Source organism: Lotus japonicus, chromosome 5 (genome assembly GCF_012489685.1).
Source record: "Lotus japonicus ecotype B-129 chromosome 5, LjGifu_v1.2".
Taxonomy (NCBI): Eukaryota; Viridiplantae; Streptophyta; class Magnoliopsida; order Fabales; family Fabaceae; genus Lotus; species Lotus japonicus.
The window spans coordinates 15,031,723-15,101,268 of NC_080045.1; the positions used below are offsets into that span (position 1 = coordinate 15,031,723).

The 69,546-nt window shown below is 38.2% G+C and overlaps 10 protein-coding genes across 12 annotated transcripts; 3 read left to right on the top strand and 7 right to left on the bottom strand.

The window, feature by feature from the left end:
* The first annotated feature begins 4,852 nt into the window (after nt 1-4,852).
* LOC130719146 (rust resistance kinase Lr10-like) lies at nt 4,853-5,300 on the top strand. Its single transcript, XM_057569785.1, has one exon. The coding sequence runs from the start codon at nt 4,878-4,880 to the stop codon at nt 5,298-5,300; it is 423 nt and encodes a 140-aa protein (XP_057425768.1). The 5' UTR covers nt 4,853-4,877.
* A 4,427-nt stretch (nt 5,301-9,727) lies between these two features.
* Nucleotides 9,728-10,174, bottom strand: LOC130719147 (uncharacterized). The gene has a single exon (XM_057569786.1). The coding sequence runs from the start codon at nt 10,172-10,174 to the stop codon at nt 9,728-9,730; it is 447 nt and encodes a 148-aa protein (XP_057425769.1).
* Nucleotides 10,175-12,849: 2,675 nt separating this feature from the next.
* On the top strand, nt 12,850-13,877 carry LOC130716718 (uncharacterized). Its single transcript, XM_057566730.1, has 2 exons — nt 12,850-13,423; nt 13,523-13,877. Exons 1-2 carry the CDS (start codon nt 12,977-12,979, stop codon nt 13,571-13,573), a joined length of 498 nt encoding a protein of 165 aa, XP_057422713.1. The 5' UTR covers nt 12,850-12,976; the 3' UTR covers nt 13,574-13,877.
* A 296-nt stretch (nt 13,878-14,173) lies between these two features.
* On the bottom strand, nt 14,174-17,774 carry LOC130719148 (uncharacterized). The gene is made up of 6 exons (XM_057569788.1): nt 17,744-17,774; nt 17,159-17,395; nt 15,725-17,074; nt 15,505-15,641; nt 15,328-15,403; nt 14,174-15,204 (listed from the first exon to the last, which is right to left on the bottom strand). The coding sequence occupies exons 1-6, from the start codon at nt 17,772-17,774 to the stop codon at nt 14,174-14,176; spliced, it is 2,862 nt and encodes a 953-aa protein (XP_057425771.1).
* A 6,027-nt stretch (nt 17,775-23,801) lies between these two features.
* LOC130720833 (purine-uracil permease NCS1-like) lies at nt 23,802-25,921 on the bottom strand. Its single transcript, XM_057571535.1, has one exon. It carries the CDS (start codon nt 25,863-25,865, stop codon nt 24,165-24,167), a length of 1,701 nt encoding a protein of 566 aa, XP_057427518.1. The 5' UTR covers nt 25,866-25,921; the 3' UTR covers nt 23,802-24,164.
* Nucleotides 25,922-31,262: 5,341 nt separating this feature from the next.
* On the bottom strand, nt 31,263-32,757 carry LOC130720968 (protein RGF1 INDUCIBLE TRANSCRIPTION FACTOR 1-like). The gene is made up of 3 exons (XM_057571683.1): nt 32,341-32,757; nt 32,031-32,246; nt 31,263-31,503 (listed from the first exon to the last, which is right to left on the bottom strand). The coding sequence occupies exons 1-3, from the start codon at nt 32,533-32,535 to the stop codon at nt 31,291-31,293; spliced, it is 624 nt and encodes a 207-aa protein (XP_057427666.1). The 5' UTR covers nt 32,536-32,757; the 3' UTR covers nt 31,263-31,290.
* A 5,952-nt stretch (nt 32,758-38,709) lies between these two features.
* On the bottom strand, nt 38,710-41,004 carry LOC130720915 (uncharacterized). Its single transcript, XM_057571624.1, has 3 exons — nt 40,697-41,004; nt 39,298-39,628; nt 38,710-39,174 (listed from the first exon to the last, which is right to left on the bottom strand). The coding sequence occupies exons 1-3, from the start codon at nt 40,948-40,950 to the stop codon at nt 39,085-39,087; spliced, it is 675 nt and encodes a 224-aa protein (XP_057427607.1). The 5' UTR covers nt 40,951-41,004; the 3' UTR covers nt 38,710-39,084.
* Nucleotides 41,005-42,957: 1,953 nt separating this feature from the next.
* Nucleotides 42,958-49,017, bottom strand: LOC130717908 (DEAD-box ATP-dependent RNA helicase 38). Its single transcript, XM_057568309.1, has 8 exons — nt 48,658-49,017; nt 48,276-48,569; nt 47,900-48,127; nt 47,591-47,656; nt 46,099-46,503; nt 45,874-45,997; nt 45,093-45,178; nt 42,958-43,569 (listed from the first exon to the last, which is right to left on the bottom strand). Exons 1-8 carry the CDS (start codon nt 48,907-48,909, stop codon nt 43,510-43,512), a joined length of 1,515 nt encoding a protein of 504 aa, XP_057424292.1. The 5' UTR covers nt 48,910-49,017; the 3' UTR covers nt 42,958-43,509.
* Nucleotides 49,018-53,888: 4,871 nt separating this feature from the next.
* On the bottom strand, nt 53,889-54,365 carry LOC130719149 (uncharacterized). The gene is made up of 2 exons (XM_057569789.1): nt 54,255-54,365; nt 53,889-54,173 (listed from the first exon to the last, which is right to left on the bottom strand). Exons 1-2 carry the CDS (start codon nt 54,363-54,365, stop codon nt 53,889-53,891), a joined length of 396 nt encoding a protein of 131 aa, XP_057425772.1.
* Nucleotides 54,366-55,213: 848 nt separating this feature from the next.
* On the top strand, nt 55,214-61,016 carry LOC130720594 (aspartic proteinase 36-like). 3 transcript variants are annotated; one of them, XM_057571251.1, is made up of 10 exons: nt 55,214-55,575; nt 56,912-57,041; nt 57,177-57,427; nt 57,841-58,068; nt 58,939-59,101; nt 59,602-59,675; nt 59,797-59,893; nt 59,997-60,060; nt 60,309-60,380; nt 60,463-61,016. In XM_057571251.1, exons 1-10 carry the CDS (start codon nt 55,403-55,405, stop codon nt 60,645-60,647), a joined length of 1,437 nt encoding a protein of 478 aa, XP_057427234.1. In that variant the 5' UTR covers nt 55,214-55,402; the 3' UTR covers nt 60,648-61,016. The 3 variants fall into 3 exon arrangements, with proteins under 3 accessions (XP_057427234.1, XP_057427232.1, XP_057427233.1); XM_057571249.1 differs by lacking the exon at nt 55,214-55,575 and adding an exon at nt 55,591-56,538; XM_057571250.1 differs by lacking the exon at nt 55,214-55,575 and adding an exon at nt 55,592-56,532.
* The last annotated feature ends 8,530 nt before the right edge of the window (nt 61,017-69,546 follow it).

A 69,546-nucleotide genomic window follows, 5' to 3' on the forward strand; every position in this document is an offset into this window, starting at 1 on the left:
TTGCTAATCGAAGACCTCGAGGTATAGTTACTATCCCTCGCTTCCGATCGTCATTTCCGTCAATTTTCTATAGACTTTTCTGAGCTCAAAGTTTTGAGGTTTTTGGAAAATTGTCCAAATAGCTTGATTTCTCTGTCTAAACATCTTCCCTACGTGCCCAAGAGCACTTCTGTCGGATTAGTTTTTCCGTAATGTCGCCGAAATTCCGCCGGAATCAATTTTTGCATCAAATACCCATTTTTAAGCAAAGTCGCAACCTTTAAGCTGAAAACTATCGACTTGGCTTAGTGCTAGTAGGATTAGTCGTCATAAACGTCGTTGTTGACGTCCCCATCCAATTTGTTTTTCAAAAATCCAGTTTTGAAATTCTGAGCTGAAAATAATGACCAAATTACCCCTATATCAGTTTTCGATCCGAAAATTTTTCCGAGCTTAGATTCGCCTTAGTTACGACTAATGATAACCTAGGAACCAAGTTTGATCGAAGAAAAATCGACCCTCCCAATTAAGGAAAGTGGCCGAGAGCTATACCAAGGGGGGGAGGAAATCCGACTTTTTCGAAAACTTGTCCTAACGCGTTAGATTGTTGTACCACGGAGTTCGTAGTGTTCCGTGTAACCCTAGGACTTATTGTTTGCTGAGTTTCTGACTCATTGTGTTGATTTCTGTGACTTTTGCTTAAGGTTCATTTGAGGAGTTTCCTGGAGATCAAGGAGAGGAGCGTGAAGGAACTTGTGAGGAGAAAGCTGGAAGAACTACAGGTGAGGGCTACTCTCTGAATTACTAGATAATGCTTTAGGTGTCGACGAATTCGACTTGATTTATGTGTTATGCACTTAATTGCTAAATGTCTGGAATGATTTCTGAGGCTTCGGCCGATCTTGTTGAGTACTTGATGCCATGATATTGAGTGCTAAATGATTCACATGTTATGTGCTAAATGGTTAATCTAGGATGTGTTGGAATATGCTGTTTATGTTTATAGATTGAGCTGATGTATTTATGTTATTCCACTTATATCTATGATTCTGAGGAGTGAGGATTACGGGCAAGTCATGCCGAATTTTTGTGAGATTTTTGAGAGAGTTTGAAAGGATGAACGGAGTTCGGACCTCGTTATGTTTTAATGGATCGAGACCTTCTCAGAAATTATTTGGGATTATGGGATCCCTGAAACTCATAGGAACGTTATAAGACTAAAAGAAACCTATTTTCTCAAGGAAAATTCATAAGACATTAATCAATCTCTAAAAACCCTTGAACAATGATAACAACCTTAGATAAGAGCTTAGAGCTTGTATATTAGTTTTGAAAATATGAGAAGTGTCGCCAAGTCCAAGCTTTGAGGAAACTTACAAGTTTCTGAGTATGCTGATACTCTTTCGCTCGATGAGCAGTTTATTGTTTGGCTATCTAAAGTTTAGCCGGAGACTATAAGTTTCCAAGTTCTTCGGTACCCTTTCGCTCGATGAGCAGTTTATTGTTTGGCTATCTAAAGTTTAGCCGGGAACTTTAATTTCCAAGTACTTTGGTACTCTTTGCTCGCTGGGCAGTTTTTGACCATCGGATGGAGATGAGTCGGATAACTCAAGAAGTTATCATGAATAAGTACATTCTTTCTTCTTTGATTAATTCATTTTGTCGCCGAATCGACATTTACCTTAGGGTATTCTTTTAGAGACATTAAGTTATTTAGAACACGTGGCGACGTGTCGAGTGAGGTCGGAGACGTTGTTTGGCTAATCACTTTGCATCCATGCACTCATTTTGAGGTTAATACACGACGTGATACCGGACCTCGGTGGATTCCAAAATGGTCATAAGACCCGGATTTCCATATTTAGAACACTACGGTGGTTCTTAGTAGCAGACGGAATGGCAGACCTACGGGTTCACTGCTGATCTGACTACTTTTGTGTGGTGTAAGAGACACGCGAGCAGGGAGGTACCCACCGTGGCTGGTGTTAGGGCCGTCTCGTTGATGTCCATCCTTCTTCCGGAATGCATCTTGTTAACCAGCATTGCATTGCATGCAACATACATTCTGACTTAGTTGCTGAGTGTGGTTGGTACTTGTTTATCCTATTTGAGGCATGCTAGTTGTTATTATGATCTTTTATATTCATTGTGATCCATGCAACCCTAGGATGTTATCCCTAAGCTTATAAGCCTAAGAGGCTAATAATTATTATCCTATATATCTGGTTTTATTAATTATATAATTCTTTGGAGTTGACCCTCGCGTCTTCTGTGTGTGTTTGGGCGGACTACGCCATTGTCAGATGAGTATGGCGGATTGGTTTACGATGGTCAGCCCTTCGGGGGGGACCAGAATCGAGATGCTTGACCAGGACGATCCAGGTGCATGGGTGGTCGACCCCGCAGGCCACCGTGCGACTTACTCAGGCCGGATCATGGAGGACCGTGTTGACCGATTCGGACGTTTGACGGAGGGGGTATTGAGGAGATATACAGTGAGCTTCAACTTGCCGCCCGGCGTGCATTGTGGACCCTGTTTGGGAGGACCACCACCACCACCATCATCTTCGGATGATGAGGACCCCTCTGAGGAGGTGCCAGTGGGTGGGACTTCGACGGAGTCCAGTTCGTTTACTGCTGCTGTCATCGAGGATCATGGTCCGGGCCCCGAGCCCGAGAGACCAGTGCAGGAGCGCGTCAGGGTAGAGAGAGAGGGCAGCATTGTGTATATCGACCTAGTCGTTCTGGATGCAGATTCGGACGACGACCGCGCTAGCATGTAGGACCGAGTGCTAGTGTGGGCTCCTCGAGTTGGGATTAGTGTAGGAGTAGTGTCGTAGCTCTGACCGTCATGCTTTCAGATTTGGGACAGGGTAGTTTCCTGCCGGTAGCTTTTTGTGTGGTTTTCTTATGGAGATCACAGAGAGCTGGTTGGATTTAGGAGGTCTTTTCTTAGGCCGCTGGGCCAACTTGTTCTCAGTTTTTGAGGTATAGTGTTGCGGACACAGGATTTTACCTTGGACTGTACATATTGCCTTCGGGCGTTACTTTCTTTCTGTCACCCGTCACTGGAGGTTACTCGTGACGTGGTTTGTATTAGCGGGGCATGTATATATAGTTGTATATTAGTTTCTTTTATCTTTTGTTGAGGAGTTTATTGTTTTCTGTCTTTAGTTATATTGTCGAAAAAAAATAATTCACGTTTTTCCGCTTAAGTATTTCTTTTGATTACTAAAGTGACGCCACCGAAATCGGGGTGTTACACAACTCGTTATCAAATTGCATTTAGAATAATCATGTATGTAAAGGAGAGTCTAAGCAGTCAATTTTATCTAGGTCCTTATCAGAAGCTGAATACCGAGCTTTAGCACAAGCCGCATGTGAAGCATGCACATTGACTTATTGACTTATCGATATGCTAAAAGATTTGACATCATTGATTCCACACATGTGAACTTCTATCGTGATAATCAATCTTCTCTCCATAATCCATATAGTTGCCAACATGTTTCTCATGAAATGACGAAACACATTGAAATCGACTGCCACTTGGTTCATAAGAATGTTTAAGATCGAAGGCACTATTTACTGCCTATTTGATTTTGTTCTTAAGTGGCAGATAACTTGACAAAACCCTTAGGTTTTGGACCTTCAAACCAAATTTATACAAGCTTGGAATGTTGGACATACACATTCTAACTTGTATAGGGAGAAGGAGTTACAACTATACCAGTGCAATTGCATCAGCTAGTTTCAACTAGCTAGTCTAGCTCTACCTTCATTGTTAGTTTCATTGTTGCTTTGAAGTAGTGAGATGTCCCATTAGCTTTCTATTATTAGCAACAAAAAAAAAATTACTAGCAAATATATATATATAGCAAATTAGTTAAGGTTTCTAAATTGGTTTCACAGTTAGATTTGAACAGTACAATTAATTCCGCTAATTATAACAATTAACTCTTCAATTCAAAAACAATTTCATTCTCTCATTTTCTCTCAGCTTTTACAGTTTTGACCTATTTTTGACACATGTGATATAAAACAAGATAAATTAAAAAGATATAATTAGCCAGTGTCCAAATGATATTTGTGCAAAATGGAATGTGCAATGAAAAAAAATATTACCTTGGCCAATCCCGTGTAAAAATTCTGCAAATAAAAACAATTTACATATTTAACGAATGGAAGTGATAGCATACAGAAGACTACAATATTTAACCAGAAAGAATAAGTAGTGTAATCATTACTTATGGTGATCACATGAAAATAAATTGATGCCTGTTTCTAAATTTAGATATTTAAGTACTTATAAGTTGTAATGAAGTACAGAAGGGAAGATTGATTAAGGTAGGAAAAATAGCTTGATGTCACGACTGCTTTATAGTTCTATAAAGATGAAATACTTCCCCAAATTAAGCATAATTCCTATAAGTCAATTGGTTTATATTTCCACTAATCTTGTGGACTACTACACGAGTTTGGTGAAAAGTGGATGAGTACTGTTATCATTCACTTGGTAATGCTTTAAAGCTTACTTATATATCTATATAGTGATATTTTTCAGATGAGTTCAAAACAAAATAATTGATTTGTATCATTTGATAAAGTATATAGACTTTAATCTAATCTAACAAGCAGAAGATGTGTGTTAATTAGTGCATGTTTGACATCTATTTTGGTGCTTCATTTAAAGTACGATTGACTTCTTTTTTCAAATGTGATTTTTGGGACATATAGGCCTGTTTGATTTCAGTTTTTGTTTTCAATTTTTAAAACAATTTTAAAAAATAATTTTTAAAAACAATTTTCAGAAAAAGAAAACAGTTTGAATGACATGTTTTCCAACATTTAAAAAACTGATATCTGAGTTGTGTTCCAAAAATCGAAGCACTGTGTCCATGACTGCTGCGAGGGGAACACTAGGCTACATGGCACCTGAAGTTTTTTCTAGAAACTTCGGCAATGTGTCTTACAAATCTGATATCTACAGCTATGGGATGTTGCTGTTAGAAATGGTTGGAGGAAGAAAGAATATTGTAAACAACACTGGTCAAGAAAATAATGATGTTCAAGTTCTGTATCCAGATTGGATTCACTGTTTGATAGAAGGAAGAGATATGCATGTTCCTGTTGATGATGATGAAGATGGAGATTTTGGAATTGCAAAGAAACTAGCCATCGTGGGACTTTGGTGCATCCAGTGGCATCCAATGCATCGTCCATCCATGAAGACTGTGTTGCAAATGCTCCAAGGAGAGGGAGACAAGTTGAAAGTTCCCACCAACCCTTTCCAGCCAAAAGCTTCAACTAGTGCGCTCTAGTACAATTGCTGCTGCAAAACGTCTGAATTTAGAGCTGGAAGTGATTCAAGAACAAGATTAGATTGAATATAGATTTTTGTTAATTTATTGTTCACTGGTGTGGACGGCTTATTACTTTTTTACAAATGTACGTTTTTTTTTCTAATAAAGGGGTTGTTTAGGTAGAGAATACATTTTATGTTTTTGTATTTTATTTTCATTTTGTGAAAAATAGAGTTCATTTTTAAATTTATAAATGTAGAAAATATATTTGTTTTGACTTTCTATTTTCATTTTCACCTTCGCTATTGTCATTGCCGCCACTACCATTTCCACTACCACCGATGTCGCTGCAACACAACCCCCTCCACCACCACCGTTATTGCGGCCCCACCACTATCGTTGTCACCACCACCACCACCTCTGTCACTCTTTCCAGCACCCCACCACCATTGCCGCCATTGTACTGTCGCCATCGTCACTGCCGCCACCAACCTTTGCCACTATTGCTATTCATCTCACTCCTTTCAACCGTTTTCATTTTCATAAAAATCGGCTCGAAACGGTTGGTTGAACCAGTTCGACCGAAAATCAATGATATAACTAGTCCTAGCAAGTGTTCAGATCAGAGGTACATTCAGCTCAATTAAAACCGGAGAACTCAATCGAATTTTTCAAAAATCAGCGACTAATTAAGCTGTGTTCGAACCGGTTTTGAACTAAAACAGACTCATCATTAAAGTCTATGATGAACATCAAAAGAAATGTATAAGGATGCAAGGGTTTTATGAATGAGGATTTAAGGAATCGTGCAAGCAATTTCTAAAGAAGGGTTTCGAGGATGGAAAGAACAATTTCGACACAGAAGGAGAAAAAAAGGGAAAGTAAAGGCCATCTGGTGCAGGGTGGGAATATTTTAGTGGCAATGTTGCTAATTGCGACAAACATGAAATCATTACTGTTCCGGTATGGAACTACCGACAGGGCTAATCAAACTAGAGAGCGAACAAGAAGTAAACAAGTGAGTAAAAAATGCGTGAAATGATAGGTCCTCCACCGCTTGGGCGGTGCCTGTTATTTATAGCTTGGGTTTTGGTTCGGTTGAACAATGGGTTACCCGGCCCATTTGGTACATAAGTTTAGTCAGCCCAATTATCAAATATATTGATCCGCCCATATCAGACCACAAGCCCTCAAGACACTAAGTCTTAGTATAAGGCGAATGTGTCTTTAATAAGCCCTCAACTACTAAATCACATACAATGACAACAATGGGCGTATAAATTCTAATACTTGTAAATTGTAACAAAATAGGTAATGATAATCATCTTTGTGTTGAATCAAACTTGTCAGATACTGTTAGCTGTCACTTCATATGCCATTTCCATGGCAGATTTCAAAGTCATTATTGCTTCACCTTTTCATCAGAATTGATCCGCCTTCATCATTATTCAAGCACATCGCTTTCTTATTTTACTGTATATAGTAAAATACTCTTGAGTGAATCTCAATTTTTTTGTAAAGTTTAAACTTAATCAACTACTTTGGAATCATAAGGCCTTCGTGTATATAACTTAGTCAAATTTTTCATTTTTTGACGTAGTTACTCATGGAAATCAAAGTCACGATATTTGATTTCATTAATATGCTCGCGTGGAGACTTGTGCTTAGTTTGGACAAGCTTAAATCCAATTTAAGGCTGTGCTTATGAATTCGTGGTCAAATGCTCTTGTTTTAAGAGACTTACTCTTTTCTCAATTGTCTGACGTCGCCCAATTGATAGACCTTAGTTGATAAGTGATCGAGGCCGTACCCGATACAAATAATTAATTTAGAAAACTGTAGTAACTAGGAAGTGACTCCTAGGTCGTTTCCCAAGGATTATCGTTTCAACAAAGACTCAATATTAAAAACGCACAAACGCACACACTCAACAGGGGGGTTTTGTGATTCAGTTTCAAGGACTAGCAGAAAGTAAAACAGATTAATAAAATCAAGTAAAGACGGACGAATCCCTTTGTTCAGTATATCGCTGCTCAATCACGGGTATCTAAAGATCAATTCTTGTTATTAGTTTCCTAGTTCGTGAGAATTAATTAACTAAGCGATAACTAATTCACAGATTCCTAAACTAAGCGATTAAGAATCGTTTACGCCCTAATATGAACTAAGCGAACATACATCATCTTCTATTTCTAATCATAAGGAATTAAGCAAGCCTAAGCCAGAAGTAGAGATGAAGAAAACTAATCAGGCGAATTATATTAAGCACTATACCTCAAGAGCGCGATATACTATGCAAAGGAATTCGTTCGAAGGAAATTAGCCTTCCATGGATGGGGTGAATTCAGCAATTAAATTGGAGAAAGCAGGGAATAAAAGCATAAACCCTAGCAGAGCTCTAATAATTACTGAAAAACGAAATTATATTAAATAATACCAGAAGGCAAAAGGTAATTGTTTCTCTCAGCACAAACCCTTAAATAAGAGCTGAGATCACAAATCCTAATCAAAATCAAATCCTAAAAGATAACAATAAATCCTAACAAATCCTAAAGATAGAGTTTTAAAATAACAACCTAAATAAGTTTGAATCCTAAAGATATCAAACTTCATTTATTCTGAAATTAAATCCTAATATTTCCTAAAATACAATCTTCACTCCAGCACAATTAAATCTTCATTCCGCAAATCTCCAAAATGCGCTTGATGTCAAATAAGACCAGAAAATAAGAATAAACGTAATTAGACCAAATAATAGAAATCACTGTCAAGCAAGGTCAATTAATTACGAATAACAATTAATAATGGCAAATTAAGGCTATGTAAAATGGGTAAAATATTGCTCATCAATAAGTTTCCGCTATGGGAAAAAATAAAATGTTACGCCCTTGAACATTTTTAAAAGGTTATGCCTCGTTAAAAACTCTCCCGCCTGGGGTAGAGAAAAGAGTGCATACCTGTTTATTCATTAATATGTGATGCCTCGTTAAAAACTCTTCTTTCAGGTAGAGAAAAGAGCACATCAAACTTAGTCTTACACAACAAACATATCCTAAACAACATGGAGAACCAACATAGTCTGTCACACACACAACTGAAACAACTAACATAGTCTTCGACATACACAAACTGAAACACACTGTACAAACATAAAGCGAGATGGACGAACGTCTTGCACTTCAACTGTAATAGTAACGAAGATGATGTGCGTTCCAAGCCCTCGGTACCCTTCGCCCAGACAATTCTTCCAAATGATACGCCCCTTGTCCCAACTCTCTTCGAATTCTGTAAGGTCCTTCCCAATTTGGTGACAACTTTGAATCGTCTGGTCCTTTTGTCTTTCTTCTCAGCACCAAATCTCCTACCTCCATCTGCCTTGGAACCACCCTTGTATTGTATCGCCTTTCTGACCTCTGTTTTACCATTGCCTGTCTCAAACGAACCTCTGCCTGAGTCTCATCAGCCAAATTCAAATCAACAAGTCTATTCATATCGTTCTGTTCTTCATTATACGTTGTCACCCTGAACGTTACATCCTGAACTTCCACTGGAATCATAGCATCAACCCCATAAGTTAACTTGAAAGGTGTTTTGCCAGTTGTAGACTGTGGAGTTGTATTGTACGCCCAAATGACGGTAATCAATTCATCTGCCCATAACCCTTTTGCTTCGCCCAAAAGCTTTTTAACTCCATTCAATATCACTTTATTTGCGGACTCTACCTGTCCATTTGATTGTGGATGTTCCACCGAGGCGAAACGCATCTCAATACCCATTTCTGCACAAAAATCTTTCACACTTCTGCTAGTAAATTGTGTCCCATTGTCTGAAATGATTGTAGCCGGCACACCAAACCTGCAAATTATCTTCCTCCAATAATTTGCCATTGATTCCGCCTCAATCCATTTAGTAAAATAATCCACTGCCACTAAGACAAATTTAACTTGTGAACCTGCTGGACTAAAAGGTCCCAAGATATCCACACCCCACATTGCAAATGGCCATGATGAACTCATTGAACTCAACGTCTCCGGCGGTGCTCTATGCAAATCTGCATACATCTGACACTTTACACACTTCTTTGCATATTCCATACAATCTGACCTCAGTGTTGGCCAGTAAAACCCTACTCTTAAGACTTTTGCTGCTAAAGATCTTCCACCTACGTGGCTTGCACACACTCCCTCATGCACTTCAAACATGATTCTGTCAGCCTCCTCTTTGGAAACACACCTCAACAGTGGAACTCCGACTCCCCTTCTATACAATTGATCGCCCAAAAGGGTGTAGTGACTTGCCTCTCGAATCTGATCCTTAGTAAATAAAAGCAGATCAGCCCCCTCTGCCTCTAAGCACAACTTGATTCGACCCATCCAATCTTGATCTATCACCATTGGAATTGCCATAACTTCTTCATTTTCAATGCTGAGACTGTTTAAAACTTCCTAAATCACTGACTTGTTGTTTCCTGGTTTCTTGGTACTTGCTAACTTTGACAAGATGTCAGCCATCGTGTTCTCTTCCCTTGGAACATGGTTGATCTGCACTTTTGGCACCTGCTTCATCAAATTCTGAGCCTTCACCAAGTATTTGGCTAACTGTGCATCCTTCGCCTGATACTCTCCTTGGATTTGTCTGGACACTATTTGTGAATCTGTCTTGATCCTGATGCTTTGTACGCCCATTTCGATTGCTAACCTCAACCCTGCAATTATAGCCTCATACTCTGCTTGATTATTATTGGCTTTAAAATCGAACTTTAAGGACTGTTCAATTGTTACGCCACCTGGTCCCTTTAAAATCACCCCAGCTCCACTACCCTTAATATTGGACGAACCATCAACTGACAAACTCCATTCACCTGACTCTTCACCTTTCTCGTCTAGAGACATTTCATTAACAAAATCAATCAAAGTTTGTGCTTTAACCTGTCCTTTCTTCTCAAATGAGATTCCAAACTCAGACAATTAGACAGCCCATGAAATCATCCTTCCTCCTAAATCAGGCTTCTGTAACACTTGGCGAAGTGGTAAGTCAGTTTTAACTACCACTGGAAAGCCTTGAAAATAAGGTCTTAACTTCCTGGCGGATATAATCAGGGCCAAAGAAGCCTTTTCTATTTTTTGATATCTCAATTCTGCCCCTTGGAGTGCATGACTCACAAAATATATGATTCTCAGATCATCCTTAAGTTCTTGCAATAAAACTGAACTAACAGCGCTATCAGATATTGAAATAAATATTGACAGCGAAATACCTGGCACTGGCTTTGATAAAATTGGTGGTTTTGATAAGTGCTCCTTCAAACTTTGAAACGCCGCTTCACACTCCTCTGTCCATTGGAACCCCTTGTTTTTCCTCAAACACTGGAAGAATGGAGCTGATTTATTTCCAGAACATGGCAAGAATCTCGCCAGAGCTGCAATTCTTCTCGTCAACTTTTGCACATCTTTCACTGAGGTGGGACTTTGCATTTCAATAATGGCCTTGCATTTATCAGGATTTGCTTTAATTCCCCTTCTTGTAATCATAAAACCCTGAAACTTTCCACTTTGAATCCCAAATGAGCACTTCTCTGGATTAAGTCTCATATTATGCTTTCTGAGATCCCAAAAAGCCTCTCTCAAATCTGAACAATGCGTTAACATCTCGTCTGATTTCACCACCATGTCATCAACATAAATTTCCATGTTTCGTCCCACCTGTTTATCAAAAACTTTGTCCATCAACCTTTGATAAGTTTCTCCTGCATTTTTGAGTCCAAATGGCATGGTTTGATAGCAGTAGTTCGCCTGATTCGTCATGAAAGTTGTTTTCTCCTCATCTGGTCCATACATTCTGATTTGATGGTATCCAGAGTATGCATCCATCAGGCTGAGCATTCCAAATCCAGACGCCCTATCCACAAGTTTATCAATACTCCCTCCGGTCCTATTTATAAGCAACAAAAAAAAAATTCACATAGTTTAAAAAATGTAGTTAAACTAGATAAAATGTATTAAATTTGTCTTAAATCAAAATAAACTTCCAAAATTACCCTTTGTTATTAGTGTTGGAAAGTGGGAAAGAGAGAGAATAATTAATGAGACACATTTTACAAGTTAGAATTAATAAGGGCATCATTGGAAAAAATTAATTAATATAGCTCAAACTTTCATTTGGTTCTTATAAAAAAGGACCAAGGTTTTTCTTCTCTTTCATGCTTATAAATAGGACCGGAGGGAGTATTTGGCAAAGGATAAGAGTCCTTCGGGCAATGTTTGTTCAAATCCGTATAATCAGTACACATTCTCCACTTTCCATTAGCCTTTTTCACCATAACGACATTCGCCAACCACGTTGGATACTTTACTTCCCTGATAAATCCAGCTTCCAACAGCTTGCTAGTTTCTACCTTTACAGCTTCTGCTTTCTCTTCGCCCATCTTTCTTTTAAGCTGAACAATTGGCTTTGCTCCTGGATTTAAGGCTAACTTGTGACAAATAAATTTCGGATCAATTCCAGGAAGGTCTTTCGCACTCCATGCAAATAAAATCCATGTTTTCAGCCAAAAGTTTAACGAACTTGTCTTGCTGACTTGCTGTTAAACTCGTGCCAACTTTCAAATTCCTTTCACCAATTGCCACTACTTTGGTTTCCTCTTCTGACGTCATCTTGCTTTCTATAAATCCATCACGAGGATCCAAACTTGTTTCGCCTTGATTCATTTCAATCTCATAAACCCGATGTCCCTCTATCACATCTTTCTTTCCCATATGACCATACTGCTTGAAGCTTTCAGAGTAACATTTTCTGGCTACGATTTGGTCAGCCTTTAAGACTCCAACTCCTCCCTTGTTCAACGGATACTTGACTATTAAATGTCTGGTAGAGATGATCGCCCCCAATCTATTCAGTGAAGGCCTCCCAATAAGCACATTGTACGGTGAAGTACATTTTACCACTAGAAACTTAATAGCAAATGTCTCCTCATTTTTTCTGTAAGACCCTAAAATAAATAATTAGATTACTGATTTATTTTCGACGTATTAATTATTTTGTGTGTATTATTCTATTTTAAATTTAGGTATCAGGAATCAGCTGAGTGTCTGAAAGGAAATGCTCCAAATTCTCTAGTAGCTTTGCCTTCAAATTGTCCACCTGCCAACGAATATAAAACCTACCATCATATACCCTTAACTGATTCTCGATGGAAAGGGACAGGGGAAGAGAGATTGAGACAAGGTTGATCTCTATAGCTCTCACAAAATGCAAGAAAAGAAAAACGCGTGCACTCTACAACATATCATTTTCACCACATACCGCAATTAGTTTGAAAATAATTATATTCCCAAGTTATTTTTTTTCTTTATAGAGATGACCTGCTCTAACAGGTCACCTTTGTTATTTACCTATGTTAGCCTATCAAGCATCACAAAAGGATATTCTTTATTCCTTTTCTTTCCCAACCACTTATTAAAAATATCTATTTTTCCTCTCATCCTCACCACACATTCAAATTTCTGATCACACTCTCTCTCCACGTGGGCCCCACCCACACCCAATCAGAATTGAATACTCTCTCTCTCCCCCATTCACTCCCTCATGCTCTCACTCTCTCACTCTCCCCTCTCACTCGACATCTCTCTTTCTCTCTTCTTCTCCAAACCCATTGTTCTTCTTTTGATACAACAATAAATAACACCACCATCACCATGCCTCCTCTTCCCTCTCACGCCAGCAACCACCGCGCCCTCCTCACGCGAGCCCGCAGCCAACCACCGCCCCCACCGCGAGCCAAAACGCCACCACCACGCGTTTTTCTCCTCTGGTTCCTCAACCACGACCAGCACCAGTACCACCGTGAGTCCCTCTCCTCCATGGCTGCAACAACCACGAGCTCCAGCCACCACAGACACCTTTCAACTCCGATCTCCGGCGAACCACTGAGTTTTTGGAGAAACCAACCACACCATGGAACTCCCCTCGACGTGCGCTGCAAAACCCCTAAAGAAATTTCTGATTCCGACAACCTTCGCCGGAAACCGCCGCCAGCCACCGTGAACCACCGTCTTCTCCGGCCAACCTTCGCCGGAGGACTTACTGAGTTCAGAACCGTGAAGCTCTTTCCCTCCTCTGGACGAATTGATGGTCAATTTTTGGTAAGGAACTCTCATTCCCTCCAATTTCTGAATTGCCCTTTTCAAAACCCTAATTTTTCCTCCTGTGCAACTTCTGAGTATCATGCCATTGCTGTTCAGTTTTATTGGTCTCCAGAGGAAGGGGAAGCTACTGCCAGAGATGAAAGATGAGTTCAACTCAACCCCACAGCCTTAGAAAATTGAGGTAGAAGGAGAAAGAACCCAATGTGCTTAGTGTATGTTTTTGTCAAATGATAGTCTTAGGCAAGGTTCTAAATATCGGTCGCGGTCGCGTTGCGGATTTCGCGATAACGGATATTACAGTTGCTGCGGTATGTGTTGCGCCTGTTGCGGTGTGAATGGTTCCCAGATTTTCATAAATTATGCTTAAAATGCATAAAATATGTGAAAATATATATATTATCATATAACCTATAATATAGATCATAATAGTAACTTCTAAACTATACAAAAACTCATAACATATATTTTAAATCTTCATAACATGTCAAAAAGTAAAGAAAATCATTAGAAAATGATTGATATGAATAAATTAGTAGCTACTAATGTATTTAATAAAGATCATCCATTAACATAAATCAAACAATAAATCCACAATTCCACATATATAAAATATAAAGTACAAACACACATTAACTACTCATATAACTGTACGTTATAGAGTACATACACACATTTACTACTCATAAGAGTTATAGAGTTCATATAAATAAAGAAGTTCAACAAAAGCAAAAGTTATCACTTCATCAATCACCACATTGTAGAATGACGTGCGGGATCATAACTTCCATCATCAACTTGACTATCATTATATCCCATTCCTCCAAATACATAATCAAACACTCCATAACTTCTTGGTTGTTCAATTTGTTGTTGTTGATCATATGAAAACCCTGTTGATGGATCATAATAACCTTGGTAATTCATAGGAGGTTGGTAATATGGTGGGTTTGGCATATATGGAGCATGCTCATAACCATATGGCATGTTATGCATGTAAGAAGGTTCTTGGTAGTATGGTGGATAGTTGCCTTGACTACCATCAAATGAAGTAGCAATACCAAAATCAGTAGAAGATTGTGCTACACTAGATGAGGAAGAATCATCCAATGCAACATTTTCATTTCTTTTATTTTTTCCATGTTTGGCTCTACCTCTACGGCTACTACCACCAATCACACTATCAGAAGCATCTTCATCCATCCTACCATGTGTCATAGGTATAAGATATTGATCGCGCCTGCCACATGGTTCTTCTTCACATTGCATTGAATTGCCACCACCACTACCACCACCACCACTACCACTCCCACTGTTTCCACTTGGTGGACTTAAACCACCTTCATCGCCTTGAGTTGGTGGTTGACTTGAATCAGATTTCTCTCCAGGTTGCGCTTCTTCATTATCATCATCATAATCAATAGGGAGCCATTCTTCGTTTTGCATCCCATCCAACAATGGACCTTCTCTCTCCTCAAGCCATGGAGCCAAATGATCTTCTTCTTGAAATATATAATCAAGATTAATGGGATTGAAACTTCTTTCAATCTCTTCTTGACTTCTTCTCATAGTATGTCTCATCTTCAACTTCATGTTGTAAAATGTAAAGACAAGCTTTTGCAATCTCTGATACTTCAACCTGTTTCTTGTCTTTGTATGTATATAACTAAAAGTACTCCAATTTCTCTCACAATTTGAAGCTGAAGTTGTTTGACTGAGAACTTTTATAGCTATAGTTTGAAGCTCATGAGCACAAGATCCATATACCATCCACCATTCAGCTGAATCAATGAAAAAAATGATATTATTATTACTATTATTAGTATCAATAAAAAGAAAAGGTTTGAAATATTCTTATGCCAATATGAAAATTGTAAAAAAAAACATAGGATCTAAATTTTTACCAGGATTCATTTGACACCAAGCTCTTTGAGCTTGTAAAGTTCCAAATGTCTCTTGCTTATCCCGAAAAAGTAACAACTACAAGCATCAATGTACCATATCAATTAGTAATAGATATTGAGTAAATTTTCTATTTTAAATTTAATACAATGTAAGTATGAAATTTACAAATTACTCACCTGATTGATAGCTTTTATTTGGTTATCAATGTTTGGTTCTATTCTGCTTATCACTTTTGTTGTTCCATCCATGGTTTCCTTAGCTACATCACTTCCATGCACAACGCCAAATTGAAATTGGGGATTTAGAAAATAACCTTAAAAGATATAGTAATTAGTATATCAAAATAAAGTATACAAATTCTAAATAAAAAATTAAATGAAATATATCACTATGTACCTGCTGAATGTAAATCAGAATGCATGAAGTGCCATCTTTTATCAACAATGTCAGTATAATGGGAGTGATAGCGGCAATTCTTTTCAATTGCTAGTTTAGCTCTATCAATTGCTTCATAAACAAAGCCCATAGTTGGTTTTTCATCACCATCCACCAATTTCAGCACCTTGACAATTGGCTCAAATACCTTCATTATATCCGCAGCCTTACTCCAAAAGCTATCACTCTTGACAATCTGTTTGGCTTCAAATGCAGGCCCTGATTTCTCCTTTCCCCACTTAGAATCATTAAATTCATTGGAATCAAACATATTTTTCAAAGCTTGTTTCTGCGCCATAATTGACTCAACCTGCATAAATTGTGTTGCAAAGCGAGTGATTGCTGGACGAATAATTTCCCTGCCACGTGTATACTTCTTCATGAGACTCACTGTCCAAATATGGTTATAGATGAACAAAGTAACCTTCTTTGCATCATCAAGGACTTTTTGAACATTTGACTTTTTACCAATGTCTTCCAAGCACAAATCTAAGCAATGAGCTGCACATGCGGACCAAAAAAGATGAGGTCTTTTTTCCATCAATTTCAAACCAGCGGCTTTTAACGCTTTCTCATTATCAGTGACTACTTGAACAACATTTTCTTCCCCTACCTCTTCCACAACTTTGTCAAGTAGACTAAAGTAATATTCAGTGTTTCTACTAGCAACGTTAGAGGCATCAATAGACTTTAAGAACACAGTGCCCTTGCTACAATACACTAAAAAGTTCATGATATGCATGTGATTTATACCATTTGTCCAGCCATCACACATGATAGTTACCCCTCTTTCCTTCCATGTTGGTTTCAATTCATTTATCCATGATTTCATGCATTTAAATTCATTTTCCAAATACACCGAAGAAATCTCATAAGGAGTAGGGTATTTAATACCTGGTCCTAAGTCAGCTGCCGCCGTCAACAAATTGTGTAGCCATGGAGAATTGGAGAGGTTCATAGGAAGACGCTCATATATTATCAACTTAGACACTGCTTCCCCAAACTTTTTTCTCAATGTTTTCAACACTCCTCCTTTAATTTTTGGCTGCTTCATACTTTTACTCCTAGTCAAATCAACATCTACTGACCTCAATCTATGTTCAAGATCACTTTCTTGACGTTGACGGGGAGCTCCTCTACCACCTACACTTGACATGCCTCCACCTTCATATATAGAATCCAATCCTCCAGTTTGTTGTCTAAATCTTTGTCTATCTTCCCACTGGCTTTGTGAATGTAGACTTTCTTCTGTAGCTCGTCTTATAGCTATATCATCATCAAGAAAACCTTCAATCTCATCTTCTTCCTCCCCTCTAATATTTGTCAAAAATTCTTATTTTCTTCTTCTAAAATCCCTTTTCTTGTTTTTATTTTCTTTGAGAAGCTTCGACATACTCTCTCTCACAAAACTGTCCACCCTTGCACAACCCTTAACTTCTCCTGGCACATGTGCAATATGTTCTTTTAATCGTGTAATTCCACTAGAAATCACTTTGCCACATAGTTTACAAGCAACACATTTTTTACCTTTACTAGGTACTGGGTCTGCAAAATGCCAACCAATATCATCACTTGGAGCACCTTCTTTTCTACCCGATGGAAATTCTTCTCTTGGTGGCATTTTTAAAGAACCTGTAACAAGTCACATTTATAAATAATCAAATATAAAAAATTAAATTTAAACAATTCACTCATAGACATCCAACTATGTCAATTTCATGTTTAATTTTCACAATTTTTTTATTCAATTAATATCTAGATTTGTTTAAAAGAATCTGTTAATATTTATTATAAACCAAAAAGATATGTTATATATCAATATATCATCATAGGAAACATGCAAATACTATGTGAGAAGTATATATTGTTATTTTGCTGTAAAAAACGTATATATTGTTATTTTAGAAAATAATGAATATTATTTAAAAAAAAGGAAATAATGAATATCTGTTTTTCAAAAAAAAAAAATTCCTAACCAACCACATTCAATAACACGGATCATGGCATACATTTAGGGAGAAAAAAAAAATTTAAAGATGATAAAAACAAGTAACAAATCTTGACCGCTCCTTCTCCTCATCTTCTCCACTCTCACGGTCAAAATCTCTCCATTCTCTCAACGACATAAATTTTCTCCTCTCCTCATCTTCTGCACTCCTTGTCTCCCAAAAAATTAAACAATAAGCCACAAATCTTCAAGAATCAAGTCAAGAGATTGAAGGGTGGGTCATGGGTGGGTTACTTACCAGTTACCTCAAGGGCAGAGGACAACAAAGAAGAAACTGAAGAGGGAAGGGAAGACCCGCATGGAGCGTCGGGGATGGTGGACGTCGGTGGAGTGCCGGTCGAACTCGAAGCAGTGGAGCACAAAATCCGTTTCAGTTCTCTACTTCTCTCACGGTCAGAGCTAGAGGAAGAGAAGCTGGAAGATTGATGGGTGGCCTCAGAGGTAGAGGAAGTCAGATATAAGGAGTGGAATGGCTCAAAGCCTCAAAGAATCTTCAATCTATTCAAATTATTGAAAATACAGGTTAGGTTTGCTATGATTTCTGAGTTGAATCTAAGAAAAAGCTGAAATTTTGTACAAGAAATCAAGAATCTTCATTCTGATCAAATTATTGAAAATTACAAGCTACTTTGCTATGATTTCTGAGTTGAATCTAAGAAAAAGCTGAAATTTTGGACATTCTCCTCTGATTCTCCTCTGATTGTCTCTATTATTAGTTCTGAAAAGGGTTTTTTGGGGGAAAAAGGCTGTCACGGCAAAAACGCCCGTGACGCTGTTACGGTGCGGCCGAAACGCCGTTACGTCGCGGCCGTTATCTATGATTCGGAGTAGCAACGAGAATTCGTTCCGTAACGGTAACGCTCTTCGCCGTTACCGCAACATATTGGACGTTTTTTAAATAACGTTCCGTTATTTAGAACCTTGGTCTTAGGTTATATGATTTCTGATTTGGGGAAAATAGAAATTAGGATTCAATTTTAGAAAATGTATCATGGTGCTACTGTAGTTGTTATAGGAAGCTTGTACTTTAGCCCTTTTGTGATTTATGAACATGGATGAATTAAAGTACAATGGTTAGGTTTTCAGAATGGAAATTTAGTAGAATTTACGAACTCTTGAACTCGTTCTTAAGCTGTGTTAACAAACGAATTTGAAGCAGTTGTCTTCATAAGAATTGTAGATATTTTTGTTAGAAAACGTTTGCCGCTGGTTTCATGTCGTTCCGACTTGTGTAGCTCAAGTTATGCGCATTTTAGTGAGCACGGGTTAAGCTGTCCCGTTTCTCACGAACTGCTGTTAGTATTTTATTTTTCCTGAATTTTTTACTTCGAATTTAGACTTGAAAATTTATAGGTATTTACAAAACATGTATAAGAAACCATGATAAAAATATTAGATTTTTCGGAGTGCATTTGACGTATTTAAAAATTATCCAAAGTCGTTGTACAGTTTATAATCGTTTGACAAAATTAGTTATTTCAAGTGCAAAGAGTTGCTTTGGAAAATAGATGAGAACATCTTTTATTTTAAAATGATATTACAATGCTTTAGAGTAGGAAAACCTCTTTTGTACTTTACTTACATACGTTGTTTATTCGTTTATGAAAATAGAGAACATTTGAGTTTTACACACGGGTATTCGTTAAAAACCGAATGCGAAAGGTTTTGAAAGTCGAACAAGTTTTTGGAATGTTAGGGAATAAGAGTTTTGTTATTATCTCCTTAAGTTGATTTTCTAAGTCAAAAGCTTTTGAAGCATCGTAAATTGTGTTATTGGTTGTTGTCATTATGACAACTTGTCTTGACTTCCTAGTATGATCCTAATGGTTTTTAATCATTACGGAGATTAAGTTTAACTTGTGTTTTCTTCGAGTCAATTGCTTGAGGTCGTAGCTCTAGACTCGGGAAGTAGGTAGCTCAATTAGTAATTACGTTATGTGTACTTATGAAGGGTACGAATAACGGAAGCGCTTGGCGACGAAGCCAAAGGACAAAAAAAAAAAAGGAAGCGAGCCGACACGGGAAAGCAAGGATGTGATTGGATTGGAGTTGCAGTTTAAGCATGAAATTGGCTAAGGTAAGGGTAACTCAGTTTTAGAGCGTCTTTGAGTCTTGCATGTTTAAATTGCCCTGCATGCATTTGAGATGAAGGTGTTTAACTTGATTGGCAATTGATTGAAATGTTGGCATGTTTTGCTATGTTGTATCTCTGCTTATGTTGACTGTTTCTGAGGCTTGTGCCAAATGTTTTCTAAAGGCTTCGGTCGAGTAAAATTATTGAGACGTGTGTCTCCGTTTTCTGAGAGGCTTCGGCCGTTTACTGGTTTCTGTTATTGAACTGAGTTGGTATGTAATTGAATTGATTTATGTTGGTTGATAATATGAATAACATGTGGTTATCCTGATTTGATTATTGAATTTGAGATTGTTGTTTGAGTGACTACTGAGTTGGATGATATGTTTTGATTTGCTTGAAGTGACAGTGGAGTGGATATTTTCACATGACTGTCCCGTCTTGCGAGACGTTATCAAGTGGTAGTGGAGTGGATATTTTCACATGACTATCCCGTCCTTCGAGGCGTTACTTAGTGACAGTGGAGTGAATATTTTCACAGGACTGTCCCGTCTTGCGAGACGTTATCAAGTGGTAGTGGAGTGGATATTTTCACATGACTATCCCGTCCATCGAGGCGTTACTTAGTGACAGTGGAGTGGATATTTTCACAGGACTGTCCCGTCTTGCGAGACGTTATCAAGTGGTAGTGGAGTGGATATTTTCACATGACTATCCCGTCCTTCGAGGCGTTACTTAGTGACAGTGGAGTGGATATTTTCACAGGACTGTCCTGTCTTGCGAGACGTTATTGTTTGATTGATATTGTTGAGGATTGTCGATACCTGATTTGATGTTATATTGTTGAGGATTATTGTTATCTGATTTGTCGTGATATTGTTGAGGATTGTCGATATCTTATTTGACGTTATATTGATGAGGTTACTGATATCTGGTTTGATGTTATATTGTTGAGGTCGTTGATATATGGTTTGATGTGATATTGTTGGGGTTGTTGACATCTGATTAGATGATTTAGATTGAGGTTGTTGTTATTTGATTTGATGTTATATTGTTGAGATTATTGTCATATGATTTGATTCTATACTGTGGAGGTTGTGGATATCTGAGCTGTTATATGCTGTCAAGTTGATGTTTGAATAAACGTTACATTGTTAAGTTGTTGATATCTGAATTAACATGTATGTTGTTAAGTTGTTGATATCTGAGTAGAAATATTGTTGAGGTTGTTGATAGTTGATTTAAATCTATATTGTTGAATATATGTCGTCATCTATCTTGAATTAAGTTACTAGTTTATGTGCCATGATATGCACTTAAATTTGAATAGCATGCTCTTCCCTTTTATACGTGGTAATGGCATAGAGTTAACCCTTTCTATTTGCTACTTGTTGTTTGGGCGCTTAACGCTATTAGGCGATGGAGAATCTTCGATGGAGCTTGACCTTCGTACGAGTCGGAGATGAGAACTTGAAGAACTGTGGAAGACTCGAAGAATAGAGTCGGGTGTAGGGTTAGAGCCTTGGGTTAGAGAGCTAACCATTATTGGTTTATGCTTGCATAATGATTTTAGAAATTGATATTTGGGGTTTCGGGTACTCGCCTTGTTCAAGGCTTGATGTAAATCTCTTTGTAGTTGGGAGTATGCATGACATGTTTTGGAAATATACTTCGAAAAGAAAAAAATATACGCATGGTTATAAATCATTTTGGAAAATATTGCATATTTACTTTAATAGGTTACTAAAGTGACACCCGAAAATCGGGGCGTTACATTTTCCTTCTCCAAAAATAGTGCTCAACTCCACATAACCTCTGACAAACACTTTTTCGCCAGAAAAAACCCACCAAAGATCCATCATAAGGTTGCAAATCAGATTCTGTCAGCCCCAATTTTTCAAAAGCATCTCCATAAATTAAATCTGCTGAACTCCCTTGATCCAACAGTACCCTCTCAATTTCATATTCAGCGATCGTCAGCATCACCACAATTGGATCGTCTTCATGAGGCTGAACTCCCTCAAAATCTCGCACAGTAAAAGTAATATCTGGCTGGTTGGTTGCCCAACTTCCCCAATCATTAGAATAAACAGCATTGACTGAATGAACATACCTCTTTCGAGCTGAATTAGTTATTCCTCCACCTCGGAATCCACCAAAGATAGAATGAATTCGCCCCTTCGCTTTCCCCTCTGATTGTCTGTTTTGACCATCACTCTCAACTTCCTTTCCATCTTCAGTTCGCTTTGTTGAAGTTCCTGCTTCATCTGAATTACTTCGCCCTTCAAGTTGTTTCATGCATTCAGCCTTCACCAATTTATCTATCTCTTTCTTCAAAGTGAAACAATCATCAGTATTGTGTCCCGAAATCCTATGATACTCACACCACTTCTTCTTATCCACATAACCTGTTGACGGCTTTGGTTGCCGAGGAAAACGGATAACGTTCGCCTCCAAACACGTGTGCAAAGCATCAGTTAAATTAACCGCCAAAGGTGCTGCACGGTCATTTTGATTCCGAGTCCACGTCATCGAATGTCCTGACCCACGCACTCCATACGGTTGAGAACGATTTTTGAAATTAGAACGGTTATCAAATCGACTGTCATAACGGTTGTGATTATTATACCCTGTATTTCCACGTTCAGTCCAATCCCTTCGAATATTGATCCGTAACCGCTCCCTTCTTCGCCTCAAACTGCTGTTTTTGCCCTGTAACCGCTGCATTTGGGCGGTTGTTTTTTATCTGGTCGCTCTGCTCCTCCCTGATGTACCCTTGTACCCTTTCACGTAAATGCGCCATTGTCTCCACAGGTTTTCTACTTAAATTGTTGTTTAAGCCTCCCGGCTTCAAACCCAATTCAAAAGCTGCAATGCAGATTTCTGGCATCTTATCCTCCAAGTGAACAGATAATTGATTGAAACGCCCCATGTAAGACTGCAAAGTCTCATTTGGTCCCTGACGAACATTGAATAATGTCGCCGGAGTCGCCTTTTGAGCACGACTGGTAGAAAATTGAAACAAGAACTTTGTTGATAACTCCGTGAAATTGACAATTGACCTTGAAGGCAAAGTTGTAAACCAAATCATTGCTGACTTCTTGAAAGTTGATGGTAGCATTTTGCACTTCAACGCGTCTGATGCGCCTACAATAACCATTTTTGTGTTAAAATACACTAAATGGTCCTTTGGATCTGAATCGCCATAACAAGAATCAAGCTTTAGCGTCTTCAAATTATCTGGGACGGCGGTGTTTGCTATTTCCTCTGTGAAAGGTTGGAAATCCACCACCGTCTCAGCCATTCGTCGATCGCCCTCTCGTAACCCCTGAGTCTGATTGAGATCTGTAAGTTGATTTTGTAACTGTTGATTATGTTGACGGAGATCATTGAGATCATCCATGATCCGCTGAAGAACGTTGGGAGGAACATCATTTTGTTGGACATGATTCCTCTCTCCGTTCGCCCCAGATCGAGTCACCATTGCAGTGAAAAATGTAGCCTAGGAAAGTATCCTTCGGCCCCACGGTGGGCACCAATGTTCCGGTATGGAACTACCGACAGGGCTAATCAAACTAGAGAGCGAACAAGAAGTAAACAAGTGAGTAAAAAATGCGTGAAATGATAGGTCCTCCACCGCTTGGGCGGTGCCTGTTATTTATAGCTTGGGTTTTGGTCCGGTTGAATCATGGGTTACCCGGCCCATTTGGTACATAAGTTTAGTCAGCCCAATTATCAAATACATTGATCCGCCCATATCAGACCAATTACCGGCTTGTGTGTTGAGACTTGAGACTTGATAGTCTTAATTTTGCGAACAAATTAAAGACAATAACATTACTGCCGCCAAACAATCGTCGCTAAAGGTTATTTTTGTTGTGGTCGTTCCATCATTTCTTTAGTTTTTATTCTCTTATAATTATTTTCTCTCCATAAACAAATGAGAAAAACTAATATTTTTCATCCAATGGAGGGTCATGGAATTGGAGAGTTTTAGAGGGTTCTAAAAAATTTCCCTCATTTTTAAAATCTCTCAAACAAGAGGAGGGCTTCTCATAAGTCATAAGTCTCCCCCTTCCCCTCCCTTCCCTCCGAAACTCACTCACAAACACACCCGACTCCAATATAATATGGCACATCGAAGATTTAACTGATTAACTAATGAAATCTTCCATAGTTCAAATTGATACAGCATGGTAGTCTTTGTCTAAATATTGAAGTGTCTAAGAAAGTTTGTTTACTTTACTGGGTATATGCCATTGCCAATGTACAACATTTACACAAACATTTGGCGAGTAGATCCATGAACTCCTCCATATTTACTCTGCAACTGGCAAAAGAGGGTCTCCAGCCGAAGTTTTATCTGGTTTCCCTCTCAAACTTGATAGAACCCAATACAAAAACCCAGCAGAAAAGAAGCTAATAAACCAAGCATTGTTGTAGATCACAACAAAAGCATTAGGAACTGAAGTTGCCATTCCAACATTCTGCAAGAAACCAGGAACCACAGGTAAAATTCCAACAACCAGAGCCACAATTGCAGCTACATTAAAACCCCTAGAATAATAGTACACCCCATTAGAACTCCTTGAGTATAAATCCTTTATACTCAAGTTCATTTTCTGTATAAGATAATAATCCGCTAGAACAATCCCTCCAATAGGACCCATCAATGCAGAATACCCAACAAGCCAAGTATAAACAAAGCTCTCACTCGACTTCAGAAGCCGCCACGGCTGAAACGCAATCCCAAGAAGCGCGGTCAGAATAGCGCCTCTTCTAAACGTGAACCAAGCCGGGTTGAGATTCACTAGTGCGTTCGCAGGCGCGACGACATTAGCAGCAATGTTGGTTGTAACAGTAGCAAGACTAATACCAAGAATAGCAAGTATAGTAGTTCCAAAGCCACCAATTCTCCCAAGAAGCTGAATCGGGTTTGAAATCACTTCACCAAAAATCACTTTGGTGGATGAGGTAACTGCTAGTCCAACAAATGTAAATGCCCCCATGAAAATTGGAAGCCCAATTTGGCCTATAACTTGATCCTTCTGCGATTTCGCGTAGCGAGTGAAATCAGGTATGTTAATTGCCACAGTGATCCAAAAGCTAATGTTAGCAGTAAGAGCAGGGAAAAACACAGCCCAAAACTCAGAATTGCTAAGCCTAGAAGATAAAGCAAGCATGTGAGTGAATCCACCAGCATTGACATAAGACCAAATTAGAAGGCATGAAGTTAGAGCAATGAGAATTGGAGCTGCAAATTTCTCAAGCTGTCGAATTCCATCGATTCCTCTCCACACAATGGCCAATTGCAACACCCAGAAGACCATGAAGCATGAAAATTCAAGAGGGGAAGTTCCAAGCCAAGGTAGAGATTTCGAGAATGAGATTTCTGTAATGGATTTTGGGAGGAGGAGGAAAATGGCGTCGCCGCCGATCCATGATTCGATGCCGTACCAGCCGCAACCGACGAGGGCGCGGAGGAGGGTGGGGATGTGAGCGCCGTGGATGCCGAAGGAGGATCGGGCGAGAACGGGGAAGGAGATGCCGTAGCGGGTGCCGGGGTGGCCGGTGAGGATGAGGGGGAAGAGGAGGATGATGTTGCCGGCGATTACGGTGGCGATGCCTTGCCACCATGCCATGCCAAGGTCGACTAAGCTGCCGGCGAGGTAGTAGGAGGGGACGCCGACGACGAGGCCGACCCAGAGGCTGGCGATTTCTAGGCCGGAGAAGGTTCTTTGGGTGGGTGAAGTTGGGTTGAGTTCTTGGTTTGTGAGTGTGGGGTCAGGGGAGAAGGTAGAGTTGGGTGGTGGTGATGGTGTGGGGGTTGGAGAGTTGGAGCATTTCATTAGGAGGTGTTTGGTGGGAAATCTGTTGCAAAGGTGGGTGGAGGAGTAATGAGGGAATGGAGTTTTGGAGGTGAGGAAAGGAGTAGTGGAGTGAGGAAGGAGATGATGGAGGGTTAGACATTTGGATGCCATGTTCACTGGAGATGTGGAGATGCTGGTTATTGTAACCATGCAATGGTGTCTGATGGAGATAGATGATGGGTGGTGGGCATTGTGTAACGTCTCTCTGTTTTTGTTGTGTAATTGAAAAGAGAGAAAAAAAAAACAAAATAAAGTTTCATTGGCCTAAAAGAGAGATAAAAAAAAAAGAAAATTGATAGAGAATATGATTGAAATAAAAGAAATAGAAAAAGAGTAAGTGAAAGTGAAAATAGAAATAAAAGTGTGAATGAATTATGACTTAAAAAACACAAAAAAAAAAACATTAAAACAAAGTATATGAGTTTCGCATGGGTAATTTGGTTTGCTAACATGTGGTTCTTACTTTCTGAGTTATGATTTATTCACACTTTCATTATTTATTTATTTTTATATTCTCTTTCATTCATATCATTCATCGCATCTCTTACTTTCTCTTTTTTTTGTTATTATCAATCTTCTCTTCACTCCATTTCCACTTATATTGAAGTGTGAATGAAACTTAATTCTTATATTTTTTTTTTCCTTCTGAAAGTGTCACTGCATGTGGTTTATTGTGGCTCAATAGATAAAACATCATACCTAGTTGGATATGGATCATGTCAAACATAAACTCTCTCGATCATATACTTAACATTGCCAATTCACTTGAGAGGATCTTAATCCTATTTGTTATATTACTTTAAAGATTTCAACTAATGATAATAGTAAAACTAAAGATACATCTATGATACATTCACTTACACTTTCACCAGTGATCTCTGGGTTTAGACAAGATTGATCTCTTATCAAGTGTTATAGTGCTCGAGCAAGGACACAGTGGTCCTTTGGTTGTGCACGGCAATTGATGTACTTGTAAAAGACACTTTGATTGTTAAGTTAAGTTCATATTAGAGAGAATTTAGATGATGAGTTAGGTCATTTTTTGACTGTTTGAAGGGTTTTTGAGTTGTTGGCATCGTAATTGCTTAACAGTACCTAAACATTGTGTTGCTAAGCAGTTTAGGATGGATGATAACATGATCCATCTAAAATTGCATAACAACACTTACAATATTCGAGCTCATTTCTCAATGGATCATCTATATAGTATTAGATCTAATAGCTTGATGAGTACGATACAAAAAAAACGCTGATTATCGACCAGAAAAATCCGTCGGTGATAAAAAAAAACCTTCGGTGGTGCTTAACTACCTATTGGCAAAAAAAATGTGAATATTGGCCTCGTTTGGAATTTCTTTACAACGACTTTCGTAAACCATCGGTAACTTACTGAAAAAAAATTCATCGGTAGCTTACCTCTTTCACTGTGAACAAAAATGCCACATTCATGAAAGTTTCATCTATAAAAGTAAAAACCTTATCCGCAACAAAAAGAACATCTTGCGGCCTTTAAAAATAGCACTATTCACCATTTATGGCCTTTAAAACCTTCATTATTCACATTTTATAAGAAGAAGAAAATTTGAGATTACTGATGACTTTGGTTGTCGGTAAAGCCGTGGTAACTGATGACAAATGTGTTTTCAACTCTCCAAGTTATTGGCTAACAACAATTTCAATTTGTGAAATTACTAAAGCCTATGGTTGTTGGTAAAACCATTGGTATTTTGGCGGTAACTAATCCCGCCAAAAGTTACAGTTACATTTTTTTAGAGCTAAGTTTTTTGATGATTTTCAGTCCGTTGGTAATTACATTTTTTCTTGTGGTGGTAGTAGTCACCCGAAAAAACGAAGAAAAAATGCAAAAGATAGTGGAGGTAAAGATGATGTTTAGGCGCCGCAAGCCTTTAACGATTGGAGGTTTGATAAGTGAAGGTAGAGGAGAAGCCACAAGAATCTTGCAATCTTGATAATTCTAAAGGTGAGAAGCCACAAGAGGTTCACTCTTAGTAATTCTCCAGGGTTTCCAAGAGAGAACATAGAGAGAGTTTTCTAAACTCACAAAAATTTAAATTCCAATTATGATCAAAGTTATGGAGGAAATTACAAAATGAAGCTTATATATCTCTCTCCCTAGAGGTGGCACCACTGTGCTAATCGGTCAAGGCCATGGTGGCACAACTCCAAAGCTACCATTTTCATCCTCATGCATTCATATGGTAACCCATTGGACCAAAAGTGTAAGGCCCAACCCTAAATTCTATATAAACCAGAATACAAGTCCTAAAGCCCAATATAAAGCTCAACTTATTCCTAGGTAAGAGATCATATACAAACTCAAATCACTAGTCAAATAAATAAACAAAGAAACATACCATACTAGCATATAACCACTAGTCAAATCATGTTTTGAACAATGATTTCAATAGGTCTTCTATGGTCATTTCTTTCCTTGTCAAGCATGCATCATTCCCCTTCTTCAAAATAATTCATCCTCGAATCAAACTATTCACAATAAGGGAGAGGATAAGAATCGAGGAAAGAATGAAGTAAACCATGCTCACCATGTAATGGTAGAGTACCAACTTCTAGCGGTGTGCAAGAAGCATAAAAAGAATTAGCAACAAGAGGAGTGAAAAGGGTATTTGAAAAAGAATAAAATTGAGTGGTTAAATGTAAGTCACTAGAATAAAATAAGTCAACTCTAAGATGTTTCTAAACATCCACTTTGGATGCATTACACTCTACTTGATAAAAGAGATAAATGGAGAATGTATGCATTCAAAGGATGGGTCTAGGGAGTCACATTATTGACAAGCTATATAAACTCTAAAGAATGATGCCAAAACGGAAAAACTCAGTCTTTCAAAATCAAAATAAAACAAGCAATTATCAAACTTAACATAAAGCTTATGTTCCCTTAAGTCTAACAAAGTAGTTTTCAAATACTCAAAAGAATTGAATGAGTAAGAGACTTTGAAATGTTTTTCAAATAAGTCTCATAACTACTATTTAGAACAAATGAAGAACTAAGATCGGTAAAGGGGAAATGAAGAACTAGGAGGCAAATATTTGATTGTTATATTTATTAGGGTAGTACTCTGCCGCCACGATACTCATCGACTAAAAGTCTCTCAAGCAACGATCTAACAAATTACTCTAAATCATCATCTTATTTGCATTGTTAACTAATATATTTGTGTCGGACTTGCTAATATTGAAAAGTAAAATTATATCATTAATTAGTGTTGGCTAGACCAACAATAAAGTTCAGAACTTTGCTATAAAAGAGACATTAATGTCTACCATCGTGGCAAGTGTGTAGCATTATATAAACATGAGTCCAGATGCCGACACAAAGCCGATGCTAAATTTGTTATAGCATTTGTTAGAATATAATAGAATCTTACGTTACAATATTTTATTATATTCTAACAGAATATTATAACCTATATTCTATTATATTCTAACAGTATCGGCTTTTGCTGAAATGTTATTCTTGTAGTGCAGGGAAGAATGGTGTTGCTTGTTGTATTCAAATTTTGTATCGCATCCCTCACTTTCCATATTTGCCTAATTGAAGCTAATAAATCTTGGACTTCTTCCAGGTCCTATCAAAGAACCGAACTCTTCTAGCTTCCAAGAGCAATCGCGCAGGCAAATGGTATTTCCTTTCCAGATTAAACAAATCATGTGAAATTAATGTTGTTTAATCATGTATTCAAATCTATTAATGCAGTATTAAAAAAATGTTGTTTAGTCATGGTTAACATTAAATTATACTAGTAGTTAAATCATGGTTCAAATTAAACCATAAAACCTCCACGCGAGGTAATTGAGGAACATTGGTATGTTATTTTTTTCTTTTTGAAGTCACATTGATTATAAAAACTATCTTAATGTGCTAAAATACCTACTTCATGGTTACATTTGGATGACGAGCGTTTTGAGAATTGAAAACCTTTGAGTAGCCATCAATTCATATCTGCTCTACCTAATTGCCTTGGCTCACTGATTTAATTAAGTAGAGAAAAGGACACAGCGTGATTATAAGACATAACATTCGTTACCCTTTCAATTTTCACTTGGACAAAACTTATACCAAAGTATTTATTTATTTAGGTTAAATATGTTTTTAGTGCCCTAAAATAGTTGATTATTGATTTTAGTCCCCTTTAATTTGTTCACTGATTTCAGTGCTCACCGCCACAAGATGGAGTTGTAGTTTAAACCGCCACAAAAATGAGTGGAAATGCCAAATGTAATGATTCGCTATTTTAAGGAGATCAAAATTAATGAAAAAATTAAATGTTGACTAAAATCAACAATTCGCTATTTTAAGGGGACCAAAAACATATTTATCACTATTTATTTCTTCAAGTTTTCCACAATTAGGCTTACATGTGAGGAGACAGACGGGATGTGAGAATTATATGACGCTAGGGTCATTACTCAGGGGATTCATGTTGTATTTCCCACTCATGTTGTACTAGAGTACCTACGTGGTATCGGTATATCTCACATCCCTTGATGGTACCACCGAAGTGGAAAGAGGACGAGACAACCTCTATAGTGGCTAATTTAGTTGTGCATTTACTCATATTTCAATTTTATCATTCTTAAGTTAATTATTTTGGGGTTGGAGTTTGATAGAAGTGACGAGGAGACTATTTGAGGCCTTGAAGAAAAATTAAAGGAGCAATGGCGGTCTTGGGTGAGTGTTAAGTTGCTGCCTGATTCAACTTGTCTTTTATTTTGTGTTAAAGAGTTGTTTGCGGGTTATTTTTCCAAAGCTGCAGGCACTTTTTGAGATACCACTTGGTGGTTATTTTGCTCTTTGGGCGATTGATTGACATTGCTTAGTTCATCGACATCATGTATGAAACAGAGAAAGAATACATACCGCATTTTAGAATATAGAATGTAAATTTCGTGTACCGCTTATACGTGTTGTAAATTGTAAAATACGGTAGGTATTTTAAATTTTGCATACCACATTTTAGAATGCAGAGAGAACCTAAATAAGAGTGTGACGTGTAATTTAGATTGCCAATGTAATATGATGAATGTTATTACTGAAAAAGGATGGTGACTTTAGACTAAGGGGTGGTAGGGATAGTTTTGCCCTTGAAAAAACAATGTGAAAGAAAGTGGAACACTTGATGTAAACGGCCCATGTGGATGGTGGGGCATCGAAAACTAAAAAACAGAGTACACAAAGTTTTAGCTTTTGATTTCTTAATGACATGTATTATGTATATTCGCAGCTATCAAACATTAAACAAGTGTGCATTATTGGTTCTTCACAAGGGAGGAATTGTTGGTTTTGGACCCATACCTCCAAAAGAAGGAACTTTCCTATATACCTTTCCTTTCTTTTCCTTTCCAACTTCACGGACATTCGACAAATGAAACCCTCCACCAAAGCCTCTACCATTCTTTTTCTTTACTGACACATAAATAAATAATTATACTAACAAGATTCCGAAGAGGGGATAAATTGTTTCAAAAGAAATAAAAAATGCTGGCCAAATATTGAGTATGTACCAATTTTTAGGGGGAAAGGAAGTAATGATTATGAGCCAAAAGGAGCTCTATGAGGAATCCCTTTCCTTCTCCTTGCATTTGAAGCAGGTGGAGGAGGCGTGTCAGGGTACATGTCTTCTTGTGATCCTTCACGCAATTCTTCTTCATGCTGTCTTGAAGAGACTGATCTCCTTGACATCCCATCCATTGCCAATGCCTCCTTGTTAAAGCTTGCATCCCCATTTCTTTTTATTCCCACAAGCTAATTCAATCATTGCCAGCAGAATAATTAGTAACTATATATAAAAATAGACCAATCATATATTGATTATTTTATATGCATTATGATATGTTCCTATCTGTTATCAAGTAATTATCAGTACTAACATTGTCATGGTCATTAAAATGTACTAAAATGGCAATGTATATGCTAGGTAGACATACCCATGATGATTGATACCCAAAGAGTGCAAACATCTAACAGACATACAATGTGAGAAAGAAAGAGATGAAAGAGAAGTAATTGATGTAATATATGATAGAAGAGGGAGCTAGAAACAAAAATGAGATATCTACATTCTACACTGTTTGTATGCCTGAGTATCATATCATCAGTAAAATATAATTAATATGTTGATTGGCTTTCTGATGTAGGTGATGATGAACAGGCGGTGGGGGTTATACCCATATGATGAGGGTGATTTGAGCTGTTTATTAATCAAATTCTGACAATGATATGAACAATGTTGAGAGGGGGATTAATTAAATAATCAGAAATAGCTAGCTCACCTTGCATCCCAAAGAACAGAAACGAAATGGATCCAAGAGGGTTCTACCACAAATCTCACAGATGTGAGATACTCCTTTCCCAGACTTTGGTTGAGGCCTCTCATTGAGAAACAGAACTCTAGCACTGTTGATCACATAAGTCTGCACTCCACTAATGTCCAACACCTTGTCAATTTCCCCCACCCTCACCACATTGTGATAAGAAGATCTCCTTATCTAACCAATAACAACACAAAAATAAAGATCTTATGAAACAAATTCCAATCACAAAAATCAGCATCATTGTTCAAATGCTTTTAACAACATCTACCTGAATGACATGGTGATCCTTGTGCCTTGAGGAACGGCAGTAAAAGCAAAAGGCATCACCATTGCAGTCCAAGCAAAACATGTTGCATTCGCTCCTCGCCGCGTCTCCATGAATGCGACAGACATTGAAGAAAGGTGTTTTAAGCAATGGTTTGAGCCATGGAGGCACCAACATTGTGTCCTGCTCTGAATCCATAACATTCAATTCATATCATATTAAAAATATAACATATATACGTGACAAATTGAATTGACAATGTAATGCTTTGAGTGAAAATTGGGATATGGATTCTAAAGAGTGAAGACTATAATGGTGGAATCACAGAGAGGGTGAGAGAGTAAACAGGGTTTCAATTCAACAACTATGAATTGAACAAGACACAAGAAGAAGAAGGTGAGACTATAATGTATGGGGACAAGGGGGGTGAATAAAGAATTGGAGGGTTGAGATTGAAGTGGTGGCTGAGGAAGGATGTGAGCCGTTGGATGAAAAGAGAAGTTCTTGGCGCTTACGCTACTTTGGATCTTGTTAGCGTCGCGGCAGAACAAGGTTGAGTGTGAGTCGGCTATCTATCACACCTCGTGTATAGCTGTATCTCCCAAATTCATCCACGATCAGGGAATCGTTTGTCCATGTGGCGTGTTCTCCACGGTTCATCTTGTTTTGGTGGGGCCCACTTCCGATGTTGTGGAATCCATTAGTCTAGAGATATATGTAAAAAGAATTTAATTATAATGATGATGTAACCTTAGCTTTATTTTATTTAAATACAAGGAGTATGTAATCCAATCAACCTTTATTGGTACAGCTCATAAATAAAAATAAAAGATGGGAAGTTCTGAACTAAGGCCTCATAGAGGAGATGCTCAAATTATCGATCAAGAGGAGAAAAAAGTTCATACCCTCCGAAGGGTTTTTAGGTCATGATGATCTCCATATTTTAGCAAAAAGTTTGCCCTCGCATTACTCTCTCAAAGTGTGGAGAAACTCAATGAGTCAAGCTCTACCCAAAAGTTCTTTGATATCTCAAACAAGAAAAGCATACGAATGTCTCGGGGAAGACACTGACTTTACCAACGTCACCGCAGCTAGAGAGTATGATTGACACTCCACAACGTGGTACCTGCGGTTCTAAGCAAGAGATAAATCATGAAAAATGGCAAGCAATTCTAAATGAAGAATACGAGACTCATCTAGGAAACTAAAGAAAGCACCCAACCACTGCCCATAATCACATTTGAAACAACCACCAAAACCTCCCCGACGAGGATTGCCGCAAACACTTCCATCAACATTCAACACGAGGTAGTTAGCCAAGGTAGGCAACCAATTGACTAGCCGAGAGTTCCGTTGGTGAGTGTCCAAGGAGGTCGCGAACCCCTGCTAATATCAAAAACTATGACAACAATGTTAGAAGCAATTTACTGATTAGCCATCTGATTATTTTCCATGCACACTACATTTCTAGTCTGTCACACCCACCATCATGTGGCAATCGCACCAAGGCTTAAGTCTTGCAGCAACCCTGCAACCATATGAACGGATCTAACACGAGAAAGGGGGGGCCTTGGTGTCAAAACCCATGCGCCGCCAGATATACCGGGCTTGGGGGGAATTCAAAAGGTTGTGCAACAAAAATTCAGGACCACCGTTGCAGATGGCGCAAGATTCAGAGGCAGTCATATCATGCTTGAAACGACAAGCATTGGTTGGAAGAGCATCAAAGGAAGCCAGCCATATGAGGATAATACATTTAAAAGGAAATTTCAAGTTCCAAATCCACCGCCAGCACACCTTAGGGCTCCGGGGATCCTCCTCTTCCAACGCTCTAAGTTGGATGAGCCATGCGTATCCCCGTTGTAATTGTACACTCCCAAGAGACAAGATCTTTCCACCTGAGATCATCATGAACCTGATCATTCATTCTCGTATGAAAGCTATGAATAATATTTCCAACTAACTCTGAAAGCAGAGACCACAACCGAGAAGCCTCCAAGACCCACCATCCCAACATTTCTTATATGAAGAGATGAGTCATGAATATGAACGTAAGGAATAGTCTGGAACAATGGAACCTAAGTACACCAAGGGACATACCAGAAAGGAGAGAGATTGTCACCAATCTTGAACTCCAAGCTAGACCAAAGGATGTTTTGAGCTTTCATGAAAGCCTGCCAAAATGAAGAGCATATTCTCTCTTCAGAAGCCAAGAACGAGGCATCAGGAAAGTGGTTAGCTTTAATGAGGCGAAGCCAAGGTCTATCCGCATAAGAGATAAGCTGACAGACAGATACGTTTACCAAGCAAGGCCACATTATGATCTCTAGCTTACCTCAAGCCAAGCCTACCCAAATGATAGGGGGGTGTTACATGATCCCAACCAACAAGATGAAAACCTTTGTAATTCCTATCCTTCCACATGAAATTTATAGTACAATCCAGCCTATCACGCACTCCCTGCGGAATCCACACCTGGTTCATGTAGTACGCAAGCATGGCAAAAAGAACTGATTGAGTATTAGGGTCAGTCTTGACATTTTGGAGGCCTTGGGCAAATAATAAAAATGGACCCTTAATAATTTTTTTTAAGGAACATTATCTATTTAAATTATTTAGTAAATTAGGGTAGTTTTTTGAGAAAAGGCAACGGACGTGTGCCCCAGTCAAAAAACCGTGGCCAAAAATCTAAAAAGGCAACGGTTTCTAAGCTGTTGCATAAAAACTTTAGGCCACACTTTAGGAAGCAACTCAAGACAAAGCTGGAGAGTGGAGAATCAGGCTATAAGGTGCATCTTCTTCGGTTATGATCAGCAGAAGAAAAGGCAACAGTTTCAAAGCTGTTGCATAAAAACGTTAGGCCACACTTTAGAAACCGTAGCCTTTGAGAATTTTTTTTTTGAGGCCCCTTTTTTTTGGAGGCCCTGGGCGGTGGGCCTGCTTGCACAGGCCCAGGGCCGGCCCTGTTGAGTATTGATGAAAAGATTGCATTTTCAATCTATCAGTCTAGAAGTAATTATATGTTTAATTTAAATTAGATCATTTTTTATCTTTTTGTGAAATAACGTCATACTCTATTTTATTATGTTTTCCTCTTATAATAAAAAAAGGTGCTTGCTGTGGGACCTTAAGCCAACTTAAAGTGTGGTACCCAAAATGAGTTCGTTCGATAATAAAGACTCAATATACCGATTCAAAGTTTGATTTTATTCTATCGTATTAATGCAGCGTTGCATTCTTAGGGACGTGAGATTTGCGAGTTATGTTTTCTGAGCTTTATTCATCCACCAACCATGGTCATTTTACGCGCATCTCCATCACCATCATTCGTTTCCACCACACATTTATTTTTCATTAAAATATGAATTTCATAAGATAAATTTAATTGATAAGTAAAGTAAAATCTAAAGGTGTAGTATTTACCTTGAATAACATGATAATAATCTATTAAATTACTCAATACGGGTACCATACCCAAAAAAAAATTCAAGGTACCACAGAATTTACCATAAAAAAATACTCTACATTATTATAAAAGTATATCATTCTTATAACACATATCATAAACTTTTTTATGTAAAATTAAATCAAATTAAAACTATTCTTAAGTAATTTATCAAGAATAACTGTTTTTTTTTATTTATTTCAATAATCAAACATCTTTTTCCCCATAGGGTTGTAGAAGCTTTGATTGTAGACTTTGCTTTATATGATTAATATATGATGTGCTTTTCCTAAAAAAAAATCAAATATCTTTTTTCAATTTAACTCTTCATATGGTTATACAAGTACATTGTATGGGATCATTTTTTGAGTTTATCAATAATTTTCACGAGAGACAATTTTGTTCGAGCACGAAACATTCACCATTTATATGAGATACTATTTTTTTTATGGATATGTGCATATTTTAAATTATTTCCTCCTTTTATCACATTAAAATCAGTTCATTAACCTTAAAATTCAAAACATATATATAAAAAATAGTATGGTATAAATAATTTGCAATTAAAAATAAAAATATGTACATATTATTTGAGGTAGTTTTGACTTTTTTTTATGAATTTTTGCTTATTTTAAAACATTCTACGATATAAATAATTAGAAATTAAAATATAAAATATGAACTTATTTAAGACTTGCTTAAGAAGTATCACATAAAAGACTCAAAAGATGAGTACTCAAAGACTTGCTTAAGAAGTATCACATGAAAGACTCAAAAGATGACCACCAACCAGGAAGGTGCACATATCTTTAGGAAGCGCAACCATTAGGCCAAGCGTAACCACTCCCACCTTGAACCTTCAAATCACTGCTGCAGACAACCACTTACTCTACCTCTCCCCCCTATTATTCTAGTAATGGTCTTGGAGCTAAGGCTCATGTACTAGCAAATGTCAATCCACGCCTTAAGGAGAATCAAGATAGGTCCCTTGAAAATAAGGTTTGTCAAATTGACAAAATTAGTTTTTTTTTCTGATAGAAAAAGATTTATTGAATTAACAGACGTCAAGATACACGTCTTCTTGACAAAGGAAAAAGACCAAAATCGACATACCTAAAGGTAGTCGCCACCCAAAACAAAACCACCTAAAACAAACAACCCTAAAATCAATCTGAACAAAAGGCCTAGAACTGCAAATCTCTTAGACGGGATGCGGCCAACATCTCACCAACCCAGCTGCCAACAACAAACAAAAAAAGAGAGAAAAAAAACCGACAAGCCTAGATTACAAATTGTTGAAGCCTCAAAATAATCAATGCCTCAAATGACCCGCTTCCACATAGTAGAAGAAAAAAATGTATTGTCATCGGTGGATAACACACGAAACATCACCAGGGAAACAAACAAGAAAATCCCCACCAAACTAACACGATAAAAGGAAGAGCAAATCGTTGGGATTAGAAAGCAACCGAGCTAATCTATGCCAAGGCTTGGGATACAAGAGGTGCAACTAAACATGATCCTATCAGTTGCATCGCACCGAAAGAAGAAGAGGAGGAGGTGCAGAAGTGGCGAGGAAAGCACAATAAAGTTAGCAACAACACCTAGAAACAGGGAAGAGAAAAAAACCCACCAATTTGCTCCATCCCTGACAACGTCCCAAACGGAGCTAAACCTCTTTGCTTTCCCTGACAACACAACACACATACCACACCAAGCAAAAAGAACACTTCATCGTCGTCGCCATCATAATAGACCATTGCTCCCTACAACCACGAGCTTGACCTTAACCCTCTAGCTCTGCAATGTAACCCACCCCTAGAGGAAGCTCCTCATGCAAGCAGCAACTGCCAAAAAGAGTAACAACAACATAGGATCCTGTTGGGGAAATCAATACGAAGCAATTGCGACACAACGGACCGACAATGTCATCTTCATCTTTAGCATCCCCATCAGCATCACCTTCGCCCTACACGATAATTTGGCTGTCGCGCCCAAGCACACTAGTAGCAGCCAACACGGCTAGCCGCCGCAAAACAATCCATGGCCATCAAAACCATAGCAAAGAGCAGCGCCATTTCTGAAAGGTTTCTCCATATTAAGTTTTTTACGTCGTAACTCAAAACCCATGAATTACCGCTAAGCCAATTGGTAATGTTATTTAGCATTAGAACTTGTTATTTTATTTGAATAAGTTTGACCAAATGGTGGTTCATCCAAGAATCTAGACAAAGGCGTGCTGCACTCACAAGAGAAAATAACCCTAAAAAATTCAAATTCAAAGCTACCTTAATATGATTACAAAAATATTTATGAAGGCCAAACCTAATAAAATAAACTAACAACTTACCTAAAAACTTGTTCAAATAAAATAAGTTATAATGCTAAATAACAAATAAAAATAATTTAGGTCATCAGAGTTCTGTGAGAATTCTGGTTCAGCCTTTACCCTATTTAGCACAAGCCTTACTGGCATTAACTCAACAGTCTGAAAATCATTCTATAACCAAATGACTTCCGTCCAAAAATCAGCTAAACTGTTCCACACCCACTAGACCACAAAGGAGCATGTGTGCCATTTCTGGTCTAATGCGTTCCAAAAAAATGGATCCTCAATAGTGGAGCCCCCTGTCCCTGTCATATATGATTTTCATTGAATAATTTAAAAAAATTAAACATATCTCCATTAGATTTCCACACGGGAGTCAAGTGATCAGATTGGAACCATATTCTTCTTTGAATACCTGCACTTGATTAATGTGTTATACTTACCTACCTTTACTTTTAATCTGATTTCTTTTATTTAAACTCACTTAGTCACTGTCTTGTACACTTACCTTTTCAAATTCCACTGGCCAAGTACAGGATCTACCTGCACACTATGAGAATGATTGCTGTACCTGAACTCAAAGGAGGTGAATATGAAATGAAGACACAAGAAGTACCAGTCTCAACATTTAACTCAGTACTGTCCTTAAATCAACCACATTCTGTAAACCATTTTTGTACATATGATGAGAATCTTCAGGCACACAAGGCACCTTCTCATGACAAACTCCTTTCTGTGAAGAAATACTACCCATGTTTTGATTGTAATAAAACATCAGATCCTTGTGACATTTGTGAAGTGGCATAGTAGAAATGGTTGCCATTTCCTATAATCTAATGAAATATTTGATATGATTCACCTTGATAATGGGGTCTCCTCTCACCGAGGATTTGGCATGACCGTCCTTTTGGAAAATGACCATTTTTCATCTTCTACACAGTAAATCAACTATTTAAATAACAAAAAATGAGCCTCATTGTTCTTCTAAATAACCTAGCTCTTTCTCCCATTTAAGGCCAAACATTTGTCTACCAAAAGGCACAATGAGGTTATAGCGAAAAACCTGCAAGGAAAACAAAGACATGTGCATCATAAAGATAAAAAACAGACCTCAAGATTTGCAAGGACCAAATTCAGTTTTCCAATTTCTAGTAGACATTACGGGGCAAAAAACAACTTAACTCACCTTATTATTGATTTCCCTTAACTGCGATTTCAAAGCCTCTGAACTCTCAACCCACTTAGAGTGATCTCCACTGCATTTACTTGTCCAAGCTTTCTTCAAGGACATCCTCCATTCAGATATTCTAGATCTTATCTCTTTGTTAAGCTCAACCCACTCTGGCGCACATCCATTCTTTGACAAGATTCTGTATAAGGTGTCTTCAGCCGGATCCGCGTGAGGATTTGTATCAAGCTTAAGAGGCTTGCCTTTCCCAGGCAAGTTCTCAAATTGGCCTTCTTCCATAGAATGCCATATTCTTTGCTCAACAACATTGATCAAGTCGGTTTCTGACCTGTCCAAAACCAAGTCATGTTAAACAACATTGATTAGGAGAAAGCCAACAGAAAGTATTAGAAATTGGGAGGCCTATACTCAACCACAAAAGCTAGCTAAAGGCTATCTATGCTCTATCTCTAGCCAATGTGGAACTTTTAACACACCCCCTCACGTCCAGGACTGAACAACCTGGAACGTGTGATCAACAACAGCGGGTGGCCCAATTATGAGAGGTCTCCAAAACAAACAACAAATGGATTTAGGATAGGCTCTGATACCATATTAGAAATTTGGAGAAAGTCATCAAAAGTATTGGATTCAAAGCCAATTCTACAGTAATATCAACTGTTCCTCTTGTTCACCATGCCTTTCCAGGTTCGCAACTTTATTCACTATCAGTGTTATCAAATATCCGCCATCGCAGCGCCATGGCGATTTTTGGCTTTCCTCCATGGCCGATATCCTGCCATTATTTGTCATGTATGGCGGGATTTTGGCTTCCCACCATCCGCAATAAACAACACCGTTCGGCGTTCACTATAGGAAAATATGGAAACCAATAATACACATACTAACAACGAAACTAATGCCCTTATTTTAAATTTAACACAACCTTACTATTATGGTTTGAAATCCATTCACAACCACAATTGAACATCACAATTGCAATTGCGACCGCAATAGCCGCATATTTTTTTATAATATCAGTGATCAAATCAACATAACAGCAACATAATTTATAAAAAAATTGTATTTATCTTTCTTTTCATTGACATTAAATGGGTAGGGTGACAGTAGATTGGTATATGTGAACAAGAGAATAGATATTAACACAAAATTTTAACATGAAAATGTCTCCTAAAAATTGCAATTTTCCACACAACAGCACTGGTTTACAATCTAGTTCCTGCAAAAACATGAGAAATTCGAAGTTCTTGCTTGTTGTTTCATGTTTACAATTGACTAATGCTAACACAGTAACCTGGGAAGTTATGAACAGAAATTTCTATAATTCCACATATTCACTATCGATTTGAACGTAGGAAACAGGAATTGATTGGAAGAAGAAGAGAGACAATGATACCTGACATTGTTGCGCTGACCACGTAGCTCAGGGGGAAGATTACGGTCGTGAACGGCGTCGATGACGGCTGAGAGGCGATCGACGAGTTTCTTCTTCCCCTTACCGGAAGAAGCTAACGACGGCGGCGACGAAGACGAAGAGGAGGAGGAGGAACAACATCTAGCGGCGGAAACCAGCGAACCCTGCGAGCGGAAGAAGGAGAGCGAATTACTAGTGGCACATCTCCCAAGACGAAGGCACGTCGCCATGCCCATCACTCACCGCCACCGATTTTTTCTTCCTCCCTCCTCTTCATCAATTTCCCACCATTCTCTTCTTTTATATATATTTAATTTAATTTGGAAATGTAAAAAAATTCATTTTTAATCAAATATATATATATATATATATATAATATTAATTGAGTATGATAAAAGGTCATGGATGATATTTTATCTGTTAAATCAGTTTTTTTTTTTTTTACAAAAATCAATTTTTTTGGAAGTCAGTTTTTTTTAAATTAGTTTTGGTATATTTTTTTTTGTGCATCGGAAAATTTACAAGCAAGCTAAATTAAGAGACAACAGGGAGTCTTTCGGCAGCAAAACTTCAAGCTCCGAGGAAGGGGAATTGACTACCATTACACCTGGGGTAGACATCGACAAAGCTCTATGGGCAAGCCAATCCGCTGACGCGTTTCCCTCACGATTAATCCAGCAGAGTTTGACCTGTCAGACTCTAGACAGCAAGTCACGGATTTCACGTAGAAAGGACGCATTAATATGGTACCTCCAATTTTCAGGCCTCTCAAGAATTGTGACAAGATCCAAGCAATCGCTCTCACACTAGACCTGTCGGTGACGCTTGTTGCACGCAAACACTTGCTTATCCAAAAAAAAATCCCTTGTGTACTTTATGTAAAATATAATTAATTAATATATATTCATAATTTAGGAACTCTTTTTTATAATTTTATATTAAAAACTAAAAATTTATCTATCAACTGACCAAAAAGGTATTCTACCCAATTTAAATTAGTTTGATTTTGATATTTGACTTCTTTATTTTTCTTGTGTTTGTAGAATTGTTCATTTATTTACACTTACAAAGTTACAATACATCAAAATATATGTAAATTTACTAAAATAGATCTTGTAATTTAATTTATTAGTTGGATTGAACTATAGCTATATTAGTGTCGAGCAGAACTAGCAACACACTTGTCAAAAGATACATTCTAATGGGAATGGATCATCTGACATTACGTTTTGCTCATATTTTCTCATGTTGAAATCTTGTTTTCTATTTTTCTCTTCATAAATACTTTGAGGTCTCACCCATAACCAATTAACACATATATAAAGAGAGACATAGATAACAATTTTTAAAATGAGAAAAATTTGACATGAGATGATGTATTCCTCATTCTAACAAATTCATTGTGATTGGTTTATTCTTTTATCTCATTCTCTGTTTTTTTTTCTCAACAAAAAATTAAATGCAGTCAAGTGCAAATTTGTCAGACTGGAGATAGGGAGAGTCTACATAGACTCATTTTAGGGAGATAAACTCATTTCACCGAGTTAACTCGTAGACTCGTAAGAGTCTAAAACTAAGTAAAACTAAATAAAATATGTCATGGTGTAGTAGGAACACATACTACAACCATCAAGGAGACATTAACTAAATAAATTCAATATTCAACTTCATAATAAAGCATAGTTCAGTAGAAATGTAAAAGAATTAAATGAATGAACAATGAATTGAAAATAGATACAAATTGAAGAAGTGAGAAACAAATAATTGAAATCAAATGAATGAAATGAAACAATGAATTAAGTTCCGAAACTAATAGTGAGTTTGGCTAAAAAAATTCCTTGATTCACATATAACTAAATCATGTGGAAATTTCAGGGCATAAAATCCGAATCCAACTGCTTTTACTAATTTTATTTTTAAAAAACCACAAATTACCAATTTAATTCGGGGATTTAGTGCAAAATTTAATTTCCTCCTTAACTAATTAACTCGATGTAAACTCCCGAGTTTGTACCGAGTTTGACACGAATTTGCTCGAGTCAAGCAAATTTTGAGTTTACCTGCGACTGCGAGTTAACTTGTTTTTGGCACCTAGAAACGTAAATTCGGGCGAGTTAAAGAGTTGCCTCGCGAGTTTGACAACACCGGTCAAGTGGCGTGGAATGATAACATTTTCTACTAAGATAGATATAACTTATTAAAGTGACAATGCTAACTATGTGGAGGGAGGACCAAAGAAGAAATTAGTAAGGAGATAAGATTTGCGCTTGCATCATTATACATCCACATACAAGTTAAATGTCTGCAAACCTAATAAAAGGATCAAAACTGACAACATAGAAAAAAGAGAATGAACCTCAACTTATACCCCGCCAAAGAATCTACATCACTCGCCCAAGGACACATTTGCTCTATTCCCCCACAATATAGGTATTGGGAACTTCACATTCTAACTCCCATCTAGGGGCAGCAGACTCCAGAATTCACACCTCGGGGCCTAACATTTTGATCACACGACCACAAGGAATTTTCTATGTTCAAGATCATCCATAGACTTACAATGTTATTATATGTAATAAAAAATCCTTGTAAAATATCAAAGAGGAAAATCCACCAAGATAACATTAAAAACCAAGACTGAACAGGAACTCTCCACCCAAAAATTTAAACCATGATAGCATGTGTCCATGTGAAATAATTCAAGCATTTGATACCATGATACCAATCCTTGGCCATCATTGCAAATTCAAGAGCAAAAAACGAAGTAATCAACACCCTTTAACTTATTGACTTCTTCATATCAAACCAGCTTCCTTGAGACATGCTTTAAAGTCTTCAGTGCTCTTTTCTCGCACCTGCATCCCAAGTAACATTAACAAATGAATTTAAGATGCACATGTTAACAACACTTTCAACGAGCATAGAAAATCAATTGAAATTTGCAGAATTGATGTTTTGTATCATGCTGTATTGGAGGGAAAACCGAAAGAGTAATGTAAGTGTTAGAGTTGGTTTTCCCCTAACAGCCAAACAAAAGGAAACAGGAGTAAAGAGGGTAATATTTCTGGAATTTTCTGAATATTATTTAAAATTAAATAAAAGACACAAAGAAGGATTTCCTTCTTTTACAAAAGGAACCCCTTCACAAGGTAAAAACCTTACTAGCTCAATAATCAAATTCCTACTTAAACTAATGAGAGGCCTCTTGTTTATAATAAAATAATCCTAATAGAGAGACTTAACCCATTAGAAATAAAAGATACTCTACTCATAATCTAAAAGATAACCAAATCAAAATAAAAGATCAATGCCTAAACAAAATAAAAACCTCTTAAAATAAGCTAAACCTAGATATTTAGAATCCTAACAGTAAGTTAATTCTCCTTGGTTACCCAGCTGTTAGGGGTATTTGGTACTTCATTACCATTTACCACACCACGTTGAGGTTAGAAAATCACATTAAAGTGAACACCCCCATGTAGCTTCTACTACATGTGTTTTGGAGTGTGTGCACAACTCATTTCCAAACACACTACTAGTTAGCTGCACTGGAACTCATTTCCAAACACACTCATTCGTTCATTCCTGTTCTATTGCAATAGTCAAGGTGCAGTCTACATTGCAGCTAATCTCATCTTCCATGAGAGGTCAAACATCTAGATATTGATAGCCATTATGCTACCCACGAACGTCTCAAATCGGGTTCATACAATTGCTTCCTTTATCTACTCAAGATTAAGAGCATGTTTGCACAAGTGTTGAAAAAAACGTGAAAGTCCTTTTTGTTAATGGGACAAACTTGGAGCTTTGGCGTGCATGGGGAAGCGTGTGTTTTCTGTTTTACCCACTTTCAACGTTTAACCAAACACTCTCTAAGTGGTCAACATCTTCCCAATTGTCTCTTATCCCGTTCCATCATTGTGTTGCTTTAAAAGGTAAGCATGGTATTGGTGGGTATTTATCACCATTCTTGAACTTGCTGGGGAGAGGTATGGGAAGAAGAACCAAAAGAGTAATGTTAATAATACTTAGTTAGTTAACTCTCAGTTAGCTACTGAGCTATCATCGTTTAGTTGTTGTATAGCTCTGTCATATAACATATTCGAATAAACTTTCAATCTTATTATAATCACTTCTCCCGCAACAAAAGCTACTTCTAATAGCTTCTACCAGAATCACTTCTGCCCCTAATATGGAAACTTAATGTGTTACCTAACACAAATAATTAGCTTACATTTTCATATATAAGCCACATAATATTTGTCTTTGGGTAGTAATTCAATCAAATTCAGTTTCTCACACATTATTTATCTTATCCAACATCATTAAAATGTTGCATGGAGCATCATAATCGAAGAACCACTATCAAGTAGCATACCTCAGTTACATGGGTGCCGAAATGGTTTTCAATCTTTGACATGATGTTCGCATCCCTTTCATCAGATATCAGGTTAAATACAGCCCCTGCAGAATCAAATGAAACAAGTCAGGAAGAAAAAACAGTTTTGCACTGTTAGCGAAAATATTGTGAATAACTTAATGACGAACAAAATTACAAATCAACTCCATTAAAATAAAAGGAGAAAGCAAAAAATTAAAACTACATTTGAAATAATTGCCTGGGCCAAGAAACACAAATTACCGGGATCAATCAGACCAACAAAGGGTCTGCTTGGTTAAGTGGAAAGTGAAAATTTATTAGAGATAACAAAATCCAGATACATGGTCAATTTATGAATTCTAATTATTAATCTAGACTTTTTTAAGTCCAAAATAACATTAACTTTCCGTTACTCAATATGCTTCAAATATTACTAGCTCCCCATAGTAATAATAGAGCCAAAATCAAATTTTGAACCAATGAAACAAGTTGAGAGCTAAATTTTCCTTTGGAGGAAAATATTACCTACCAAGTTCCAACTACCCGGGGCTCAGGTCTACCCTTATCATTGCAATATAATTGAAAGCATGGCTAAAGCGGGCACATTGATTTGTAAGAGATACATGACCTCTTTACAATGCTAAAGTTCAACTAACCAACTTACATGAGCTACACCATCACCACATAAAAAAGTAACAATAGGAAGCTCACTGATTACAACAATTTTTAACAATAATGGGAACTACATGATAGCAAGAAGACAATTTTCAAAACTTACCCTTACGCCCAAAACGCCCAGCCCTACCAACCCTGTGCAAATACACCTCATAATCAGGCTCGGGTTCACGGGTATACTCAGCAGTGTGTTTCACCGGAAGATCATAGTTGATAACCAAATTAATCTGGACAAATATACAGTGGAAGGATGTAATCACACTGAAAAGCAAGTGAGTAAATACACAAAAAGGGAAGGGACAGAGAGAGGGCAGAACCAATTCAGCACCTGTTGTTGATCAAAGCCGCGGGCAAGAACATCGGTTGATATCAGAACCTGAGTTAACCCATCTCTGAACTCCTTGACAATCTTGTCTCTATCTTCATTATTAAGAGCACCTTGTATGGCAGTAACCTCGTAGCCCAAATCAACAAGTGCTTTATGCAACATCTTTGCGCTATTTCTTGTGCGTACAAATATAATAGTTTGCCCCATGTTCTCTCCATTTTCAAATATGTAATCCCGTATCACTTCAATCTTAGAGAGTTCATCAAGACAACGCACTTTATATTGCTTCACTGCATCTAAAGATAGTTCTTCTTTCCTCACAAAAAGTTGATTGTGATCCTTCTTAACTACCTTTGAAACAAAGTTCTTGACTTTATCATTGAAAGTAGCAGAAAACAAAAGAACCTGGAGAATCACAACCCAATCAAAATTCTTAGTAACAAAAAAACACTGAAAAAATCAACTACATCACATTAAAGAAGACACGAGCATTTGAATTACTTGAGGAATAGCCAAACTACGTAAAAAGTTTATTCAAGTGCAAGGAGAAACAGTTATATTTCCCCTCAACGAAAATCCAAACTTAGTTATACTCATTACCGATCATCAAGCAAAAGAAGATTTAATCTTTATAGCTGAAGATTCTAATTCCTAGTTAGACAAAAATGTATTACTGAACAGAATCAGATCACTAGAAAGAAATGAAAGAGCAATGCTCCCAGCCAATTTATGAGTTCCCTTGTCCATTTCTTTTACCCCCAAGCCATAAACCGAAATAGGAAAGTACATGTGGTCCTCATCATGTTTGAATTTCTCCATTTAAAAATTTTCATCGGATCTCTTTGTCTCTTCTCTAACTTCCCTCCTAACTCTTTATACAAGTTATTCCCTGAGGCTCCCTCCAAACGTAATTCTTGGACCTAAGAAAAAAAACTGGCAGGGGCTTTATACAAGTCACTTTCTACAGGGCTTGCGTGATTTAACTTATTTTAATAATATAAAGCATGTTTTTTTAAGTCCTTATATTTTAAGAACTAAATAACATTTTAAGCAAAAAAAACAAGAATAGGGATGGCAATTTCCACATGAATATGGGGATCCTCGTGGGAAGTGGGAACTTCACCGTCACCGCCAACCCCACCCCCCACCCCCCCCCCCCCCCCTCTAGATAGGTATAAGTTTGAGAAACTAATTAAAAGACAAAATCCGCCACTAACATCATATATCCATATGTATGAGCATACTGTCCCTATAAATGAAGAAATATTTGCAGAAAGAAAGTCTAAACAAGTTGCATAAGACTAAACCGACCATAATCTGATATATCAACATTTTAAAAGTGCAGCAGTAATTTGACACAGATATTCATGCAGTTAATCAATGTATAATGAAGATGTGTCTAATTGGCCTTAATCCAAGTCAATGCAAAAACTTCTTGAATGTTGAAATGTCACGCATGCAAGCACAATAAGCAGAAGAGGGTACAACAAACCTGACAGCCAGAATTCAATTTTTCAATTTCTTTCATTATCCTCAAAGAATCATCTTGAAATCCATCCTGCAACACGACAATTAAGAATAATTAAGGAAACTAAACCCCAGCATATTTACAAACCAAAACCTGCTAACAGAAACAATTAAAGGAAAAAAAAAATGCAATAATAATTCACTAAACCACACCAATTCACTTATCCTAATTGACTAATAAATCGGAAGAGTAATAATAAAAATCAGGAAGAATTCAAGAATGATAAGGTCATGTAACAAGCCAAAGAACAGTTCATCCGCAATACTGAATTACCTCAGCAAGCATTTGATCAGCCTCATCAAAAACAAGAATCTTTAACCTCGCCACCCCGAGTTTCTTAAAACTTATCCACTTCTTAATGGTGCCAGGAGTCCCAATGACCACGTGAGCCATAACTGGCGGACGTTTGTTGATCGGAATCACATCCCTGCTGTCCATGGGCACAGCACATTCTGAACTAATCCCAGTATACTTCCCCATCTTTCGCAAAACCTCAATATTCTGCCACACAAACACAACAACAATAAACACCCAAGCAACATCATTCAACACTAACAATTCCCCTTTGATTACCAATCAAAAAGTACGAAAACCCGAAAATAACACATCATGAGACACATTTTCTCCACAAAAAGGAACCCAAAATCACCTGAATAGCTAACTCCCTGGTGGGGCAAATGCAGAGGGCTTGGGGAGCCTGCAACTTGGGATCAACACGACTAAGCATCCCAAGCACAAAACAAGTGGTCTTGCCGGAACCATTATGAGCCTGTGCGATCAAGTCTCTATGTGGAGGGCTCAGGATCATGGGCAAGCTTATGCCTTGGATTTTGCTAGGCTTCTGGAACTTCATCTCCACGTAAAGTCCCTTCACCAGCTCCGGCGAGAGACTCAAGTCTTCAAACGTCGCCGCCGAGGTATACGGAGTGTCGCCGGAGGAAACCTGCACCAAAATTGGACGCACAAACAAAACCCTAAACCGTGAATTTCATTCTCGCCGCCGAGAAAGAGGAAGAAGATTAGGGTGTTACCGCTTGTATATTGGAGTCGTCGGGATCGTCTAACAGCTTGGGTGACTTCTTGGTCTCGTCGATCGCTAATCCGTCGAGGTTGATGGATGAGGTTGCGGTCGACGAGGCACTGGCTTCTTCGTCGGCTTCGTCAGCCCAGCTTTTGTGTGCAGGCGGAGCAGCGGTGGCGGTGGCGACGGTGGGGGAGTCGGTTGCGACGGTGGGGGTGTCGGCGGCGACGGTGGGGGTGGCGGTGGCGGAAGATTCGGCCATGGTAGTAGCAGACGAGAGTGAAAGTAGAAGTGTTCTGAAATTTGCTGTTACAGAGAGAAATAGAGAGAGTAGATGAATTGAAAATATGGAGGGTATCTTATTAAACTTGATTTGCTTGAAAAACAATTAAATGAGTTCTACTAAGTACTTTTATATTTGCAATCCAAACAGACTCTATATTATCTATCAAGATTACAATAATATATTAGCTTGAAATAGACGCTAATGATCAGATTACAACAATATTTTGTCGACACTAGGCGGAATAGTCGCGATAAGTAATTCATTCAAGGAATACAGTCTATCTCAATGAAGATTGGACATAAGCAACCCATTAAGGGATGCAGTTCACCAGACGAAGTAATCCTCGTCTTTCTCGTCTCGAAGAAATCCGAACATAAGCAATCCTTTTAAGGATACCCCCCATGGAATATACACAATAAGTAATTCATTCAAGGAAGCCAATTTATTCACCTCGGCAAAGTTTGGACATAAGCAACCTGTCAAGGAATGAAGTCTCTCATCCAAAGAATTATGCTCATTCATAGAAAGATGGGCTAAAACAACAAGGTACGAGGCATGCGTTAAAGATTTCAAATACTTGAGTTTATTGATAAATTTATAATGCAACTAAGTACATTGACTAACAAAGTAAGGCATTCATTGATTTTGATTAAAGGAAAAATATTGAAAGCAAGATGAATCGGTAAAGACACGATTACAAATGATAAAGGGTTAAATATGTTTTTCGTCCCTGGACTTTCAGCGAGTGTTGGTTTTTGTCCCTCGCCGGCGTAAAAGCTGATTTTAACCCTTGAACATAACGAAAATAGCTGGTTTTCATCCCTGCCGGAGTGGTGGCGCTGACAACCGTGGCCACATGTACCGGCGAGCTTACGTGGCAGATGAGGTGGTTTTTTCTTTCTTTTTTCATTTGTTTTTTTTTCAATTTCATATTATAATTTATTTATTCTTTTCTTTTTAAAACAAAAAAAAGTAATTAAAAAACAGAAAAACAAAATCACCATTAGGTTCATCAGATTAGAATCACGTCCTCTCCATCCTCTCTCCTCTTCTTTTTACTCCTTTTCTTCTTCACCACTCCCAACCCTAGCACCCACCACCACAACAACTCCATTAGCGAGCCACCACCACCAACCACTAGCCAACACCGCCTTTTCTTCTGGGTTTGGAAGAAAAATAAGCTCCAGATCTGGGATAACAAAAAAGATAAAGAACGAGGAAACAGTGGTCGGTCCATGTTTGTTCTTCAATTCGAAGTCAAAGCTCTGAACTTTCTGTTTCTTCTGGGGTTTTTCTTGATTTTTTCTCTGCTTGTTCCACTGGTTGTTGGGTTCGGTGGTGTCGGGTGGCTCAATCTGTGTGGGTTGGGGTTGAGGGTTGTGGCTATGTGTTGGGGTGGCTCGATTTGGGTTTGGTTGGGTTGGGGATGGCTCAATCTGGGTGAGGCTGAGGTGGGGGTGGAGGGTTTGGGTGTTGATACGTGTGATGCTGATTGGTTGAGATTTCTGGGTTGGATTAGGGTTGCAAGTGCTGAGGGTGGGGAGTTGCGGTGTGGTGGGGCATGTTAGCAAGCCAAGATCTGGTTTCTGGGTTCTTAGTTTTTGGTTCCAGGTTTTGGGTGGGGGTTCTTGGTTATGGGTTGGGTGGGGATTACGGTTGGGGTTTTTTTGAGTAAATAAATTTGAGGTTTGTGGTAGGGGACTAGAGGTTTTGATGGAGAAGAAATATCCAAGTTGAAAGAGAATGAAGAATATAGGGATATTAGCTTTTGTTCCTCTTCTACATCTTAGGTTTATGGGTTTGGATTTTTTGGGTTTGGGGTGTTTGGGATTGGGTTAGTTTCTGGGTTTGGAAACAAGGAAAACACTTGAAGAAGAAGAAGTAGAAGTAGAAGAAGAAGAAGAAGATGAAGAGAGGAAGGTTTTTTAGAACGTTTTCTTCAGTCTGTGTGTATGTCTCTCATGAAGATGTAGATCTCTTGAAGATAAAAAAGTTTAATTTTTTTTAAACTGGTGATAAAAAGATGAGGATTTAAGTATTTCTGTTTATTTATGTTAATTAATTTTACTTAATTTTTTTGTATTTTAAAAAGAAAAAGAATAAATTAATTATAATATGAAATTGGAAAAAAAAATAAATGAAAAAAGAAAAAAAATCCACCTCATCCTCATTAATTGACGTGGAAGGACCACGTAAGCTCACCAGTACATGTGGAGACGGTGGTCAACGCCACCACTCCGGCGGGGACGTAAACCAGCAAAAGATACCCACTATGGGTAGGGTAAAAACCCGCTAGATAGGTATGGGGTTGGGTATGGGTAATTACCCGCAAAAAGTAATGGGTATGGGTGCGGGTATGGGTACTATAGTACCCATACCCGCACCCATACCCGCACACACATATTATTATTATTATTATTATTATTATTATTATTATTATTATTATTATTTTAGTATTATATGAACAAATTAACTTAAGTTATAGCTTTCAAACTTAATTATTTTAAAAAATAGGTGACTATTTAAAGTATTCATAATCATTGCGAATTTACTCCCACTTATTTTTAAAATTAGTAAGTTAATAACCTACAACTTTAGGACTATATTATAAATCCAAAATAAAAAATTAAGTTATATTTTTCTTGCTTATTCGTTCTAAAAAAATATATTCTTAGTTTAATGATTTTATTTGTTACGTAGATAATCTTTTTGTATTTATATTAGTGTTTTTTATTTAAAAAGTTAGTTGTATTTTTTGTTTTCTATTAACAAAAATAGTGAAAAATATATTTTGGTTAGTTAAATTGCGGGTAATGGGCACGGGTACGGGCATATAGGTATCCAGAGGGTACGGGGACGGGCATTCAAGTTGCTACCCACGCGGGTATGGGGACGGGTACGGGTAATTTTTTAAAACGCGGGTATGGGGATGTGTACTATAGTACCCTACCCAGACCCTACCCATTGTCATCCCTATGTTCAAGGGCTAAAATCAACTTTTACGCCGGCAAGGGACGAAAACCAGCACTCGCTGAAAGTCCAGGGACGAAAAACATATTTAACCCAATGATAAATGATAGTTCTATCTAGGCTTAATCCTCAAATTAGTCCCTGTCTTTGTTTCGCCGTCTGAACCAGGTCCCTGACCGGAAAAATTTGTGGCATCAATCCCTCTTGTTCAAAAATGTTTGGAGCCGGTCCTCGCCGGAGCTCCGAGCGCCGGCGAGGGATGAAGTGGCATGCTGACTGTGTAAATAAATGTGACGTGACACTTAAAAAAATAAAAAAAAAATAAAAAAAATAATATAACTTAATATAATAAACACATAATTAACCCAATTAAACTTAATCTCATCCTAAGTCTAAACCTAAACCTAAACTAACTAAACATTCCTAATTCCCCAGCCAATTTCCCAATTCCCAAATCAAACCCCAATTTCCCAATTCATCAACCGTGAAGAACCCTAGTTCTTTCTTCTTCTTCCATTTCGAGCCCTGCAATCAATCCTCTTCCTCTCGCCGATTCTTCCTCTCTCCGATTCTTCCTCTCGATGCTTCTTCCTTATGCTGTGCTGGTGTTGTTCGTTCGAGAAGGTCACCGTTTAGGACAAGGCTCTTTGTCTTCGATTACTAAGTAAGTAGCCACATTCTCTTCTTCGAATACGAACAAGCTTGTTCGACTGGCTGTTATCTTGGAGGCTTTGGGTTTCCTTTTGGTTTTGTGTGGTTCAGGGTTTATGGTTTCTTTGGGTGGGTTTTTTCGTTTAGGGTTGCTATTTAGGGATAAATGTTTATTTGGCTTCTCTGGAGTTGCAGGATGGTGTTTACACTGATTGTTCGTCATGGTGGTTTGTTTGGGACCGCCCCTTACCTGCATTACTTTGGTGGTGATCGAACTGAGCTTCTTGATCAAGATGAAGACATATGGTCCTACTTTGACACTGTAGCCATTGTGAAAGGGATGGGATACAAGGAGTTTAAGTTATGGTGGGTCACTGCTGAGGATGCTGAACGACATGTCTTCAGGGATTACAAAACTGATGCTGATGCTCTTGAATTTGCTAAATATGCGAGCACACTTGGTCAAGGTTTGTTGTTTGTAGAAAATCTATCACAAGAGCAACCTAGTGTTGGCAATGTTCCCACTATTGCCATGCTTCCCTCTGTTCCCACTGTTTCAGCACAAAACAACAAGGTACCAGCACAAAATAACAAGGTTTCAGCACAAATGAAGAAGGTCCTACCAACAAAGATGAAATGTGTGAGAAGGTCCAGTCGTATACAAGCTGTGGTGACTAAAGCAAAAAATTTGGGCAAGCCTTCCTTAGTGGTTCTCTCTGACGATGATGAGATGGAAATTGAGCTGCCTGTGAATGTCAACACTAGTCCTGACAACAATGTTCCTCAGGTAGATGTTGCTCCTTAGAACATAAGTCCTGAAAATGACAATGTTCCTGGTACAGAGCAGGTCCCTGAGGTAGATGTTGTTGTTGGTCCTGAGAACATAAGCCCTGACAACAATGTTCCTGAAGTTATTGATGGAGATGGTGAAAATTCTGACAGTGATGTTTCTGTGCAAAGAGAAAGGCTTCAGGATAGTGATGAAGAAAGAGACTTAGGGCATGAAGATGTATTGGACAACACATCTTTTGCTGAGGCAGAGGCTCTTTTGAATGAGCATATCAAACAGATGCTCTTATTCAATGAGCTTATTCAATGTGTATAATGAATGAAGTTCAATGTGAACCAAAAGAAATAGCCTAAGAAATAAATGACATCAATAGTAGCCCAACAACTATTCTTCTTTTCATTAACTTCAGGGAATCCTTGCAATAAGTACATGATAGATATACAAAATACTTCATTAGCCTACATACTTCCATACACAAGATACAGGCATACTCCATACTTCCTTAGCCTACATACTCCATACTACCATCTTTCAACTAAACTTTTCAACCCTTTCTAATACATAAACTCCACACTGCTACCATCATTGCAAGGACAGTGAACAAGCATGCAATCTTCTTCTGGAATCTCTCAACTTCAAGCTTCTTATTGAGTTTGTTAATCTTTTTATTCAAATCAGGAAGAACATGCACAGAGGTGACTAGGCCATTACCAATCTCAGAATTTAAACTCATTGCATCACTTTCAACTTGAGCATGCCTTCCCTGAGCTGCATTTCTTCCCATAAGTGGTTCATCAATCCAGAAAAAGAAACCACAAGAATCTGGAAACTGCAGCAGACATTGCAATTGGGTTACAAGATGAATACCATGAGATTAAAAAGCCTCAATTAAATACATTCATTTACTTACCTGCCATCTTCTGCACCTAAAAAATCTCCTATCTGGGTTTTCTCGAGTACCAGCTGTGTAGATGATGAGAGTGAGACCACATTGACACCTGGCCTTTCCACCTGCAGACATTGTCCTGGAACGGGAGGACGAAGCGGATGAAGAATTCATTCTTCAAGGCTCAAGACAACAGGAACGCACGCGATTCAGGGAGAAGAGAAGAGGAACTGGTGTGAAGAGGAAGTAGGAGAAGAGAAGAGGAACTGGTCTGAAGAGGAAGTAGGAGAAGAGAAGAGGAGAACGCGATTCAGAAGAAGGAGAAGAGAAGAGGAACCCGATTCAGGAAATGGGTAATGGTTGGGGAATTGGGAAAATGGGTATGAACCCTAATTTCATTCACTTTCTGATGAATTGAGGAATTGGGAAATTGGCTGGGGAATTAGGAATGTTTAGTTAGTTTAGGTTTAGGTTTAGACTTAGGATGGGATTAAGTTTAATTGGGTTAATTATGTGTTTATTATATTAAATTATATTATTTTTTTATTTTTTTTATTTTTTTAAGTGCCACGTCACATTTATTTACACAGTCAGCATGCCACTTCATCCCTCGCCGGAGCTCGGAGCTCCGGCGAGGACCGGCTCCAAACATTTTTGAACAAGAGGGATTGATGCCACAAATTTTTCCGGTCAGGGACCTGGTTCAGACGGCGAAACAAAGACAGGGACTAATTTGAGGATTAAGCCTTCTATCTAAAGAGAACAATTGTCTTGGCAAACAAAAAACAGAAAAGGAAAGGCAAAACATGAAGCCTTAAAAGAGCATTGCTGAACAGGGCAAGAAATGGTAGAAAATCCAAAAGCATTATGGGTTCTTGAGGACGTGCAAGCAAAAATAAATAAATTATTCTTCAATTCGCCAATCATTCCATCCCGAACAGCCCCTCTATTGGTTAATACAGAAATTGGTCAACACACATTATGAAAATATATGGAAAAACAATCAACAAGAGCATTGTCTAGGATACAAACGCTATTACCTACCTTTTCCAGGTTAGCCTGAAGCTTGGCATTCTTGTGAGCAAATCTTGATGCGTGCTACTTCCATGAGCTCAGCCTAGCCTGTTCAAAATTCAATTCATCGTCTTGGGAGCAAGCTACCATTAATTCGGATGTCGCCAGTGGGGGGCGTGATCAAAGTTAACTTCGTTGCGCCAATTTTGGTAAAGAAGGTTGCTAGGCTTGACTTCATTGCTCGTGACCACTATGGTGAAGTTTTGGATATGGTGACGACTTGCCCGTTAGATATTATCTCCCCTTTTATTTTGGAGGCAATTGGCTTTAGGTAGGCTCTTTTTATGACTTCTGACTTTTGCTTCCACATGATGTGCTATGAAATGGTCTGTCTGCAGTTCTTTGAGGCGTGAAGTTTTGGTAATTTCCATGGGAGAAGTTCTTATCTAGCTTCAAGTCTTAAAGATTGTAGGGACTTAGTTTCATCTTTTAATTTTTTTGAGTTTTTTTTATTGAACTAGTAATAGCATTGCTGATTATCTGGCTAGAAACTCTTGCTCCTCCCCCATTTCAATTTTGGTTGAAGAGGTTTTTCCACCTAGTGTAATGAGATTTATGTCTGTTTGATCTTTTATAAAGAAAAAAGTAATAGAAAAAGTAAACATAATGTTAGATATTTAAAAACCAGAGTTTTGGTAATAATTCTTCAAAGTCTTTGTGCAGTGTGTTGCACACTTCCATTTGAAAAATTTGGGAGGCTAATGCAAAATATAAGTGTGAATGCACATTTAAAAATTCAAATAAAAGCAATTTGGTTATGGTTTATAATATATATAGCACAAGTAGATAACACTCCCAAGCTAGCAAGCCACATCAAGTGTTACCTTATTACAATCAAACATCAATTCAACTGATTAACAGTAATCATCAACTATCACCACGTCCTTTACAAACTGCAACACTTCATCTCTCTCAATGTATCATCAAACCCTGCACCACCGTTCCCATTAGACAAGAACAAAACCCAAAAGAAACCAAACAAAACAAAGAACAAGACAACGAAAATGCGGTGTTTCATTTCATTGCTGTTGGGTATAGCCACCGTGCTGGTGACGGCGGTGTGCGGCGGTTTCCTCCGTGTGGAGCGAGCCATTCCGCTGAGCCACCGTGTGGAGATGGAGGAGCTCAGGGCTCGTGACAGAGCCCGCCACGCTCGAGTCTTGCGAGGTGTGGTTGGTGGCGTCGTCGACTTCTCAGTCCAAGGCACCTCTGATCCTTACTCCGTTGGGTACGGGTAATCCTTTCTCTTTCTTGGTTTTCTCTCATCAAGTTTCGTTTCTTAGCATGACCCTTCAGTTTTTAGTCTCTTCTTGCTTCTTTCCCTTTCTGGGGTATCTGCATTTATTGTATTTGTGTATAGTGTATACCAGTTTATGCATATCAGTATCACTATAATGTAGTACTTCTGAAATTTCATTCTTTTGTTTTCTGAGATGAGGGATAGGGAATGTGAGGGAGATTGGAGTATATTTTTGTGTTCTGGAATTTGTTTACTTGGAATTTGGAAATTGTGCTATTCTTCTCTTGCAATTTGTTTAAAGGGAATTAATGTGAGCAATGTAAAAGTAACATGAGGGAAGTTTAATAATCTTGGGTTTCTTGTTCAGGCTGTATTTTACCAAGGTGAAGATGGGGTCTCCTCCAAGGGAGTTTAATGTTCAGATTGATACTGGAAGTGACATTTTGTGGGTTAATTGCAATACTTGCAGTAATTGCCCTCAAACTAGTGGGCTGGGGGTGAGAATTTTGAATTTGATTGATACTACTTGTTGTTGTGCATACTTGTGCTGGTGGTACCTTGGGAAATAAGTTTCTGGTTTGGAGCGTATTTTCTTGCTGTTAACAACATTGTTTGTGTTCTGCATTGTATAGATTGAGCTCAATTTCTTTGACACGGTCGGCTCAACCACAGCTGGGTTGGTTCCCTGCTCGGACCCGATATGTACTTCTGGTGTTCAAGGTGCGGCAGCTGAATGCTCCCCTCAGGTTAATCAGTGCAGCTACACCTTTCAGTATGGAGATGGGAGTGGGACATCGGGTTATTATGTTTCTGATGCAATGTATTTTGACATGATCCTGGGACAGGCTCCTCCGGTTAACTCTTCGGCTAACATTGTTTTTGGGTGAGCCCTGATGCTTGCTTATTTATTGTGATTTGTGAATAAAGGTGTGTGTGTGTGTTTGTCTGTTGTGAGATTAGGAACTTAGATAAAGTAGATCTGGATGGGAGGGTCAGAATAGCCTATATCTATGATGGAATTGTTAGACACGCGTGGTAGTAGTGAAAATCAGAGGCAATGGGAAGGGGGAGGTTTAATTGGCAATGTAAGATTTGCTATAACATTGACTTTTTTAACAAAAGGGAGAAAAGGTAAATGAGTAGGGCTTGTTATCTTGCCGTTGGTCACTGATTCACTCTTTTGCCTATTTACTTCTCTTCTGGTAGTTTTTGCATTTTACTCCCATGTTTAGATTAGTACATGCTATGGATTTTCATTTGAAATGAAACTTATTTGGATGGTTGTTTTGGCAATAGGTGTAGCACCTATCAGTCTGGAGATTTGACTAAGGCAGATAAAGCAGTTGATGGAATTTTTGGGTTTGGCCCTGGTGCTCTATCTGTTGTATCACAATTGTCATCACGAGGAATAACACCCAAAGTTTTCTCTCATTGCTTAAAAGGAGATGGAAATGGAGGAGGCATCCTAGTTCTTGGTGAGATTTTGGAGCCAAGTATTGTTTATAGTCCACTTGTCCCATCACAGTATGTTCTCTTCTACACATCTTTTCTTATTTTATGGATAATTTTTCACTAATACTACACAAGGCATTTCTGAAAGAAATTTATGGAATTACGTATTTACATCATCGTCTGTTGACAAACATTAATTACTAGTTCTGTAGTAAACTAATAATGGAATCATCATTTGAGTTTGGAATTGTAAATTATAATATACTAGAATCAATGGTAAGAAATAAAAAAATCTGCGCTGGCATTTTATCACTTGAAATACAGCTAATTAATCATCATTTTATACCCGGAACTTATACAAAGCTTGTGATTTTAGTTTGGTGTGCTAAAACAGTTTTTAAGCTAATTGATAATATCTGCAGGGCGAATTCTGTTTTATTGCATTTAGCCCCGCATCTTGATTTCTTAACTTTGGGTAGTTTCTTAATCATACAAGTTGAGAGTCAAATATACTTACATATTTCAATTCATGCCTCTTGTGAAGAAGAAACTTAATTGGGTTTCTCAAGATGACATTGTCTTGAAGAGACCTGTAAGGCCATATTATTTGAAACTCCTTCGTTTTGTTTTCTGTTTTCTTTTAAATAAAGTGACAACAAGTACCATACTGTCGATTAGTATCTTTGAATCAACCTGATGATCGAAAGCCATTTTAAATTTTCTTTTCTTGAAATTAATATCTCAAAATTAATATAAAATGCATTTGATTAATTTAATGAAATAAGTTTCAAATTGAATGTAAAAGGTAATATATATATTGCTCTCAAAGAATCGGGTTTTTAAAAGGCTTCTTGTGCTATTTTTGTTTCTTGTCAAATAACTTTCAGTTCCATACAAATATATATTGCAGTGTTATTGACTAGCAATTTCATTAAATCTTAGGCCTCATTACAACTTAAATCTTCAGAGCATTGCTGTAAATGGGCAACTCCTTTCAATTAATCAAGCTGTGTTTGCAACATCTAACAATAGAGGAACTATAGTTGATTGCGGGACAACATTGGCATATCTTGTTCAAGAAGCTTATGATCCTCTTGTCAATGCTGTAAGTTTTCTTGTACCTTGCTCTAAACTTTGATACAGTGGACTGTGTTGGGCATATTATTCTCCTTTGCCTTTTCCATGATGAGGACTGAGCATTGCAATTTGCAAGTAAATATGAGGATATTTTTTAACCCTTTGGCCTGCATTGCATGTTTTTGTTTTATCTATTTCCTTAAATCATTTATTAACGGTTTCCTATTGAGTTCATTTGGATTCTTCTATGCCTGTCTTATTTGACCATGCATTGATCTAATTGATAATTCTTTTTATTTAAAATCTGGAAATGATTTGATGGAGACTTTCATTCCGTATACTTCAGCAACTGAACACCATGTCGAAGTTTACTTCTTTTTTTATATTACTAATGTTATTTTTTTAAACGGCGGTTTCATTGGGAGGTAGGCTAATTCTTCCTGTTGCTTATTTATCTTGTATACCAGGAAATGATATTGATTTTACCTAAAATATGTACTGATGATGAATTTCTAAATTAATGTGTAGATAACTACTGCTGTGTCACAATCTACCAGCCCCATCATTTCAAAAGGAAATCAGTGTTATCTGGTCTCAACCAGGTTACTACAAATACAATATTTGTTCTGAAGATCTTTAAATTCTCTTTCATCATAACAGAGAGATTATCCTACCGGGATTTCTAAATATCTCATTAAAATTTTATGTTTGTTACATATTCAGAGTAGGTGATATTTTTCCTACAGTCAGTTTAAACTTTGCTGGTGGAGTATCGATGCTTTTGAAACCAGAACAGTACCTTATGCCTTATGGTTTCGTTGTAAGTTTATCTGCTATGCTGTTGGTCATTTTTACATAAGGAAGTTATTCTTTGAAATTTTATGCCACTGATAATATGCTGATGTGCCACTTTGTTGTAACAGGATGGTGCTGCAATGTGGTGCATAGGTTTCCAGAAAGTGCAAGAGGGGGTCACAATTTTAGGAGGTTTGACAATTAACAAATTTAACACATACTAGACTCTGCAAGAAATTGGAAGAACTTAGAACTCTTTAATTTGATGATGAAATCGGCACTTCTACAAATAGGTCTTGCGAAAGAGTTCCCGAAGCCCTCAGGGCATTATTTTAAGGAATCAAGAAATAGAAAGATTTTGTTGAAAAGTACAATTTTTTTTGCATAGGTAACATTAAATGTTATATTTTTCATCTTTGCTGTTATTCCTTCTTTTGCAGATCTTGTCCTAAAAGATAAGATAGTTGTCTATGACTTAGCTAATCAACGCATCGGATGGACTAACTATGATTGTAAGTTCAGAAACTCTTCCTTTCCTGCTAGAACTATATATGCTATTCTTCGCTCTGTCTTAGAACTTTAAATTGCTTCTAGGTTCCTTGTCGGTGAACGTCTCCGTGACTTCCAGCAAGGATGAGTACATCAGTGCTGGACAGCTGAGGGTCAGCAGCTCAGAGTCAGTGACAGGGATTCTCTCCAAGTTACTACCTGTAAGCATTGTGGCAGCTCTCTCTATGCACATAGTAATCTTCATGAAGTCCCCATTTTTGCAATTTTAATCCAAGATTCATAACCTCATTCTTTCTCACCCAATCGTGAAACCTACTTGAGTTTGCCGATGTTTTATTCGTCATCGGTAACCCTACTAATCTTTATTCTGATGAAAATGCGGATCTCATTGTAAAGGCGAGAACTGGCTGAAATGTATATTAGAATATCTGTTGTAAGATTCAGTTGTACTATTTATATAGTGCTGCTGAGAGCATGGATGGAACAGTTCAGTTGTGGCTTGTGGTCTTCAGCCCTCACATTTAGGTAGGTGTGTATAGCAATTTCATACTGTGATGGACTCATGAATGGTGTTCAGAGAATTTTGTCATATTCAAATATTAAAATTGTCCGAGAAAATGGTTGAAGTTACACCTTTATTTGAGTAGTGCATATCTTTCACAGCAATATATTCTTCTTGCCATTTTTTCTTGTAGAGGAAAGTTGTCTGATGATAATAGGCTTAAATAAGTTTTTGGTCCCTAACCTTTACCATATGTATGGTTTACGTCCATCGCCGGAGCAAATGTAGGCTTTAGTCCCTAACCTTTGCCAAAACGTTTGGTTTTCGTCCCTCCGGAGATTTGGGTCAACACCGGAGCTCCGATATTGGATTTAAGTTTTGATTTTGATTTGGTGAAGAAGATAAAAGAATTGGGATGAAGATGATGAGGATAAATTTTTTATATTCTGGATTTTTGTTATGATATGATATTGAATGTGAAGAAGATAAAAGAATTGGGATGAAGATGATGAGGATAAAAATTTAAATGAAAAAAAAAAACAAATTCCACATGGCCTTATTAATCCACGTGGCTATGCCACATGGGCCGCCGGACCTCCGGCGTTGACCCAGATCTCCGGAGGGACCAACACCAAACGTTTTGGCAAAGGTTAGGGACTAAAGCCCACCTTTACTCCGGCGAGGAACGTAAACCATACATATGGTAAAGGTTAGGACCAAAGACTTATTTAAGCCAATAATACTACCCCTTTGCTATCACTTCCACTAGAAAATGGTGTCGGGTACCGCGTGAAATTGATGTATTTGCTGCTATCATGTAGGGAATTTAAACTCAGTACCCACTTATTAATAGGTCAATAAATGAGGGTGCGTTTAATGTGCACCACTCAATTAGGTGGTGCATTCATACACCACAAAAGTTAACCACATGATATAATATTAAAAAAATAAACGGTAGAGATCAAAACTAGATAGGTGATTTAAATTACCTTCATATCCTCTAATATCCTCTAATTTCCACTTCTCTGTTCTGGTGAACCAGCCACCACAACCCAACACCCAACCTTGCTTCAATCTTCACCATAACCATTGAACCTTATCATCAAACCAGAACCAACCCAGAAACCATGGCAAGCACAACCTCTAACACCAACACAACCACCACAATGAACAGCTCTTTGAAACCCAGTTTCCACCGTTTAGCCCATTCCAAAAACACAAGCCATCACACACCAGTGGGGATAATTTTTTTCGGGTCAAGTAACCATTCACTTAAATTCTCTTCTATATAGTTTTATTTGGCTGCAACAATATAATTATGTTGCTGATGCGTTTCTTGATTGTAAACTTGTTTGCGCATCATGCAAGCAAACCAAATGTCAAGTTTAGAATGAAAACCAAACAAAAGCAAATTTCATTTATCAGCATAGTCTAAATCTTACACAAAACATACAAATGAATGACATTGAACTCACTAGAATACAGGGGGAAGAGAACAAAAGAAGGAAGACAGAGTACAGTACTCACTAGAATACTACCTACCAATGACAAAACCTTCACGCACACTACTTGTGGAAATAAAACAAACAACCAACCAAAACTACATCAGCACCCTCACACCCGTGAGATTAGAATTTGCCTGCTGAGGTAACAGTTAACAGCAGAAATTCCAATCCTCCCTTGTAGCTTGCTAGTGTGCATCCAGAGGAAAAAATAAAGGACCTCAAACCGCCAGTGTAAAAATTATTCCTTGCTAACACATATGAAGCGCAACGAAGAAAGGGAGTGCAGCAGAAGAGCAAAACCAGAATGCAGGGTGTAGAATAGCATATCACAAACTTTCTAGGCAATACCTTGGATTGCTGATCCATTCATAGACTGAGAACTTGAACTTGGGACATCTTGATTTGAGCCAATTCCAAGCTCGCAATTGAGCCAAATCCCACACACGTTCAGCATCTTTTTCCCCATTTCGGAAAATCAAATTGTTTCTCATCTTCCATATTGACCACAGAACAGCGAACCACACCGTTTGGGCACCTTGACGCTGATTTCTCATGGTCAACTCGCCACCATGCTGTGCAAAATGCTCCCTGCTATCTCTTGGCTGAAATGTACAGATGCCCATCCACCTGTGGTAAAATTTCCACACCTGCGAAGAGAAGGGGCAATTAAGAAGCAAGTGCTCAGAAGTCTCATTCACTTGAAGGTGTGAAAAACGACTAGAAGGGGGGGTTGAATAGCGTTTTCAATATAAAAACTTTCCCCTTAAGATTTAAAGTAAATCTTTTCGGTTTCTCTAAGATAGATGGTGCAGTGGATAAAGATAGAGAGAAGAGAGAAGCACACTAGTATTTTATCCTGGTTCACTTGATAAATCCCTCAAGCTAATCCAGTCCACCCGTTAAGGTGATTTCTTCCTTCTTAGAATGAAGGCAATCCACTAATCAGATAATTGTTACAACTGCACTTGAAACATACAAGTGACTAACAATACACTGACTTAGCTCACACTAAGATTCACTCTCTTAGTCTTCTCTAGGATCCGATCAACCTTGATCTCCTAAAGGAATCACCACTAAGATTCACTCTCTTAGTCTTCTTAAGGATACTGACCTACCCGGTCCCTTAAGGAAAATCAAACAACTGTTTGAGGTTAGTGTTTACAAAGGTTTGCTTCTAAATAAGCTGAGTGTAAACTAAATAAGAACAGATGAAGAAAGTAGAGGCTTGAATCTTTTCTTGTATTGCAGCTCTTGGTTTTTCTCTCTTAGCTTTCTTCTTTTCTTCAGCCATTTATAGTCCAAGGTGCAAAGGATATTTCTGTTGAGAGAATATGACCGTTGGAGGGCATTTCTGGAACTTCCAGAACCTGCTGTGACTGAACCTTGGTAGGTAGGCTTGTCAGAATAGTACACTGCTCTTGTACTTCTTGATAGAGACATTTGCCTTTAACCAATGACTTCTGATCAGAGTTATGCTTTGTGTTGGAACTTGTGAAGCTTGGTGATCAGAGTCATAGGGATGCTTGGATCCTCTAACCTTCGTAACTTCTGCTTCTGGACCTTCAGAGCTTCTGGACCTTCAGAGCCTCTGGTCCCTCAGAGCTTCTGGTCTTCAGATCTTCTGATCCTCAGATCTTCTGATCCTCTGATCTTCTGATCCTCAGATCCTCTGATCCTCAGATCCTCAGATCCTCAGATCCTCTGATCTTCAGATCCTCAGATCCTCAGAACTTCTGACGAATATATCCTCTGGTGTCAGAATCAGAACCTGTTTGTCAAAACACTCAAGACAAACATTAGAGTATCATAGTTGTTCATCCACAAATAAATACTTGTTATCATCAAAACATAGAGTTGTACCACATGACCAAATCTTGATCTTACAATCTCCCCCTTTTTGATGATGACAAAACCATGTATTTTGATGAACAACTCTAAACAAATAAACTGAATACACTCAGAGTATAAGGTATCAGAGTTAAAACTTATCCTGATGTGTATAGTTTATCATGCTCCTTCTGAATCCAAGACTCGTGCTTGATTCTGAGCTAAGCTCCCCCTGAATCTAATACTTAATATCAACGTTAGTAATATCTAGATTCTGAGCTAAATAATATAGGAGTTGTCAAGATACTATAAGTTCTCCCCCTTTTTGTCATAAGCAAAAAGAATGAAGGTGGAAAAAAATAGTAAGAGCATAAGACGAAATACTCCCCCTCAGAAGGAATACCAAGGGATACTTGGCTGCTGATTAGTATATCTTCTTATGAGAGCAGAAGTGTCAAAGTCCAGAGGTTCTGGTGACATCTCCATTCTGAAAAAATTCCATCTTCAGATGCTTCAGAATGAGAAGCTATGAACCTACTCTTCTTCTGATGACGCAAGTCAGAAGTTGTAGTAGCATCTTCTGATGTTGTTGCTTCTGGTTTGACAAGTTCTGAGTCTTTGTTTCTATCTGAAACAGTCATGCTCATCTCTACAAGCTTTTTCAGCTAGCTTTGACTTGACCAAATCTTACTCTACTGATGCCTCCAAGATTAACTTCACCTTCAGGTTCAAGTTTTGGATCTTGGGACATATGCCTTTCTCCCGTCATGTGTTGCCTGCATCCACTGTCCAGGTTCCATGGTTGGAGTTTCGATGGACCTATTGAAGATATCTGCAACATATATAATCTTATCCCTAGGTACCCACTTTCTGGGTCCTTTCTTGTTAGTTAGCCCAGAAGTTCTGACAACTTTGGGTCATTCAACAGGATAATATAAAGGAATTTGAGCATGATATTTTGACATTGAGAAAGTTCCTTTCTTAAGAGATGATGGAGCAACTTCAGAAGGTTTAGAATGACCAATGTCATATATTCCATTTCTGCTTACACCGTAGATCATTGAAGCCATTAAGCTTCTGTCTACGCTTTTAGCCATGAATCTTTGAAAAGACTTTTCATACTTAGATTCATTTCTACAATCAGAGGCATCACAAGCAACTATTTCTTCTAACTTAGCAATCTGGTTCTTAAGCACAGAGTTAGAATTTACCAAAGCATGATTATCATTTTTCAAATCAGAAATAATTTTCTCATGTTCAGAAGGAGTCTTAGTAGCAGCAGATAAGTCCTTTTTCAACTTTTTATGCTTAAACAATAAAGAGTTATACTTATCCATGATATCAGACAAAGCATGTTTCAGTTCAGAGGTTGAGAAAGAAGCGAATACCTCATTTTCATCGTATGAGTTAGGATCTCCTTCTGATGCTGAGTCAGAGTCAACAGCATCCTTTGACTCTGCTCCTTTGTCTTTGACAATAGCCATGAGTCCTTGAACTTCACCATCAGAGTCAACATCCACTGACTCTGATTCATCAAAAGTCACCATCAGACTTTTCTTTGGTTTGAAATGCTTCTTTGACTTTTTGTCCTTTGATGAGCCTTTGTATTTGCTCTGCCTGTGCTTCCAGATGCAGTTGAGCTTTCTGGATATCAGAGTCAGCTCATTTTCATCAGAATATTCTGATGCTTCTTCAGATTCTTCTGCTTCTGCTTGGAGAGCCTTAGCCTTTTCAGATTTGGATTTCCAGGCTATAGACTTCTTCTTCTGATCCTGATGTTCAGCACGCTTTAGTTCATGACACTTTAGTATGCTTATGAGTTCTTCCAAACTCATCTGCTCAACATTTCTAGTTAGCTCCAAGGAAGTTATCAAAGGCATCCAGCTTTCAGGAAGATCTCTAAGGATCCTCATGACATGATCAGCAGCGGTGTAGCTTTTGTTGAGGGGTCTTATTCCAGCAATAATCAACTGGAATCTGGAAAACATATCCTCAATGGATTCGTCAGGTTCCATTTGGAAGGATTCATACTGCTTGATCAAAGACAACGCCTTTGTCTCTTTCACCTTTTTGTTTCCTTCATGTGTCGTCTTTAAGGAATCAATGATACACTTAGCGGAATCACGATCAGTAATTTTCTCATATTCTTCATATGAAATGGCACTTTGCAGAATAGCTCTTGATCTGTGATGATCTCTGAACTCCTTCTTTTGATCTTCACTCATCTTCTTCCTTGGGATCTTTACACCATGTTCATCGACAGGAGGGGTGTAGCCATCAACAACAAAGTCCCAGAGATCAGGATCAAAGCCAAGAAAGAAGCTTTTGATTCTGTCTTTCCAGAAATCAAATCTCTGACCATCAAAGATAGGTGGTCTTGCACTGTATTGATATTTGCTTGTAGTAGTGGTGGAATCCATGAGTTTTTCACACTGGCCCGGATCTACTGAACACTGTTAAGTGTGGTAATCAGAACTTGCGCTCTGATACCAATTGAAGGTGTGAAAAACGACTAGAAGGGGGGGTTGAATAGCGTTTTCAATATAAAAACTTTCCCCTTAAGATTTAAAGTAAATCTTTTCGGTTTCTCTAAGATAGATGGTGCAGCGGATAAAGATAGAGAGAAGAGAGAAGCACACAAGTATTTTATCCTGGTTCACTTGATAAATCCCTCAAGCTAATCCAGTCCACCCGTTAAGGTGATTTCTTCCTTCTTAGAATGAAGGCAATCCACTAATCAGATAATTGTTACAACTGCACTTGAAACATACAAGTGACTAACAATACACTGACTTAGCTCACACTAAGATTCACTCTCTTAGTCTTCTCTAGGATCCGATCAACCTTGATCTCCTAAAGGAATCACCACTAAGATTCACTCTCTTAGTCTTCTTAAGGATACTGACCTACCCGGTCCCTTAAGGAAAATCAAACAACTGTTTGAGGTTAGTGTTTACAAAGGTTTGCTTCTAAATAAGCTGAGTGTAAACTAAATAAGAACAGATGAAGAAAGTAGAGGCTTGAATCTTTTCTTGTATTGCAGCTCTTGGTTTTTCTCTCTTAGCTTTCTTCTTTTCTTCAGCCATTTATAGTCCAAGGTGCAAAGGATATTTCTGTTGAGAGAATATGACCGTTGGAGGGCATTTCTGGAACTTCCAGAACCTGCTGTGGCTGAACCTTGGTAGGTAGACTTGTCAGAATAGTACACTGCTCTTGTACTTCTTGATAGAGACATTTGCCTTTAACCAATGACTTCTGATCAGAGTTATGCTTCGTGTTGGAACTTGTGAAGCTTGGTGATCAGAGTCAGAGGGATGCTTGGATCCTCTAACCTTCGTAACTTCTGCTTCTGGACCTTCAGAGCTTCTGGACCTTCAGAGCCTCTGGTCCCTCAGAGCTTCTGGTCTTCAGATCTTCTGATCCTCAGATCTTCTGATCCTCTGATCTTCTGATCCTCAGATCCTCAGATCCTCTGATCTTCAGATCCACAGATCCTCAGAACTTCTGACGAATATATCTTCTGGTGTCAGAATCAGAACCTGTTTGTCAAAACACTCAAGACAAACATTAGAGTATCATAGTTGTTCATCCACAAATAAATACTTGTTATCATCAAAACATAGAGTTGTACCACATGACCAAATCTTGATCTTACATCACTTCCTGGCAGAAATGACACAGCATAGGAGCACCTTGCGGTAGAATTTCCCTATGGGCCAGGTTGCATTTTGATGGGAGCATTCCCCATAGAAACTTCCACACAAAGGCTAGCACATTTGAGGGTGCTAGGCCTCTCCAGAGATTAACAAACACTGGCACCTCTTCTTCAAGCTCATGTCCCTGTAAGAAGGAATACGCATATTTCACAGTGTAACATCCCTCGTCCTCTGCCACCCACTTCCACTTGTCCTCCCTTCCTTCATGTAGGTGTGAACTCCACCGCTCCTCTCCAGAAGCCCAGTCGTCGTCGCAATCTCCAGTCAGGGAAGCCACCGCGGCTGACGTCGCCATCCACTCCACCCACCGCGTGACTTCACCTTGGTCCTGCCCCCCAAAGCCGCGCAGTTATGGGTCGATCTACCTCCCTCGCTGCCGCGAATCGCACCAGCTGCAGCCAAGGGGCCACCACCGCGAACTCCACCGCCTTGACCTCGCCGCGAACAGCACACTGGCTGGCGGTGCTCAAGTGGCTCTGTGTCGCGACATTGGGAGAAGGTTGGTGTCGGAGATCCGGAGATCCGCATGAGCAAATTGCAATGAGGAAAGCTCATTATTGGCCACAGGTTTGAAGGTGAGGAGCGGTGAGAGCAATGGAGGCTGATTGGGTGGTGGCGAAGATGAGATTTGGCATGATGAGACGGCGGGAGAGAGCGGTGGTGCAAAACTAGGGTTGGAAGGTAGAAGACAGGGACAATCTAGTAATTTCCCGCAGAAATTTGATGGTGTATGGATGCACCACCTAATTGAGTGGTGCACATTAAACGCACCCAATAAATAATTGTCACCACTCATCGCCACTAGTGTATATTTCTTTGATGGATGATGGGCCAGCAGTTGTTGTCATCTTTCATGCACATATATATAACAAAACAACAATGATATATACACACCTCATTTTTTAAACACTTCATTTCCACCTATTTTTGTTTCTATCTCTCTCTTCTTATCATCTATCACATCTCATACTTTCTCTCTCTTACTTTTTCTTTTCTTTCTCTCTCTCTTCATTCCACCTCTTCCACATCTTTTTGAGGTGTTTAAGTAACATTTTCCATAACAAAATGTGGACTTCCTACTTTCAGTAGATCTCTAAATGTAAGGGTCATCGTACGATTCGTACCTAGACTTAAAGTAATGATAATAACTTAATAAGGTTTTCAATCTATTTTCCAGAAGTAACATTTAGGGGTGGGAATGCACCATGTTAGGTTAGGTTTTGTATAAGTAGATGAGACTTACTAACAAAATTAATGACTTAAACTTTATTATCCATTATAGGCTATGTTTTAAGTTCAGTTGGCTCTTAAGGGGGTTTAACCTTATCAGTGAGATGAATGAGAAAAGAAGGGAGCAAAGCCTCTATATTATTAAGAGGATGAAGTGGCTTCAGGCCAGAGAGTAAATTTGGCAAACCTGAGCTTTCTTTTAGCCTAAATGTGCCAGAGCTGAATAAAATTCAAATTCGAAATATGATGAGGGTAAAACTTGTTGAACCTCCTGATAGGTATCTTGGGTTACCTACCACCACAGGTAAATCCAAGAAGAATATTTTTCTGAGAGTACAAGAGAGAATAGCAAATAAACTTAGGAGATGGAAGGAGAAGAGGCTATGTG

Excerpts from the sequence above, each read along its gene's own strand:
- LOC130719149 (XM_057569789.1), bottom strand. The coding sequence starts at position 54,365 with ATGTCTGCAGGTGGAAAGGCCAGGTGTCAATGTGGTCTCACTCTCATC. Across the intron at positions 54,174-54,254 it reads TTAGGTGCAGAAGATGGCAG|TTTCCAGATTCTTGTGGTTT; the intron begins GTAAGTAAATGA and ends TGTCTGCTGCAG.
- LOC130717908 (XM_057568309.1), bottom strand. The coding sequence starts at position 48,909 with ATGGCCGAATCTTCCGCCACCGCCACCCCCACCGTCGCCGCCGACACC. Across the intron at positions 47,657-47,899 it reads CTGATCAAATGCTTGCTGAG|GATGGATTTCAAGATGATTC; the intron begins GTAATTCAGTAT and ends GTCGTGTTGCAG. Across the intron at positions 45,998-46,098 it reads GCGGCTTTGATCAACAACAG|ATTAATTTGGTTATCAACTA; the intron begins GTGCTGAATTGG and ends ATATTTGTCCAG.
- LOC130720915 (XM_057571624.1), bottom strand. The coding sequence starts at position 40,950 with ATGGGCATGGCGACGTGCCTTCGTCTTGGGAGATGTGCCACTAGTAAT. Across the intron at positions 39,629-40,696 it reads GGTCAGCGCAACAATGTCAG|GTCAGAAACCGACTTGATCA; the intron begins GTATCATTGTCT and ends GGTTTTGGACAG. Across the intron at positions 39,175-39,297 it reads TAAGGGAAATCAATAATAAG|GTTTTTCGCTATAACCTCAT; the intron begins GTGAGTTAAGTT and ends TTTTCCTTGCAG.
- LOC130720833 (XM_057571535.1), bottom strand. The coding sequence starts at position 25,865 with ATGGTTACAATAACCAGCATCTCCACATCTCCAGTGAACATGGCATCC.
- LOC130716718 (XM_057566730.1), top strand. The coding sequence starts at position 12,977 with ATGCCTCCTCTTCCCTCTCACGCCAGCAACCACCGCGCCCTCCTCACG. Across the intron at positions 13,424-13,522 it reads GAATTGATGGTCAATTTTTG|TTTTATTGGTCTCCAGAGGA; the intron begins GTAAGGAACTCT and ends ATTGCTGTTCAG.
- LOC130720968 (XM_057571683.1), bottom strand. The coding sequence starts at position 32,535 with ATGGATTCAGAGCAGGACACAATGTTGGTGCCTCCATGGCTCAAACCA. Across the intron at positions 32,247-32,340 it reads AGGATCACCATGTCATTCAG|ATAAGGAGATCTTCTTATCA; the intron begins GTAGATGTTGTT and ends GTTATTGGTTAG. Across the intron at positions 31,504-32,030 it reads TCTGTTCTTTGGGATGCAAG|CTTGTGGGAATAAAAAGAAA; the intron begins GTGAGCTAGCTA and ends TGATTGAATTAG.
- LOC130719146 (XM_057569785.1), top strand. The coding sequence starts at position 4,878 with ATGACTGCTGCGAGGGGAACACTAGGCTACATGGCACCTGAAGTTTTT.
- LOC130720594 (XM_057571249.1), top strand. The coding sequence starts at position 56,309 with ATGCGGTGTTTCATTTCATTGCTGTTGGGTATAGCCACCGTGCTGGTG. Across the intron at positions 59,102-59,601 it reads ATGATCCTCTTGTCAATGCT|ATAACTACTGCTGTGTCACA; the intron begins GTAAGTTTTCTT and ends ATTAATGTGTAG. Across the intron at positions 59,676-59,796 it reads TGTTATCTGGTCTCAACCAG|AGTAGGTGATATTTTTCCTA; the intron begins GTTACTACAAAT and ends TTACATATTCAG.
- LOC130719148 (XM_057569788.1), bottom strand. The coding sequence starts at position 17,774 with ATGTATGCCATGATCCGTGTTATTGAATGTG. Across the intron at positions 15,642-15,724 it reads TTCTGATTTACATTCAGCAG|GTTATTTTCTAAATCCCCAA; the intron begins GTACATAGTGAT and ends ATATCTTTTAAG. Across the intron at positions 15,404-15,504 it reads AAATAAAAGCTATCAATCAG|TTGTTACTTTTTCGGGATAA; the intron begins GTGAGTAATTTG and ends TGATGCTTGTAG.
- LOC130719147 (XM_057569786.1), bottom strand. The coding sequence starts at position 10,174 with ATGTCTCTAGACGAGAAAGGTGAAGAGTCAGGTGAATGGAGTTTGTCA.